This window comes from Macrotis lagotis, chromosome 1 (assembly GCF_037893015.1).
Source record: "Macrotis lagotis isolate mMagLag1 chromosome 1, bilby.v1.9.chrom.fasta, whole genome shotgun sequence".
In the NCBI taxonomy this organism is placed as follows: domain Eukaryota; kingdom Metazoa; phylum Chordata; class Mammalia; order Peramelemorphia; family Peramelidae; genus Macrotis; species Macrotis lagotis.
The window spans coordinates 864,295,592-864,352,432 of record NC_133658.1 but is presented as its reverse complement, the minus strand read 5'-3'; the positions used below and the strand labels follow the sequence as shown (position 1 = coordinate 864,352,432).

Here is a 56,841-nt window from a genome sequence, read left to right as displayed (position 1 = left end):
GGGAGGTGGGCTTTGATCTTCGGGATTCGTGGCCCAGGGCTCTATGCATCTGTACTACCCAGGGGCTTCTCTTTTTTGCCCACAGGGTCTGTTTATTCAAAGAACTCTTCCCTGGGAAGGAGCCAAGCCTCCGGCTACCTTTAATGCTTCCTACAGAGTCCAGGCCCCCTTGAGCTAACTCAAGGAATGGAAGTCTTGGAACCCCATCCCACCCCTTGCTGGGGGGCAGGAGATAGAGGCTGATACTGTATTATTGACCCTTGGCTCTAGTCACCAAGGCTCTGCCTTCATCCTCTGTGGTGAGGCAGCCAGGTATCACAGTGGATAGAGCAACCAGGCCTGGAGGCTTGAAGACCCGAGTTCAAATCCTGCCTCAGACATTTACTATAGCTGTGAGACTCCCAGGGAGTCACTTAACCCGATTTGAGCCTCAGTTTCCTCCTCTGTAAAATGAGCTGGAGAAGGAAATGGCAACTCACTCTGGTATCTTTGCCAAGCAAACTCCACATGAGTTATGAAAAGTCAGATAGGGCTGAAAAAAAACCAAGTGGTTATCAGCTTTTATGGGTGCTTTTATGGGTGCGGGTGGGAGGGCTCCCGGGGGCTCTGGGAGGACTCAAGGCCACATGATTCTCCTCACGGGCAGCTCCCGCCCTTTCCCACCTAGCTCTCGGAGAGCCAACATGGCCGCCGGGCTGGGCGGGGGAGGGGCTGCGAGGACGGGGAAGGGGCGGGGCCCAGCCCTGAAGCCGGGGCAGGAGGAGGGCGGGGTTGGCGTCCACAGATCCTAGAGCGCAGGCGCGTCTTCAGGAGCCCGGATGGAGGTACTGTGGGTCGGGGCGGAAGTGGCGGGAGAAAGCCCGGGTGGGCGGGAGTTGATGTCGCGTGGGAGGTCTGGGGTGGGAGCCCCCCACGAATGGAGGGTCCGGGTAAGGAGACCCTGGGCGTAGCGGACCGAGGCGTCCCGCTTCCCTCCTCCCTTCCTCCCCCACCGCTTTACAAACTAGCCTCCCTTCCCCACCCCTCCGAGCGAGCAGCGAGGTTCCGGGCGTCGGCAGCCCCGTCCCGAGGGAGAAGTCGGATCACAGAACCCGAAGGAACTTTAGAATTAAGCGTGGGAGCCGGATGGAACCTTTAAAAAGGGAGTGGAACCTTCGAGCGGGGGTGGAGGAACAGGAAGGACTTCACATGGGGACTGGGAGGGCCGGAAGGAACTTTACAGCCGCGGGTGGAAGAACCGGAAGGACTCTTAAAGCAGGGCATGGGAGGGCCGGAAGGGGCCTTAGAACGGAGGCCGGGAGACCCGGAAGGACTTGGAAACCCGACGGGAATGGAAGGGCCGGAAGGAACCTCAGAACAGGGGGTTGGGAGAGCCAAAACGGCTCCAAGTCTAGGGACTGGAAGAACCGGAAGGGCCCCTTAACTAGGGAGGGGGAGGCCGGAAGGCACCTGAGCACTAAAAGGGCCAGAGCTGAGCCGGACGTGCAGCCCCGGGGCCCCCAAGGCCGGACTGCCTCCTCGTTCTGTGTGGGAGGGAAGCTCAGCACAAGTGATGACGCTTAGCCGCGTGTAGACTTGGAGCCGGGCCTTGAACCCCTTCCCCACTCTCCATATCCGCTTTCCCTCAGGGAAACAGTCAGCAGGGCTGCTCTTGTGAAGAGCAACAAAGACCAACATGTCCTGCAGCGGAACAGAGGAGCAGCCTTTAAGCCCCGGGGCCGGGGAACTTCTAGAACAGCGCCTGGTGCATAGCCCGAAATGCCTAATTCCATACCTTTTGGGTGAATGGAGACCGTGGGCTCTCCCCGCCTTGGCATCTTGTCCAGGGGTTTGCCTGCTCCGTTATGATTTGACTTGCACTCCTGAGAACCTTTCTGTCTCTTGAGATTCTAGCTAGGGACTAGAGTGCTTTTTGGAAACGGGTTGAAGAACAATAAGAAATTCTTCAGTTCTTGCACTGGGTTCCAAACCCCCGAATGATGACTCTCAAACTTTAATGTTCTATTCATCAATGGGAAAGAGACCCGGACAGAGGAGATACTTGAGTTTCAAAAGCTCCCACTAACAATGGGACCTTGGGGGGCGCCTAGGTGGTACAGTGGATAGAGCACTGGCCCTGGAGTAAAGGAGGATCTGAGTTCAAATCCAGCCTCAGACACTTAGTAATTACCTAGCTGTGTGTGGCCTCGGGCAAGCCACTTAACCCTATTTGCCTTGCAAAAGAAAAAAACCAAATCGGACCTTGGCAAGTTGCTTCCCTCTGGGCCTCTGTTTCCATATCTGTCAAATACTAGTTTGGACTGCATGTTGTTCTCAGTTTTGTCAGTTTTGAAAGTTGTGATTCATCCCAGAGTTTGAGGGGATTTGCAGGGTGGAAGGGAAGACTTAGGGCCTAATTTCTGACAACTGCCCTACTTATGTGGCCTTGAGTAAGTTTCTGTTCTGGGGTCTCATCTTCATCATCTGTAAAAACTAAATGATATTGCCCCAGTTATGGTGAAGTTATATCAATGGAATAATTTTTGTTTTCTTTTTCTTCCTCTTTTTTTTTTTTTTTTGCCTTATTTGGTTTCTTTCCAGGCCAGGTATAAACTTTTTTTTTTTCTTTTGCAAGGCAATGGGGTTAAAGTGGCTTGCCGAAGGCCACACGGCTAAGTAATTATTAAGTGTCTGAGGTCGCATTTGAACTCAGGTACTCCTGACTCCAAGGCCAGTGCTCTATCCACTGCACCACCTAGCCGCCCCCCCAAAGTCCCATTGTTAGTATTGCTAACTCTTAAGTGCTATTCACTGGCTTTGGGTGGATCTGGACTTCGTAGAAAGGAAAGGAATGAGAAAGCCAGAGGTGGGTAAAGTGCTCCTTCCCACCCTTGGCGTCTTTGGGGGAGGGGGCAGGGAGCCAGGAAGGAAAAAACCAGGCCTATTGTAGAGCACAAAAAAAAAATGGGGTGGGGCCTTGTCAGTGTGATCTGTCTGTTTTTCCTGGTCCTTCTCAGTCTTTAGAGTCAAATGTTCAATACTGTTTCCAGGTTCCCAAACTGTGCTGCTCTCTAGGGGTTTTAGACACATGCATATGAACTGGATTTGCCTGAACTCAACACCAGTAGTCTCAGTCCCTCCCTTGCTTCCTTCCTTCCCATGTTGTCTCATGGACATGGAGCAAGCTGCAGGCGCCCTCTTGTGCCAAGGAAGGAGCACTGGCTTTTCCACACTTGATTGAATTAAACCAATACTTGTTTTCAGTTTCTATCCCCTATCCTACATACATTATTTGAAAAGGACTCAGTACTGGGGACTGAGGGGAAGTGAGGGGAGTGGGATTTTCCTGGCAAAGATACTTAACCTCTGCTTGCCTCAGAGACAGCTAAGTAACTTAGTGGATAGAATACTGCATTTGTAATCAGGAAGACCTGACTTTAAATGTGGTCTCAGATGCTTACTAGCTGTGTGAACCTGAGCAAATCATTTAATCCTGTTTACCTTAATCCGCTGGTGAAGGGAATGGCAAACCACTCTAGTATCTATGCTAAGAAAACCCATACAAAGGGACAGAACTCAAAATCAACAACATCAACAATGCATGCTTTAGTCACCCCATCTCCAGTCTGGTCATAGCTTCATTCTTTGAGCTTCATTGCCCATCTGTTGAGTATAAGCAATGTTTCTATATTTCTAGAGTATTCCAGGGATATGGTTGTAAATGGGTAGCACCTGGATTCTTGGGGGAAGAAAAAATATATGGATTCACTTTTAAATTTGATCTACATTAACATTTTCTTAAGTCTAAATAATCAATAGCCTTCTTGTACTGCTAAAAAATAGCAATCATTAACTAAGCACCCCCATTTCTAGCTGGGACAGTATATATGAGATGTCTGACTACTAGATAAGCAAATAGTTAATATATCCTTATCTCAAAAAAAGTAAGCTTTTCTTCATCCCCAAATTGCTTGACCACCTTAGATTCTTAGGTTTCCTGGACCTATTATCCAAGCTGTATTCACAGTTCTCCATAGATCCATTGGTACTGCTCATAGCTAGAGAAATTACTAATATGTTCTTTAAAGGTCATTCTCTGCTTTAGGGCAGTTCACTTTGTTCTGGTGGCCCATGGATGGACAGAATCTTTTTTGCTATTCCTGGGAGTCTGCAAGAATTTCCCCCTCCAAGTTTGTATTAGTAACTAACCAGAACTGCTTAGTGGTGGAGTTCTTCCCCTAACCCCCATTTTAATCTTACAAACTACTTTAGTGGCTGTGCAGTCTTTCTGTCATCTCTGATGCTGCCTATTTCTTATTCCTTAGAATTCCTTAGAACTTAGGATCTATCTAGTTTAGTTTGCTTTGGAGAATTCTGAATGAGAGGAACAGTGTATGACACCTAATAACAACAATAATAACAATTCACTTTGAAATAGCCTTTTATAATTACAAAGCATTCTCCAACTGACTATCACACCTGAGGGGGAGATAGTACTTATGGTCTCCATTTTAAAGAAGAGGAAGCTGGGGTTTAGAAAGATTGATTTCATCATTCTTTCCCTTTAACTCTGATCCCAGTGCTTCTGCTTGCTTGCTTTGTGAACTTGAGCAGATCACTTCTGCTTCTGGCCTTAGTTTCCCATTCAAAACATTAGAGGTTTGGTCTAGATCAAAGGTTCTTTACCTGGAAATTGATCCACGAAATTGAAATTTTTTTTTTGATAACTATTGGGTTCTTTGATGTTTAGTAGTGCCCTATTCTTTGTGACCCGCTGGGCCATATCATGACAGTGCTTTTCATAGGATTCAGATTCTAGAGTGGTTTGCCATTTGCTTCTCCAGTGGATTAAGGTAAACAGATTAAATGACTTTCACAGAGTCACACACAAGTGTGACCTTCCTGGCTCCAGGCCCTGGGCTCTATACACTGCACCACTTATCTTCCCTACTTTTTGGTGTTACTATATACTTTATTTCATGCATTAAAAGATATTCTGAGAAGAGTACCACTGACTTGTTGAAAGGCTAAAAACTCTCAGACTCCATGATCTATAAGCACCCTCACAGCATTGTCTTTGATTTTGTGAAAGGGAGATCCTCAGAGTGGGAAGACAGCCTGCAGGAGGTGTTCCCTGGGAGAGCAAGGCTCCTGGTGAGCCCAGGGATTCTTCCGAGGCACTATAGCTATTTAGCATTTGGCATTCTTAACACAACAAGGATCGCAGTGTGGTGTTCTCCCTCCCTCTCCCCAACTCACAATCTAAAAACAGATGTAGAAACATATGTAGGCATGGAGACACATTTATAGCATATTGCCAAGCCATTTATTTTGTTCTTTTGCTAGGAAGGATTTGGGGCATTTGGGAATTTGGGTGTTGTGAGAAGTGGGGATGGGCAGGGTGCCTGGGCTGGCAGTGCTGATAAGCTTCCCCAAAGAGTCATAACAGTGACACCTCCTTAGAGGTGGAGAGCACTTGGTACTTCATAAAGTGCGTTCTTGTATGTTCTCCGAACTGAAATTCAGGAAAGTCCTAGAATGGGATAGGGCAGCCATTCTTAGCCCCATGTTAAAGATGAGGAAACTGAGGCAAAGAGCCCCATTAAGTGACTTTCCCAAGGTGCTACAGCAGTCAAATGGTGGAACTGGAATTTGCCTTTAGCACTTCTGTTTGCAGATTAAGTAGATGGAAAGATGGATTTGATGTCAGGAAGATCTAAATTCAGATTCTACTTCAGACACTTAGCTGTGTAATCTTGGGCAAATCATTTCATCTAACGGCCTCAGTTTTCTCATCTGGAAAATGGGGTAATTATAGCTACTTCCTCACAGGGTTCTTTTGAGGATCAAATGAGATTACACAGCTATACATATATATATTATATATAATATATATGTAGCATTTTGCAAACCTTAAAGCACTATATAAGTGCTAGTCATTATTATTATGATTATTATAATTGAAAACCAAGGGTTCTTTGCTTTAAAAACACTTTATTACAAATTTAATTTTTATAATATCATATTTTGATCTTAATAACCCTCAATAAATATAAGTAAATACGTTTTACAAAGCAATTTTTTTTATTCATGTTATTTCTCTATAGAAAAATAGTGTAGATACAGCTAGGTGGCGCAGTGGATAGAGCACCAGCCCTGGAGTCAGGAGGACCTGAGTTCAAATGTAGCCTTAGACATTAATCCCATTGCCTTGCAAAAATTTTTAAAAAGAATAATAATGTAAAATATTGTTTAGAATGAAATATATAGTTGAATTCTAAAAAAAGCATTAATTATGCAGTGTTTACATTTGGATTAAAATAATCACATAAACTTTGTCATTCAGCAAAAATAATGTGACTAATGTGACTCTTACATGCCAATTACTTTGCTAGACCCTTAGCATAGACAAAAATAAAACAATTCTCTCCCTCCAGAACTTACATTCTATTTTGATAAAAATATATTTATAAAATGTTCATAGTAAAAGAGGAGAGGCCTTGGTTTCTGGTGAATGGAAGAGACAGGAGAGAGCATGTCATGGATGAGGAATAACAGAAAGAAGACCAATTTTGTTGGACCAGAGAGTCCCTGAAAGGTGATGATGTAGAAAACACCAGAAAAGTTGGGCTTGAGATGGGTTGTGAAGAGGTTTCAATACCAAACAGGAATTTGTGTTTGGTCCTAAGGGCAATAAGAAGCTGTTGAGCTTCTGGGGTGGAGTAGGGATGCAGTCACTCTTAGCTCTTGGAATATTTTGGCAATTATAGGAAGATGGATTGGTGAGAAGTGGCAGAGAGAGCAATTAGAAGAATCTGTGTTCCTTTTTAATGAAGATAATTCATATTCATTTAGCACTGGTGGGAGATGAATGAGGAGGATAGCCAGAGTGCAGGTGGCACGATCTGGAAATGATCAGTAAGATTCCCAAGTCCAGTGTCTTCAGTGACAAGACCCTGATTTCCTCTGATCTTTTTCCTGTGCCTGTACTCAAGTTTTCTTCCTTTTGACAGGTCGTTGTTTGGCCATAGTTTGTAAATTATGCTGATCCTGTTCTCCTTGTTAAGCATCATTTCATGTCTTTATTTTAGGATTTTTTTTGAGAGGTGTTATTTTACTAATTACAATCCTCCAATTTGTTAAATCCTTCATTCTCAAATTTGAGAATGGTGGTTGGTGGTTTCTAGATTCTTGCTATGTTTACAAATAAATCTGTTATGAATATTTTAATAGCAGATAAGAATATATTCCCAGAAGTGAGATTTTTGGGTCAAGCAGTATCATCAGTCTTGTGACTTTTATTGGATATTGCCATATTTGTTGTCAGTCATTTTTCAGTTGTATCCAGCTCTTAGTAACCCAGTTTGGGCTTTTCTTGGCAGAGATACTGGGGTGGTTTGCCATTTCCTTCCTCAGCTCATTTTATAATGAAGAAACTGAGGCAGAGTAAAGTGACTTGCCCAGGGTCACCTAGACTAGTAAGTTGTCTGAGGCCAAATTTGTCTTGTCCAATCTTCCTGGACCTAGCACTCTGTGCATGGTGCCTCCTAGCTACCTGTAATTGCCATATTATTGCTGTCCCAAAAACTTGTGCCAGTTTGTAGTTCTACCAACATTAATGTGAGGACCTATTTTTTCATAGCCCCAGCACTACTGAATCTCATAGATTCAGAAGCCATGTAGTCCAGCTAGTATCTTTACAAGTCTTAATTATCTGACAATTGGTGAACCAAACTTTGCTTTTATTATTTTGGATGATTATTTGTACTACTGTCCCCTAGGTTTTTTAACTGGATTGCCCAGCCCCCAGATCATAAGTAATGAATACAGACTCTCCAATAGGGGCTAAGAAATGGAGAAGGGTGCTCACTTTGGCAGCACATATACTAAAACTGGAATGATAAAGAGAAGATTAGCATGGCTTCTGCACAAGGATGACATGCACATTCGTGAAGAAATGGGGAAGGGTATATCTTTCTGTTCATCTCCACACTCAAAATCTCTTCTCTAAATTCCCAGATCCTGAAGAGTTGACCATTAAACATTACCGAATCAACAAACAAGCATTTATTAAGCACCTGCTGAATCCAGGCATTGTGTTAGGTCTTGGGCTTCAAAGCCCAAATGAAACCATCTGAGTCCTTTAGGAGCTATAAAGAAAGTTATGGGCAGTCACAAGCACCATCTGTCTCTTATGGCAATTCCTAGGACCAGAATAGAATAGAGTTGGGAATTAAGCCCACTGGGTGCTCTCCCAACTCTGAATCTCACTTACTAGGTGGCCCTGGCTCATCTGGATGCTTGGTTTTTCCATTTAGGTTGTATCTAGTCAGTCTCTAATTATTCCCACAGGTAGAGGGTTCATTGCTTCAGAAATGTAGGCTTTGTTGTCAGAGTGGGTCCTTCTTCCTCTGAAACCAGTCAAACTCTATGTTCATTAGCATTGGTCTCCTAGAGAATCCTTGACCAAATTTACTGGCTGTATGATTCTGTTGCCAATGGAAGCTGGTCTGTGGACAGCAGACACACAAAGGTCACTGGGCCCATATGTGGAGCTTTCCTGAGTCACACAAGCCCAGAGAGGCAGACTGGTACAGGGACTTTGCAGTTCAATTCTGCTTCTGGCTCTTAGGGCACCACCTCTCTGGACATCAGTGTCCCCATCTATAAAATCAAAGGGTCTGACCTGATGGCCAGTGGATCCTCTTCCAGCTCTAATGTTCTGGTGCTGTGGAAGAGATGGAAGAGACCCTGGAGCAACTGAGTCCAACTAACTAGTCCCAGTGGAAGGTTCTCCTGTAACGTGGTTGGTGGTAATTATCTAGCCTTTGCTAATGACATTCCATGAGAGGGGATGCACTGCTTCCTGAGGCAACCTATTCTACTTTGGCATAGTCATAGTGTCAGAAATTTTTCCTTACACCAACAAGACTAACTTATCCCTTCAAAACTAACAACTTAATAGTGCTTCCCATTGCTTGACCCTGGCCTAGCCTTCAAGGATCCAGGGTAGCCTACATGCTAGGATGGAGTTTCAAAGGGCTTGAGTGGAGAACATATATACCAGTGTCACAGGCAGAGAACTGACCTTCAAACCAGGAAGACATGGCTTCAAATCTCACCTTGGACAAGTTGTGAGACCCTGGGCAGTGAGACCCTGGGCATGTCACTTAATTAATCTCTCTGTCCTGTATCTCTTGAAGACAGTTGTGAGACCCTGGGCATGTCACTTAAATTAATCTCGCTGTCCTGTATCTCTTGAAGACTGGGAGTGATGAAGGAAAGTACAGGCCTTCTTTGGTAGTTTCCCTCTGAGTTCCCTATACTAATGAAATCCCAATTCCAGTCCTTTTCCTACCCCTGTCTCTTACTTAGATTCAGAATATAGAAACCACCTCCACCTGCCTAGACCTGGGCTCTCATACTTAGGTCTATTTCCACACACCAATATAGAAGGAAAGACCACAGATGAGGCCAAGTAGGGGGTGATTTTAAAGAAGAGCATTGACCTGGAGACCTGAGTTTGTGTTCCAGCTCTACTGCTTACTAGTTCATTGTTTTTGGACAGATCATTAACCTTGATGCTAGGTAAAAAGCAACTTCCTAACAACAGTTGAGGCTGGTGCCAAGTAGAATGGGCTGCCTCCCTGGAAGCAAGATGGTCTCTTGTCAAATATGGTATGAAAGGGGACTGATTGGACACTAAAGTCCATTTCAAAGCTCATGTGCTTCTGGGATACTGCCACTTTGGGCTTCCTCTTTCAGGGAGACCCTGGACCTTTTTTTGCATCCATCTCATTCTTTCTTGTGTTATGTCTCTGGGAGTGATATTATGGGGAAAAAAATTAAATTTGGAGGAGACTTGATTTTAAACCATATTTCTGCCACTTGCTAGCTTTCTGACTGTGAACAGTCACTCCCCAATTTGGGCAATGAAGGATTGGACCAAATGAGGTCAGAAATCTGATCCCACCACAGCATGGTCTGAATTATAACTAGAGAGATACTATGGCATAGTAAGAGAGCATCAGGCTAGGGATCCCAATCTGTCACATACTCTCTCACACACGCACACACACACACTCTAAACCTCTTATCATCCTCAGTTTCCATCAGCTGTAAAATGGGTATAATAATAAGCCTCCCTCTCTCAGTACTGTTCTGAAGATTTCAATGAGCTAATTTATGTAAAACCCTTTGCAAATCCTAAAGGGCTCTATAATTGTGAGACTGGGTCCTTATCTCTGACTCCCCAGCACTCTATGCTTTGGTCTTGGCATCTCTCAAAGTTGATGAGTTTACCTGGGACTAGTTAAAAGGCTAAAAGCTGTAGATCAGGGCTAAACCTTGTGTACTAGGTTCTCGAGACTTTCCAGCATGGTGGGAAGCCCTGGATTCATGACCAACTACCTTAATAAGAGGTGGGGTGGGGGAACACTCTCCATGGGCCCAGTCTCTTGTTCCAAGGACTTCTTTGTGTATAGCATTCATAAAGCTTGGAATAAGCTTTTCCTTTGTTTAGGGAGTTGGTGGGTTGGATTATTACCATCTTGTTTTCATTTTTTTTCAATGGACTTCTGAATAAGTTGCTTCCTTCTATTGCTGTTTTGTATTTAATATTCCACAGGTAGATAAAAGAATTGCTTTTGGTCACTGAATTACGATGGAAACTCATTAGTAAAGTATCCTCTGTTCAACTCCAATAACAGTCAGGATAAAAAGAATAACATGCCTCATCTTGTTCTCTCTCCTTGACTAGGTCTCCATATTTTTAAAGCTTTTTGTTCCATATAGTTTAAAGATTGAATTTGGGTTGGTTACCACTTTTTAAAATATTTCTTAACATTTTAAGTTTTGACAATGCTTAACAAATGCTTATTGACTGGGCAATTGTAGGTAATGCTTCAGTCTGTGATAATAATGTTCTATTCTCCATTTAGATGATTCGTTTAATCCTCTAGCATCTTTTGTCTTCTGTCCATCCACAACAACTTGCTAGCTTTGGCTGTATCATTCTAGCTGGGTAGGTCTTGTTGATGATGATTCATATAACAAATACTTTACAATTTTTTTCCCGACAGTCAGCATTGTACAGTGGAAAGAATGCTGTTTCTGGAGTCCCAAGACCTGGGTGCAAACTGAGCCTTGGGTGCTTATAATTTGGGTGATTTAAGGCAAGCTCTTTCAACTTCTATGGTCTTTAGTTTCTCCTTCTGTAAAATGAGGAGGTTTAGCAAGATGACCTCTGACACTCCTCCTAACGCCTGTTCTGTGAACCTCTGGGACTCTAGCTACTGAGAGTTTTATTACTTCCATTTCACAATTGAGAAAAATCAAGGCTCATTCAAGTACAATGACTTGCTCAGAGTTGCGAGCCCTGTGCAGAAGGCAGAGCCTGGCCCGAGAGGCTGCGTTGGACCCCGGTAGCTCCGGTCCCCACATCTCACAGCCGTCCTGCTCTGCTGGTTTCAGATGTCCTGAATGCCCTCCTGCCAGAGGATGCAGCAGCTGGGGGAGCCCTCCGGGAGAGAGGTGCTGAGGTTTGCAGTGGTCTGCCGCTCCTTGACCTTGGTCCTGCAGGTCAGTGTCCGCTGTGGTCCGCCACAGCTGAACCCTCAGTGGATGGGCTGAGGATGGGGGGGTGCCCGGAGAGACAGGCAGGGCCTCCTCCCTTTGTAGATGAGGAAACCAATGAAGTGACTCTCTGGGCTGGTGAAGACCTCTGGTGACCCCGGGGAACGGGCGGAGGTGGAGGGGGTCTAGACAGTGTCCAAAGTGGGTTTGGCCAAGTCCTGCCTGAGACGCCGAGGTGGCGAGTCAGGGCTCCTCCTGTGTCAGCCGGGGGGGGGGGGGGCGTGCCCGTGGGGGCCGGCGTGCCCGTGGGGGGTGCCGTGCCCGTGGGGGCAGTGTGCCCGTGGGGGGCGCCGTGCCCGTGGGGGGTGCCGTGCCCGTGGGGGGTGCCGTGCCCGTGGGGGGTGCCGTGCCCGTGGGGGGTGCCGTGCCCGTGGGGGGTGCCGTGCCCGTGGGGGCAGTGTGCCCGTGGGGGGCGCCGTGCCCGTGGGGGCGGCGTGCCCGTGGGGGGCGGCGTGCCGGTGGGGAGGGCAGCGTGCCCGTGCGGGCCGGCCCGGCTCACCGGCCCCCGGCCCGGCCCCTCCGCAGGCTCTCTTCAACGCCCTGGTCCCGGACCACGCGGCCGACGCCTTCCGGCCGCCGCGCCTGGAGCCGGCGGGCCCCGGGGACCGGCTGGTGGAGTGGCTGCTGGGCGGCCTGGCGCGCTGGGACGCCGAGCACTTCCTCTTCATCGCGGAGCACGGCTACGTGTACGAGCACAGCTGGGCCTTCTTCCCCGGCTTCCCGCTGGCGCTGCGTGCGGCCGCCGAGCTGGCCCTGTGGCCGCTGCGGGGCCTGCTGACGCTGCGCAGCCGCCTGCTGCTGGCGGCCGCCGGGCTCAACGCGCTGTGCTCGGCGCTGGCGGCCGCCGCGCTCTACCGCCTGGGCTGCCTGGTGCTGCGCCGCCGCCGCCCGGCCTTCCTGGCCGCGCTGCTCTTCTGCCTCAGCCCGGCCAACGTCTTCCTGGCCGCCGCCTACTCCGAGAGCCTCTTCGCCCTCCTGGCCTTCAGCGCCATGGGCCAGCTGGAGCGCGGCCGCGGCGGCCGCGCCGCCCTGCTCTTCGCGCTGGCCTCGGCCGTGCGCTCCAACGGCCTGGCCAACGCCGGCTTCCTGCTGCACGCGCAGTGCCGGGCCTGGCTGGCCGCCCCGCGCCGGCCCCGGGCCGCCTGCAGGCCGGCCGCGCTGCTGCCGCCGCTGCTGCGCGTCCTGGGCGTCGGCCTGCCCTTCGCCCTGGTGCAGCTGCTGGCCTACGGCCAGTTCTGCGGGCCCCGCGCCGCCGGCCCCGTCCCGGAGCCCCTGGTGCGGCTGGCCCGGGACAAGGCCTACCGGCTCCCCGGGGGCGCGCGGCCCGGCTGGTGCGCCTGGCGCCTGCCCCTGGTGTACGGCTACGTGCAGGACGCCTACTGGAACGTGGGCTTCCTCAGGTACTTCGAGCTGCGCCAGCTGCCCAACTTCCTCCTGGCGGGGCCGGTGGCGCTGCTGGGGGCCGCGGCGGCCTGGGCCTACGGGAGCGCCAACCTGCGGCACTGCCTGAGCCTGGGGCTTCTGAGCAGCGACGCGCCGGCCCGGCCCGGCCCCGGATTCCACAGCCCGCGGGTCTTTGTGTACCTGGCGCACTCCCTGGCCCTGCTGCTCTTTGGAGCCCTGTGCATGCACGTGCAGGTAAGGGGCAGGGCGGGCTGCGGGCTGCTCACCTCCCAGGTAGAAAGGGGATGTGGCCCGGGGTGACGGGACAAGCCGCTCAGAATGAAGGCGGGGGCTTCAGGTGCGCCCACCTCACCCGCACACATGGAGGGTGTCTGTCAGCGTGTGTGTGTGCGCACGTGTGCGTGCCTTGTGCGTGTCTGTGAGTGTCCGTGGTCCCCCAGCTTCACCGCAGCCCTGCCAGGTAGGCGCTACAGGCGTTATCGTCCCACTTCAGAGAGGAGAAAGTGGAACCTCAGAGAGGTTCTTAGGAGCTTAGAGATAGAGCTGAGAAGCCGACCAGCCCAGCCCCCTTAGTGTATAGCGGACAAAGCCGAGTTTCAGAGAGGTACCCATTTTTACCCGGTACATGTCCAAGATGGGATTGAACCCAAATCTTTCCTGACCCCAAGGCAGAGCCCCTCTTCTGAGGCCCTATTTGGGGTTGAAGAGCAGCAGTGGGGAGGCCTTGGCCTCAGGGAAGTCTTAGGAAACTCCCATTGCCTTCCAGTTGACCCTTCCTCAGCCACAGTCTGAGCAAGGCTCACAGTGGCTACTTGTAAAGGACTTGGAGCCTGGCAGCTGAAAGGCTGGGGGAGTACAGAGCAGCGTTCTTGGGTTTGCTGCTGGATTAGTCAGGAGAGTAAATGCCAGAGAAGGAATATTGAGGGTAGCTTGCCTTGGGAGACTTGGCTCCTTACCCCCCAAGAGGGAGAAGGATGAACTGCAGGCATTTCTCCTTCCCACTTCCCCTTCTTCCTCTTCTCCCTCCTCCTCCCTCCTTCTCTCCTTCCTTCTCTTCTTGCCCTCTTCTTCCTCTTCCTACCTCCCCCTCTCCTTTTTCTCCCCCTTTTCCCCTCTTCCTCTTTTCCTCTTCTCCTCCTCCCCTCCCTCACCCTTTTTCCTCTTCCCTTGTCCTCACCCTCCTCCTTTTACCCTTTTCTTCTCCTCCACCCCTACCCATAGCCCATCTTGCATTCTGGATCTCAGTTGGATTTGGGCCCCATAAGATTTTTAGTATTCATTGACCTAATATTGTGGCAATGAGACTGTAACTGTGTTTTTTCCTAATTCTGAGGTTGCCTGATTGCTGTCACACATCTTTATAGAGCAGACCCCAAGTTCCATAGTTTCTCTTTCAGGGTCATAAATTTGTAGTACATGACATGGGGCTGTACAGCCTTGAAGGGCAATGGGGCATGTTGGACGGAAACTGAGCCGGTTGGAGATGGTTACAGTTTGTATAAATGTGTGGTTCCCTCTCTTTCCTGTGGTTTCCAGGTTCTCACCAGGTTCTTGGGCTCCTCCACTCCCATTGTATACTGGTTTCCAGCTCATCTGCTTCAGGAATGGGAGCCCTTGTTGTGGACTCAAGAGACAGCACCTGGGAAGACCCCTGCTGTATGCCCCTTGTTAGGACAAGGGACTCCAAAGAATCCAATCTGGGGCCTTGTCTGCAAATGGAGAGCTTGCTCTGGAGTTACTCGGGCCATTCTGGGCTATTTTCTCTCTTACTGGCTCCTGGGACTGCTCCTACACTGTAATTTCCTGCCTTGGACATGACCCAGAGGATAGCCCGGCAAGGCTGCAGACTTTCCCAGGGGGTCAGAAACTAGCAAACTGAGTCCTAGGCCTACTTGAAATAGAAGCCCTCATCCACCATGCTTTCAAACAAGTTGGTTGAGATTTCCAAGGAAGTGTAGGCCTTTGGAGGTTCCCCTTCTGCTCTGGGTACAAATGGCAAGGATGCCTGGGCCAAGGGTTTCATCCGTGATGTGAACCTGGTCTGTCTGCTTTGCCCAGCCTTAGAAAGCTTGGTCATTCAACCTGCCCAAGCTACTTAATAGAATCTCAGAATGGAAAAGGAAGCTGAGACTCAAGGGAGGCCTACCTATACCCAAGTTGCCTCCTCCTCAACAGTCTCTGTTCTTCACTTAAAGAACTCCAGGAACTTGATTACCAGCCCCCCTTCCCAGCCATTTGAGGCCCTGTGTCCTTTCCTAACCAGGACTAACTAAATAAATGCTTCCCCCATCTTTGTAGCATTTGTCTTTTCCTGGCCACCTCTGTAATGGGATGGGAGAGCAGAGTATCCTCACTGGGAGGAGGAAAACCAAAAGATATTTTCCCAGTGGAAGGTCATAGCCAGAGGGCCACCTAGCTGAAGAACACTAGGGATTCATCCTTGGTATATCAGGGAACAGCATTGTCCAGCCAGTGTCACCTTCTCAGATAACTTTGACCTATCTAAACTAGAAATCCAGTGTAAGAATACTCCCATGACTTTCAAAGAGAGCCAGATTATAATTGGAGTCTGTATTCTCCCAGTGGTACCAAGTAGGTTGATTTGTCACTTACCCTACTGACTTAAACTTAGCCAAATCACTTCCCCTTGCCAAGACTCAATTTTCTTTTCTGTAAATAAGGGGCTTGAACTAAGTAATATCTAAAGTCCTTTCCAACTTTAAATCTGATTATGACTAAGAGATTCTCTTGCTGCTCCAGTAGATCTGGAAACTATATGGAAATTTATAAGGAGTTTAGGACAATCGCCTGAGGAGGAAGAAAAGAATATTTCTGAAAAGGGCAGAAATAAACCACTTATCAGGAGAAATGTCTGAGGAATTTCAGAAAATGTGCACATTATTATGTGAGGAGAGAAAGTGGTCTTGGGACCATAGCAGCCCCTAATAAAACAAGGTAAGAAGCTGAACTACATGAAAAATTAGTTGACCTGCAGCTGAAGCAAAGTGAAGCTCAGAAGGTGATCAAGAGTATCCATCAAATGAGGAGGGAAAGGTGAGAGGGACCTTACAGAGAAGAGACTTAAGGGAACTGGTTACAGAACTGGGAAAAAACAGATGAGAAGCCAGATGTAGAGCTGCCACAGGTGACTGCCATGTCACCACATCTGCCAGTCATTACCTCCTGGGTTGCTTACACTGTCCAAAACAGAGTTCATCATTACCCTTGGAATCCCACCCTTCTCCGAACACCTTACTTTCTGCTTAGAGCATCATCATCTGCTCAAAATGTTGGCCATGGGGCCATCATCCCTCCCCTGCCCCCTCCTTGCACCATCCCATCAGGTGCTGGCTTCACACCATCTCTTGTGTTGCTCTCCTTCTTTCCAAGGGAATTGCTATGGATCTTTGCCCTTTTTCAGATCAGACCTTCACCCCTTCTTCTCTACTACTCCTGTAGCTACTATCTACAGAGATTATGTAGTGACCTCTGCCTCCCAGGATTCCCTCTCCATCAAGTTTTTAGTTGCACACACTCCTCTGCCCAAAGAGCTTCCCCAACTGTTGTATCGATCAACAAACACACACTCCGGCATATGCCAGTCTGATTCTAGCCTTCTCCATCTGAACTGATTTCACATTTCTCCCATGATGACCCTATCAACTTTCCAGTTGGACTGACCTACTGGTCTTGCCCCTTTGCCTTTGTCCAGACTGTTTCCCTACCACACCTGCTGCTCAGCATTTCTGACTGTATGTAATCAAGGCCCATTCCCCAAGGTTAGGATTTCCCTTCCATCAAAGAAGATGATGTCATGTTTACTTTGTTTACATGCTGTGTTACTTCTTTTCCCAAACAGATTCCGAAAGCTCCTTGAGGGAAGGGACCTTTTATTTTTCATTTATCTTTCTATTCCTGCCTTCTAGCACAATAAAAATACTTGTTGAAACTTGGTCCCAGAAAAGAATTGACAAAATATATTCTCCCTTTCCTCATAAAGGTAGGGGATTAGAGGGGTGGAAGACTGCATGTCTTCCAATAATCCAATGTAGTTGATCAAGTATGGCTAAACTTTTATTTCTCATCTCTTTTTATTTTTTTTTTTGTATAAAAATCTGCCTCCTGGATAAGGGAAGATGTCAATAAAAGTTTTGAAATAAAAATAAAATGATTGGTATTGTAATTTATCAGTTCTCTTCTTAAGAAGAGGCATCACAGCCTCATGGAAAAAGTGCCACTGCACAAAGCAGAAAACTTGGAATTCAATCCTACTTCTACCACTTTCCAGCTTTCTGACCTTGGGTAAATCTACCTACTTATCCCTAAAACAATTAGGTTCAACAGTCAGAAAGACCTGAGTTCAAATTTTGCTTAAGGATTACTAGTTGTGTGACCCTAGGCAAATTACTTATCTTAGATCAAATGAAATAAAATCTGTAAATGCTTTGAAAATCTTATAGTGCTATACAAATACAAATTATTATTATTATTAGTAGTAGTAGTAGTAGTTATTTTGGAGAGGAGGCAAAAAGTAAGGGAACTGGAAAATGCCTCAGATCACTTCTCCCCCTGAGGTAGATTGTTGTGTAGTTGTTTTTCAGGTGTGTCTGACTCTTTGGAATACTTTTTGGGGTTTTCTTGGCAAATGGTTTCCCATTTCCTTCTCCAACTTATTTTGACTGATAAGGAAACTGAAGCCAGACAGGGTTACCTGACTCGTGCAGTGTCACACAGCTAAGTGTCTGAGGCCAAATTTGAACTCAGGAGATGAACCTTCTTGTCTCCAGGACCAGCATTCTAGCTACTGCAGCATCTAGCTGAGATAGAAGTATTATCCATATTTTGCAAAAGAAGAAATTAAGTGACTTATCAATGCCTCTTAATTGACTGAAACATCTGAAGGTTTTCAACCCTTCTCCTAATACCAAATCCAGTGTTCTACCCATTTTGTCAGGCTGCTGCCTCTCTGTGATCTGCCTGTCCATCTCCTGAAGTGCCTTTCAGCCCAGGGGCCTAAGGACTGGACTGAAATTTTTTTTTTATGCCACTGAAGTGACATAATCTATAAGGCCTTGAACAATGAATGACCTTTCTGGGCCTCAACTAACTCATCTGAAAAGTAAAAAGGCTGGACTTGAGCCACCTCTGAGTCCTTTCCAGTTCCCAGGTCTCTGATTTATTGTTTTAGGCCCTTCTTGCCTGCCCTGACCTGTGGAATCATCTCATTCTTAACTCAGGAGGTGCTGTGGATAGGTTTCAGGGGGTCTGTGAAATTGGATGGGGAAAAAAAGACTACATCTTTATTTCAATAAAATGGTTTTTCTTTGTAATACTTCATATTTTATTTTGTATATTTAATAACATTATTTTTCACCCAACTGCTGAAGTGATCCATGTCACAAAATAAAGAAACCCAATTTAAAGAAGGGACCTGCAACTTTAAGGGGAAAAGATTCCACTTCCCACACCTTTGAACTTTTAAGATCCTTCCAATAATCTGTCTTCCCTCACCCAAGTTTAATGAGTAATCATGAGGTTTTTTTGGTTTTTTTTCTCAATAAATATTAGAACTTGGAGTTGACAAAAATAGTATCCCCAATTGGTTGTAGTTCACTCTAGCACCTGGGTAGTGGGACCACCGGAGGGGAGAAAGCAAAACAGGATGTTGGTGGGCAAATCTTTGTAGTTTCCTACAAGGCTGAATTTAATAATTATCCTTTCTGCCACCACTCTTTCCTCCAAAGCAATTGAGGGGCAGTGGTATACTATCAGACCCCACTTCGAGGAAAATGAGCTCTAATGCTCCCCCCCCATTCCCATCACTCTCCCCAGCTATGTGACCCTGAGCAACTCACTTCTTTGACACTCATAGTTCTTTCCTCTGTTAAAATGGGGATACAAATTTTCACGGTGCCCACCTCTGATAAACCCGTATAAGCCTTCAGGCATTGCATGAATGTGAACTGTCATCATAGAACTGTGAGGATGCACATTGATTTTTCTCTATTTTTGAGTTGATTTGCCTCATTTGGGAACCAGCCAAGCGTTCCCCTAGGAATGAGAGTTTTGACCCATTCCCTCTGCCTATGGCTGAAGGCTAAGAGCCCATCAGCCCAGGGAAGCTCCTGGCTGAGCCCCAGCACCCTTTCTCCCAGAGCTTCTGGTCATCTTGGCCAAGGAGCACTTCCCATCCATCTCCCTAACATTAGCCCTACAGAGAAAAAATTTGGTTTGGAGTCAAATGCTTGAGAAAAATGTACACACAGATCGGGGGCAACCCCTCTGCCTCCTGCCAAGATGCCCGAGTGCCCTCCTTGGCACAGCACGATCACCTTTGCCCCAGTGTCTCTCCAGTTGGCAGAGACCCTTTGCTCTCCTCCCCAACAGCTGTTTCTCCCAGGACTCCTGTCTGCTTGGCTTTTCGGCTCTGATAGGAGTGATGAAATCTTTGTTCAGGAAACCTTTTAAACTCCCCTTCTCCCCCACCCTTTACCTCCCACTGTGGCAGGGGCCCACACTGGGACCACACAGGATGAGAGGAGTGCCTTCCCAGGAGAGAGGCCTCTGGCTGTTCTCCTAGCTAACACAGAAGGATTCTTCACCATCCCCACCCCCACCCCCACCCCTCACAATCTGCCTGAGAAATCCTGCCTTCTCAACTGGGAGCCAGGGCTGGCTCTAGTCTAGGTCTTCTCTTTAGGACAGAAAAAGTCAAAAGATAGCATATAACCCTGGCTAAGTGCAGCCCCCCCCCCCAGGGTGGGCTGAAAAGGGGGACTTATTTGTCTCTAACCTTGAGGGGGCCTGAGGATGCGCTGGTTTTATGGCCAGCTGCTGTCCTTTCTTACCATCCCATGGCCATCTTTAATAGGCTTGGAAAGTTTCTTGAAGGGCCCCAAGACAGGAAGCAGCCTGTTTACCCTAAAGCCTAACAATGCCCCAGCTGGGTTGGGCTTCAGCTGTTGCAGAAACAAGCCATTTCCTTCTGGGCTGTACTGAAGCAGGATCCAGACTCTCCTTGTCCTCTGGGTGGATAACACTTCGTTTTTGTTTCTTATGGGCAGGGAATGGATTTTGGGAAGAGATATTTAACATTTCTTTCTGTATGTTCAGCCTTCTTTATTAATTTGCACAAACACACACAAAGACAAACACCCTTCCTTTTCTATTTCTTAGACCTGCTTATATGTCAGGACACCCCTGTATAGGGTAGTAACTCAGAATTTATGTACCCATCAAATTCCCCAACTGTGATTTGGACACAAAATGATAGTTAAGGAGGCTCGAAGGATTAATCAATGAAAGGAGCCTTAGAGACTGTCTAATCCACCCACCACCATTTTACAAAGGAGGAAATTCATGTCCAGAGAGGGAAGTTATGGGCCAAAGTTCACACAGCAAGAGCTAGTATTGAATCCAGGTCCTCTGACTGGGAACCCAGCCTTTTTTCACTGCTGGAGAGAAGGAACTGTAGCAGTGGGTAAGAAAGGATTGGAATTCCAGAACATTGCCCTTCCTAGTCAGAAGCATCCCAGGGCATCTAGCAAGCTGATGCTTGGCCTTATGTGAACACTGCCCTCATAAAGGGCAGGCTTCCATACCAGGGTCCAGGAGGAGATAGCTTGGTGGCCTGGCCATAAATCGTAGACTCTCAGAGTTGGAAGGAATCTCACAGAACACACTCCCTTGAGCAGAGATCTACTCAACAAAGTGATAGCTGGCCTTTCTTTGTAGACACAATTCAGATAAACATTTGTTCTACTGATCATATTTTTGATGTCACTGTCACTTCCCTAGTGATTTCCATGTGTACACACACACACACACAAAATTAAGCAAAACAAATCAACACACTTAGAACTGAGAAGGTCTAACTCCACATCTAGGGTCTGCCAGCTCTAGAGGCAGTCAGTCCTCTGGAGACAAGGTCAGACACTGATGGATCAGCAGCCCAGAGTTTTTCAGTGATGTTTTTCCTTGCAGTCTCATGGTGTTGTGGTTTCACTTTGAGTTCTTCTGGTTTCACTTCATTGAATTTTATCAGTTTATATCTTCTAATGCATATCAATCACTGAAGATGTTACCAGTGTGACCCTGGGCAAGTCACTCTTTCTCCATTTCCTTCTTGGTAAAGTGAGAACATGAGCCCCTCCCTCTTAGGGTTGTGAGGATCAAATGAGATGCCATGGAAAGTGCCGTGTCATTATTAAACTCCAGGCATGTGCTTTATGTTGTTGGGCCATTCTGCAGTCCTCTCAGTACTTTGCCACTACAAGACCTGCCGTGACTTTATGGCTCTGAGTGGCTCTTCTTGGGGTGCGTGACAAGGGATGGCACCCGTGGGACAAAGGACAGAGTCGGTTTAGCCACTTCTTTGGCCTTCTTCCAAATTGTTTTCTAGAGCTGTTGGAGCTCTTTGCAGCCTCACCAAAAGGGCACTAGTGTGTTCCCGGTTTTTCCATAGCTCCAATATTTAATCTCTTGTAAACTGCCAGTGTGATGGGCATGAGATGAAACCTCGGAAGGAGTCACTTGTCAAGCCCCTGTTACCCGCGGGGCCCTCTGCTTGCTGAGTCTGCAAAAACTGCCACCGAAGCCCCCTCACCCTGCGCCTGTGTGGTTGGGGGGGAAGGCACAGAACGAAGGTGAACTGAGCCGACAGAGGCCTGGACTGCGGTGGAAGCGGCGGCCCTTCGTGCAGGAGACAAGCCAGGCGCCTGGCGAGGCCAGCGGGGAGAGGGCGAAGCTGGCCCGAGGGGAGCAGCCTGGGGCAGCTCCTGCGGGGGAGCCCGGGGCACGGGACCAGGCCTGGGGCCCCGGGGGAGGCGGCGGGCCCCGGGGGAGGGAGCCAGTGCCCGGGCTGGGGCAGAACTTGGGCACCGCGGGGGCTGGGGGCGGGGGAGAGCCACAGGGCCAGGCGGGGCCTAGGGCCGGGGTGAGGCGGGGCCGGGCCGGGGTGAGGCGGGGCCGGGCCGGGGTGAGGCGGGGCCGGGCCGGGGTGAGGCCGGGGCCAGGCGCGCTCCGCCGGAGCCGGCGCTGGGCGGCGGCTGGGCCCGCTGGGGGCGGGGCAGGGCCCGGAGGGGCGGGGGCCGGGGTCGGCGCGGGCAAAGCTCCGGCCCGGGCGACAGCGGGATCCGGCTTGGGGGCGGGGCCTGGGCCGCGGGGGTGGAGCTGAGCGAGGGCTGGGGGAGAAGGCGGGGCGGGGCAGGGGCTGGGGCCGGGCTGGGGCCTGGGGAGGGGGTTAAAGCCGGGTCTGGGCTGGGGGCGGGGGGAGAGCGGGCCCGAGCGGCCTGGCCGGGCGGGGCGGGGGGCGGGGCGAGCGCACCGGACGCTTCGGGTTGGGAGCTGAGCGGGCGGGCGGGGGCGGGGCCGGCGCTGGGGGCGGGGTTAAAGCCGGGGCCGGGCCGGGGGCGGGGTTAAAGCCGGGGCCGGGCGGGGGCGGGCCGGGGGCGGGGCCTCTGGTCGCGGCCGCAGGGCGCCATGCCGGGCCCGGACTGAGGGGGCGCTGCGGCGGGAGGCCGGGCGCCGGCGGCCGAGGGGGCGGAGCGCACCTCGAGAAGCTGCGGAGCCGCGGAGCGAGCGCCGTGCGCGCCGCCGCCGCAGCCCGTCCCGGCCCGGCCGCCCTGTCCGTCCGCCCGCCCGCCCGGCTCGGCCCCTGGGGCGCCGGGGGACGGAGGCGAAGCCCAGGCCGCGGCCGCATGAAGGAGTGCGAGTACCAGCAGATCCGCCCCGGGGCCGCCCCGCCGCCGCCGCCCAGCGCCCCCCAGCCCGGCTCGGGGCCGCCCCCGACGCCCCGCAGGCAGAGCTCGGACCCGGGCCCCGCCGCCGCCCGCCGGCCCAGCCGCAAATGGGAGGTGTTCCCGGGCCGCAACCGCTTCTACTGCGGCGGCCGCCTCATGCTGGCCGGCCACGGCAGCGTCTTCGCGCTCACCGTGGTGCTCATCGTCACCACCTCCACGCTCTTCTTCATCTTCGAGTGAGTGAGTAGGGGTCCCCCGCACCCCCAGGCCCTGGAGGCCGAGGCCCGCATCTCCGCCCGCCCCGCCCCCGGCCCGGGCCTCCGCGTCCTGCATGACCCCGGGGCCCCTTGGCAGCTCCGCCAGCCCTGCCCCGCCGCCTCCCTCCTCCTTCCTGGCACCATTTCCACCCACCTCTGGGCTCACTGTTCTCTCTGGATCATTTCCTGACATCCCTATCCTTGCCCCCCGGGTCATCTTCCTCCATCCCTGGCCCCCTTGGGTCTTCTCCTTTCCTCCTCACCGCATCTACCTCTCCCCTCGCCCCCAGCATCATCTTTACCCACCTCCGGGCTCACTGTCCCTTTTGGATCATCTTCCATCCTTTATCCTTCTGCCCTCCTTGGGTCATCTCCTTTCCTACCTACTCCAGCTGCCTCTTCCCTCCCCTTCTCCCCTGCCATCATCATTACCCATCTCTGGATTCATTGCCCCTTTTGGGTCATCTTCCATCCCTACCCCTCTTGCCCCCTTGGGTCATTTTCCATTCCTTCTCCCTAGGGTTCCCTTGGGTCATCTTTTATCTAAGTCATCTCCACCTATCCCTCTGCCCCCTGGCTCCCTTGCTTTTATCTACTTTTATCTCTACTTTCTCTGACTCCCTTGGGTCAGCTTCCATCCCTACTCTACCCGGCCCCCTTGGCCCACCTCCTTCCATCCATCCCTTCCATCTTCTATCCCTTTTTTTTTAAAGCTTTTGCAAGGCACTGGGGTTAAGTGGCTTGCCCAAGGCCACACAGCTAGGTCATTATCAAGTGTCTGAGACTAAAATTGAACTCATGTTCTCTGGACTCCACTGCACCACCTAGCCACCCCCCTCCTATCCCTTCTGGCCTTTTTGGGATGATCCCTCCTTGACCCAATCTCCTTTCTTTCCTTCCCCTCCCCCAATCTTCTCTGACCAGTTCAGTTCCTATTTTCCTGCCACCCCCTCTGCAGCCCTGTCTTAGTATTAGTGCTATCTAGGGAGGCAATGAGCCACCTCAGGAGATGGGGGGTTCTTGCCCCTCATTGGAACCTCAAAAAACCCCTCAATGAACACTTCTTGGGGAGGCTGTATATGTGAAAATAAATGTAGATAGGGGTTAGATACATCCAACTCTTAGTTTCTCTTGTTTTTAACCCCATCTTCTCCAACCCCCTCTTGGTCCCTTTATTCATCTTCATCCATCCCATTTGCCTCTTTTACTTGTGTTGACCTCTGACCCCTTTAATTATCTCCAATCTCTGATTAAACTTTCCCTTTCAATTATTTCTCTTTGTTATCCTCCATTCTTTCCTTCCCTCAAAAAGAAATTCATCCTCTTTCTTTCCAACTCTCCATCACTCCTTTGTTATCTCTGTGTCTCTCTAATCTCTCACAGATTTCCCAGATTCCTCTTCCTCTTCCTTTTCCTTCAGTCCCCTTGGGCTTCCTTGACCATCTCTCCTCTTGTCTTCTCCTGGAATATCCTAAGCCATGATCAGTCTTTTCCCTGCTCCCCAAAGTCTTCCCCAGTCTCCCTACTCAGTATTCTTTTACCTCCTCTCTGGTTTTCCCAGTACTAATTCTTTTGTCTCATGTAAGCATCTCCCTAGATCATCCTGATTTACAAATAATGACAAGTTCCTGTTATCTTCTTGGGAAAGAACCCACAGTACTTTTATGTGGTTGTTCTTATGGGTACCCAGGATCTTTTTTTAACCTCCCCATGTCTTTGTGGGATAAGGCTGACCTGGGTATTATTACAGTAATTATCCAGCTTATAGATAGGGAAACTAAGGGTAATATCTTCCTAAAGGGTTAGACTACATGACATAGGATTATTTTTCTATATTAACCTCCTATCTGGATCAGTGCTACCTTTTTTCTCTCCTCTCCCTCTCCCTTCTTCCTTCCCTCCTTTTGATATCTTTTCCAAAATCAAGAGTCCTCATCAACACTCCATCATTATCTCTATACATGACATGACATTCTCCATTTTACTCTCCATTATATTCTCCAGCACCATTTATTAGCCAGTTCCAAATTTCACTTGGGGCAAAGGAGAGAGAGAGAGAAATTACTTTCTTCCTTATTCCCTAACATGAAGTAGTTTCCCTTCTGTGTTTTTCCTTTCCCTTTCCCTGCTAAGCTTGGGGAAGATAATCGCATGGTATTGTGAGAAGAGAATGTAATGTGGCAAGAGCCCTGTCTGTTCTAAGTGGGATCCTCAGATCTATTTCATAATAATTTCATTTTTTCCCCCAACATGCCCACTTATAGTGACTGCAGAAGGGGAGGTGGGGAGACAAGCTGTTTCTTTTTTTAGCTCCTTTTGAAGCAGGTTGGGAACTTAGTTTAGAGGTACCTTCAGGTTGGACCACCTACTCCATCCACTTCCTGCTGACAGGGGAGGAAGAAGATAAAGCATTCTCTCAGATCCCTTGGAGATGCCTCTAGAGCATAGGCTGTCATCAGTGGTCCTGGGTGTGGCAGAGTCCCATGGTTTTAGAAGATAGAATTTAGGTCAGACAATTTAGATAGGGAATTCCCTTGGGTTGGTAAACATCAGTATTTTATGCCTACTTTGCCTCAGACAAGAATGAGACCAAGAAGTTTGGATATGAAAAGCTTATGGTTTTTGTTTTCTTTGCTTCCTGATTGTGAGATGAAAGTTTGGTTTGGGAGTTTGAGGACTGGATCAAGAATTGCTAAGCCAGCAGGGGAGGTTGCTATTGCAGAAAAATGTTGGTCATTCATATCAATGGTGAGAACAAGGGTACACTCAAAGAATCATCATATTATATGATCATTGAAAGGAGTCATGAGCATATAGTCATTGTCAACAGCATTGGTGAATGATTTCCCAGTGTCAGTGGTATCACAGGAAAAGAGAATATGTCTCAGAGTTGGGGGACCAGATTTCAGTCCCGCCTGTGCCACCAATAAGCTATATGAACAAAATAGATTTTCTCAAATGTAAAATGAAGAGGGTTGGGTGACTGCATTTGGGATTTGGAGGACCTGGGGTCAGATCCTAATTCTGCCATTTCTTACATGTGTGATCTTGGCCAAGCCATTTCTGCTTTCTAGGCCTGTGTTTTCCTTATTTATAAAAATGAGCTCTGAGGTTCCTTCTGACTCTAAGCCAATAGTCCTTTGAATAAATGATTCTTCCCAGCTTCAAAGCTTACTCAGTCCCCCAAGATAGCTAGTTTATATAAATTAACTCCCTGGAGAAAGAGAACATCCAAGTCATCCTTCTTCTTGCAATGACATCAATACCAGATGACTGTGGGATTGTACTTCTCTCAATGAAAACAGGTCCCATTGGGGCAGCTAGGTAGTGCAGTGGATAGAGCACTGGCCCTGGAGTCAGGAGTACCTGAGTTCAAATCCAGCCTCAGACATTTAATAATTGCCTAGCTGTGTGGCCTTGGACAAGCCACTTAACCCCATTGCCTTGCTTAAAAATAAATAAATAAATAAAGAATAAAAGAAAAAAAAGAAAATAGGTCCCAGAATAGAATCTGACCTGCTCAGATGACTTATCTCTGGAAAACAGGCCCTCAGGGTAAGCAATGCCATCATAATTGTTGGTACCTTAGGGGATATGCCCAGAGAGCAAGCTGCCTGCTTCCTGCCACTATAATGATACACTTATATATTTATTTGACACACATACACATTTGTTCTCTCACTATCTCTCTCTCTCTCTCACACACACACATACACACACTCTAGGGCATATTTATTTATTTTTAGATTTTTATTTTCAGTTCCTTCACTTTCCTCTACAGGCATTGAGAAGACTAGAAATATGATGCCCATTACACGTGATGTCATGTAAAACATATTTCCATAATAGTTATGTTGCAAACAACAACCAGAAAAGCAAGAAAAATAAAGTGAAGAGCAATATACTTCGCTCTACTCCGATTTCATTGATTCTTTCTTTGGTGATGAGTAACACTTTATATCATGAGTCCTTAGGAAATATCACCAACATTATATTGATCAGAATAGCTAAACCTTTTACAGTTGATTATTGTTACAATATTGCTGTTACTGTATACAATATTCTACAGGTTCTGCTCACTTCACTTTGTATCAGTTCCTGTAAGTCTTATCAGGTTTTTCTGAAACCATCCTGCTCATCATTTCTTATGGCACAATAGCATACCATCACAATCAGATACTATAACTTGTTCAGGCATCCTCATTTGATAGCTTTCCCCTCAATTTTCAATTCTTTGTCACTACCAAAAAAAAAGTTGATGGAAATATATTTGAATATGTGGGTCTTTCTCCTTTTTTTTCATTGATCTCTTTAGGGGTATAACCTAGTAGCAAGTATTGTTGGGTAAAAGAGTATGCCCAAGGGGCAGCTAAGTGGTGCAGTGGATAGAGCACTGGCTTTGGAGTCAGGAGTACCTGGGTTCAAATCCGGCCTCAGACACTTAACAATTACCTAGCTGTGTGACCTTGGGCAAGCCACTTAACCCCATTGCCTTGCAAAAACCTTAAAAAAAAAAGAGTATACCCACTTTAATGACTCGGGTTTAGTTTCAAGGTACTCTCCAGAATAGCTGGACCATTTCAATGGATCTCCCCCAACAAAGGAACTCACCTTTTACTGAGGGACACAACATGTACCTTGATCCTTCTCTGGACAGAATCTTCTATGTTCTCAACTGTGGAAGAAATTCAGAGTTTAGCTTTGATGATGTCCCTGTCTTCATGGAGCTAACAGTCTTGTACAGGATCAGGACGCAAACTCAGAATACATTACATAATATCGCATCTCTGCAGTTCATTAAAAAGTTATACTAACCAGTACAGTATGAAACCAAAGGAGAAAGACTATCACTGACTTGTACATCTGAGAAAGCTTTCTGGTGGAGGCAGCCTTTGAGGTGGGTAGCAAGTGAACAGTTGAAGAGGAGGAAGATGTTTCAGGCAGAGGGACTCAGGTGAGCAAAACCACAAAGGCACATAAATGAAAGACATGTGGAGGAAGGGCAGAGGCTTGTCCTATTTGGCTGTGGGGTAAGAATCCATGGAAGGAAGAACTAGGAAACACAGCTAGATCAGATTATGGAGAGCCTTGAGTGCCAGATCTAGCAGTTTGAACTGCAGTCATGGCTCAAATTTTGAGAGTACCTTATGGTTTGCAAAGTGCATTATACATTATCTTCTTTGAACCTCACAACAACCCTGGGAAAGAGGGGCTATTACTATCTCCAGTTTGCTGATGTGGAAACTGAGGCTGAGAGGTTTGATGACTTGTTCAAAGTCTGAGAGCTAAGTTGGTGTCTAAGACAGAATTTGAACTTGGATCTTCCTTACTCCAGGCCCAGAAGTCCATCCAGCATAGGCAGTTCCATAGGCGATAGGGAGCTCCTGAGGAATTTGTAGCACAGGAGTCATGTGTTCAGATCTGTGTATAAGAAAGATTCTAGCAGCAGGATAAATGATAGAGGAGGAAAGAATGGGGGCAGGAGGTTGTTAAGTAGTCCAACCTCTCTATGCCAATATGATTAGCTTTGAATACCAAGTGCTTCTTTTGGGATACTCTTAGTTGAAGGATAGGCCCTGAGCCTAACTAGACAATGGCCAGAATTGGGATTTTTTGGAAAACTTCAGCATTAAAGGCTAAAGAACCTTTTGAGTTCTGTCCCCATTTCTAGGCTTTTTAACTTGAAAAGGTGCAAGACTGGAATTAAATGATTTCTGAGATTCCTTCCTGCTCTAAATCTTAGACGATCCTTGATAAGCCTCTTGGTTTGGACTGTGAAGTCTTTCAATAGAAGACCAGCCTCTTTCGAGGTCAGAATGCTGTCTCTGGCCTTCTGGGTGGTGCTAGGTCCATCTGACCAATCTCTCTCTTTGTTGTAGCTGTCCTTTTCTGGCCCGCCACCTGACCCTGGCCATCCCCATCATCGGGAGCATGCTTTTCTTCTTCGTCATGAGCTGCCTGCTGCAGACAAGTTTCACTGACCCTGGGATCCTTCCCCGAGCTACTCCCAGCGAGGCAGCCGCCCTGGAGAAACAGATTGGTGAGGCCTGCCTTCCTTTGTGTCCCAACCTGAGCTGCCCCCTACCCAACCAGAAGCCAGGTGGTAGGGGAGAATAGGAGTTGACCAAGTCCTGAATCCAGGGCAGCTGTTTGGCATCATTGTAGAGAAAGAAGTAGAAGATTCTACTCCCCAAACTTAAAGTCTCTTGCAAAACTTAGTCTTATGTGACTGATAAAGACTACTGCTACGTTTAATATTCATGATACTGGGAAGGAATGGAAACCCAGAAGGCCAGTATGCCTGACTCTCCTTGCATACAGTTTGTGCTCTGGATGTTTCCTTTCCACCCAAGCCTTTGTGTAGTTTCTCTGGGCTGTCAGAAGACTTTGCTGGCATTTTAAACTCCACTGGCTCTGCTTCAGCCTTCTCTGGCTCCTTCCTGCTCAGTGTTTGTCACCTCCAGGGCTTCCTGGAGGTGATTGGTTCCTTCCTCTATCACAGTGGCTTTGAAGTGGACTTGTGAGCTCCCAGCTGCCTCTGGGGAGCCCTGGCGGCCTGGGAATGGTAGGGCATCACACACAGCATCTCATTTCAAGAAATCATTTGGCTCATCAGTGGTAAACTGCAGAGTTAGGTGGAGGGAGGTGAAGAACTAAGTACTGTGCTCTTCCTTCCTTCCTTTCTTCCTCCTGCCCCTCCTCCTCTGTACCTTTGACTGCCCAAACCCAGCCCAGCCCCTCCCTCTTGTTATCATTGTCTGCTCTCCAGTCCTCAGCTTACCTTCCTCCCTTAATGTACTGCCATATACTGTCTCTCTAGGCTCCCCACCTCCACCAGGCCCTACCACACAGGCCTGGGCTCTGTTCAGTGGCTCAAAGATCCTTTCCTTTCATGGCCTGCTGAGTAAAAAAATATGCTCCACCCTCAACAAGGATAATTACCCAGAGAATTGTCAGTGGTCTGTTTGAGGGGGACACTGAATGCCAGGGGTCCAGAATCCTTTAGCTTTCTGTGAGTCCTGAGATATAAGCCCCAGTGTGTTTGAGCAGTTGTGGGTGAGGGCTCTGTCTTCTTTTGGATTACCTTCCAGTTGTTTCCGGACTGCCTTAATATGTGAGGTTGGAGAGGTAACTTCTGGAGTTCAAGATCTGAAGTGTTTTATAACAGCTTAGGTCTTAGGAGACTTCTCGGTCATTCAGACTAAAGATGGGAGGAAGTATAGGATGTGGCCATAGGTTTTTGACCCCACGTGAAGCATGCTTCCTTTAGAAAGGTTCAAAACTTTTGGAGAGGTCAGGGAAGTGTTCTTTGTGGATTGTTGAGCAAGAAGAATTTGTCTTGGTGACCACAAGAAGTAGGTGGGAGCCAGGAGCCCAGTTTCCACAGACAGATTGCTGTTCTAGACACAAGAGTGGTGGACACCACAGTCAGAGCACCTGCTGGGAGAAAGGCCTCCTCCACACTGCCATGTGGGCAGTGACAGGACAGGCTCGGAGAAGCTGGGTCCTTGCCCAGAGGAAACTTTGGTGTATGTAACAACCTAAAAAACTCATGTGACCTTAGGCCAAGGGAATTCTGGGGGGGGAAGGTATGTGAAAGAGATACAAAGTGATTTTTGGAAAGAAAATACCAGCTGGAGGAAAGAAAAAAAGGCCTGACTTCAGATGCTTTGCTTGACAGTGGATCATGTAATTTTGGCCATCACATCCTAACTGGGGACTCATCTGAAGCAATCTTCTCCATTTCCCCCTCCCCCACCCTCTTGGTGCAGCACGTTGCATCATCACAGTCAAGGAGGTAGCTGCCTGAGTCCCAAACTTTCTGCCCCTGCTGGAAGGATCTTTATTTTATTTATTTATTTGTTTATTTTTTTTAGATTTTTTTTCCCAAGGCAATGGGGTTAAGTGGTTTGCCCAAGGCCACACAGCTAGGCAATTATTAAGTGTCTGAGGCCGGATTTGAACTCAGGTACTCCTGACTCCAAGGCCAGTGATCTATCCACTGCACCACCTAGCAGCCCCCTTTCCCTTTTTTTTAGATTTTTTTATTTTATTTTTTAAAGAAAGATTTTATTTATTTTGAGTTTTACAATTTTTCCCACATTCTTGCTTCCCACCCCTCACAAAAGGCATTCTGTTAGTGTTTACATTGGTTCCATGTTATATGTGGATTTCATTTGAATGTGATGACAGAGAAATCATATCCTTAAGGAAGGAAAATAAAGTATGAGATAGTAAAATTACATAATAATATAACTTTTTTTTTTTTCTAATTTGACGGTAATAGTTTTTGGTCTTTGTTCAAACTCCATGACTCTTTATCTGGATACAGAATATATTCTCCATTGCAGATAGCCCAAAATTGTCCCTGATTGTTGCACTGATGGAATGAACAAGTTCATTAAGGTTGATCATCACCCCCATGTTGCTGTTAGGGTGTACAGTATTTTTCTGGTTCTGCTCATCTCACTCAGCATCAGTTCATGCAAATCTTTCCAGGCCTCCCTGAATTCCCATCCCTCCTGGTTTCTAATAGAACAATAATGTTCCATGACATACATATACCACAGTTTGTTAAGCCATTCCCCAATTAAAGGACATTCACTTAATTTCCAATTTTTTGCCACCACAAACAGGGCTGCTATAAATATTTTTGTACAAGTGATGTTTTGACCCTTTTTATCATCTCATCAGGATATAGTCCTAGTAGTGGTATTGCTGGGTCAAAGGGTGTGCACATTTTTTGTTCCAGCATCTTTATTGAGAGATGCCAACCTTCTGCCAGAGTCAGAGGTCAGGGTTAGAGATTGTGCATAGATCTAGGCAAACATGAATTCAGATGTCAGTTCTGAGCACAGCATTTTAGAAGGGACCCTGAAAAGCTCAAGCAACTGTAGCTGATGGTGACCAGTTGGCAAAGGATTGTGACCCGTGTCTTTGTCTTTCAGTTAAAGGAATTGGGGATTTTTAGCTTCCAGCAGAAAAGACTTAGGTGAAGGAGGACATGAAAACTGGCTTTAGATATCTGAAGAGCTATGGTGGGCCAGAGAGCAGCAGTAGGTAGAACTTTCTGAGAGGTAAAGTTGGGTGCCTTAGGAGAAAACTCAAGCTCCTAATGAGAGCCAGGTGTCCAGGAGTAGGCAGGCAGGCTGTCTGCTGGCCCTGAGTACTCCATTTGTGGGGTCTTGGGGCAGGCTGTCTGACCCCCTAGCCATGAGGATGCTTCCTCATTCTACAGTCTAGTCTGAAGTTCCTTCTCATACTGAGATGCCACGATTTCAGTCTTGACAAAGAGCAATAAATACCTTTATATAAAAAAACAAAGGAACTAAGATGTGGCTAATTTTATTTTGTAAAATTAGATGTGAATGCCACGGAACTTGCAGAGGAGGGAAAACTAGAAGCCAAAGTCTTGGGATGGGGAAGTTGTTGAAATAATAAAGCACTGAACCTGAGATCAATCAATCAATCCAGAAGCATTTATTAGATGCTTACTGTTTGCCAGCCACCATGCCAAGCCCCAAAGATACAAAGAAAGGCAACAACAGTTCTTACCTCAGAGCTCATACATCCTAATGGGGGAGACAGCCTGCCAGGAACTGGGGATGTGCAACATATTTACAGTGTAACTGGGTAGTTAACAGAGGAAAGTGCTGCTGGGCCTGAGCATGTAAGTGATATGCTATGTGGTACTAAACCTCTCAGCCTCAGTTTCCCCATCAAAAAAGGTGATGACCTTTATATAGGCATTTGAAGTTTGCATAGTAATTCCCTCATAACAGCCTGGGGATGTAAATACTTCAAATGTTATTTTTCTCAATTTATTAATGAGGAAACCAAATCAAAGAAATTTAAATGACTTGTCATAGCACACACAGCTAGTAAATGTCTGAGGTAGACCTTGAACTTGGCTCTCCTAACTCTAAATTGAATATACTACATCTGCTGTACTAGGTTGCAACTGCCTCCACTCCAAAGTGAAGGGATTGGACTAGTTTGTGTTGTTCAGTTGTGTCCGACTCTGTTGCCCTAAGACTTCTGGGTCATAGCACACCAATTCTGGCCTTGGAGTTTTCTTGGTAAAGCTACTGGAATGGCCATTTCCTTTTCCAGTGGATTAAGGCAAGCAGAGTTAAGTGACTTGTGCAGGGTTATACAGCTGGCAAGTGTCTGAGGTCAGATATGAACTCAGATCTTCTGACAGCAGGCCCAGCACTATTTTCACTGACCTACTGGGGCCTCCTAGCCTAGCTCATCTACCTGCTATTACCTTTATACAATATCATACCTCTTACTTCTTTGCTGTTCCTCATTCTTGGAATGCTTTCCTTCCTTACCCCTTCACCTTCTCAGATTCTCCCCCCCGCCCCAGCTTCCTTCAGGTGTTCAGAGACTCAGGGTCCCCAGAAAATCTAACCTAATGATTCCCAAGTTCCTGAGGACAGGGATTCTCATTTTTTTCTTTTTATCAATACCATCTTCCATAGTGCCTTCCATAGGACTCATGGGAGGCGAGTATAAATTCCTGGTGAATGAATGGTTTCTATAATTCCTCCCCATTCTGATGTTCTGTGTTCTGAGGTCCCTTTACCCTGTGATTTTCCAACTTCTTCACCCTCTGATCTTCTGTGTTCCAAAGTTTCTTCACCCTCTGATGTTCTGTGTTTCAAAGCTTCTTTACCTTCTGATGTTTTGTTCCAAAGTGTCTTCATCCTCTCAAGATCTGAGGTTCCTTCACCCTCTGATGTTCTGTGTTCCAAAGTGTCTTTGTGCACTGATGTTCTGAGCTTCCTTCACCCCCTGATATTCTGTGATCTGAAGTCTCTTCACATGCTGATGTTCTGAGTTCATTCCCCACTCTGTCTCCTCTCTGTTCCAAGCTCCCTCTCATCTCTTAGAATTACATGAGTTTCTGTGATTGGATCCAGTTGTGTGACTCCCCTGACTTTTTATTTATTTATTTGTTTGTTCGTTTGTTTGTTTATTTATTTAGGTTTTTTTTTGCAAGGAAAATGGGGTTAAGTGGCTTGCCCAAGGCCACACAGATAGGTAATTATTAAGTGTCTGAGGCCAGATTTGAACTCAGGTACTCCTGACTCCAGGGCCGGTGCTCTATCCACTGCGCCACCTAGTCGCCCCAACTGCCCTGACTTTTGCAGCAAAGAAGTGAATTTGGTACTGACGCCCAAGTCCTTATGACCTCTGGATTCTGGCTTCCTGTTTGGTGACATTGAGGCCACTGAATGTGGAAATGTTGCCACAACTCCCACATGTAAGAAGGAGGGCAGAAGACACACTGGGGCCCACAGAAAGTTCAGGGCCTGAAGTGACTCAGCACTCTCATGCCAATCCTTGGGTTCATTCAGTTTTATCCTTGAATCTCAACCTTGAGCATCTGATGATGGTTCACATGAGGGTGCCCAGAGGCAGCTGCTCCAACCCCAACATCCCTCTGCTACTCTTATTTATAAGAAATATGATTGAGACTCTAAGCTTTAATGTTGGCTTTCATTGACAACCAATGAAACAAGTGAAATTATTTTCAGAATTAATATGGTGAAGTTTGTTCCCTTCAACCATTTATAATGGGAAATGTTTTCCTGTCTGTTTAGACTACTTAGAATTGTGGCTTTCTGAATGGAAGCCAGGAAACCTTATGTTACAAAATGATCACAAGGAAAAACTTGCAGGGTATCACTCCAAAAGGAGAGCTCCTCTAGCATTTTCTTCCCAGTGCCCCATTTTACAGATGAGAAAACTGAAGCTCCAAGGAAGCAGAGAGACATATATAATAGCAACATGAAGAGGAAAGATTAGCCTTGTCCTGCTTGGTCCCAGATGGTAGAAACAAAAGGCAGGGTTTGGCCCATCAATCTGAGCTGTCCAAAAATGGAGAAGCATAATGGCAGAGTGCGGAGAACAGTGGTCTGGGACTCAGGAATGCCTGGGATCAGATTCTTATTAACTGTGATCTTTGGCAAGCCACTCAACTTCTCTGAGCCTTGGTTTCCTCATATGTAAAATGATTTGATGGTCTCTAAGGTTCCTTCAAGCTCTAAATCAATGATCCTAGGTGGAATTGATTTTCTTTCAGAGGTTGTGATCTCCTTTTCTTTAGAAGTCACTTTATTTACTGGATGAACTCAATAACTTTTGAAGCCCTGTCCAATTCTGAAATTCTGTGAGTGAGCCTGGGTCACTTCTAAGACTTGAGGGCAGGATCTGGTGCTTTCAAGGCTAATACTTTCTCTTAGACTTTGCTGCCCGTAATGAGCACAGAACAGGGGCACCTCCCATCCTTCCCCCACTGTCCCGTCACCCTGTTACTACAGGATCCATGTGACTTCTGACTTTTCTCACTGATTGACCTCAGTGATACCCACAGTTCTTACGTGATAACTCATCTTTCATCCTCCCCCAGACCTCAGGAGCCCGTTAGTTGGGTGTGAAAAAACTCACTTCCTTTTTTGGAGGGTAAGTTTGATGAAGTGAGAAATCTGACTGTCAGAAAGTTCTGCTCTTGGGTTTCGGTTGGATTAGGACATGTTGAGTCTTTTCCTTCTCTCTCTCTCTCCACCCACCTAGCCTGTATCTAGGGGAGGAAGGCCCAAACTAGCTCCTCTCCACCTGGTGAAGACATGTAGGAGGGCCAGCAAAAGTTCATCCTGCAACTATTCAGGCCTGGCCCACTCATGTTCAGGACCTTGGGCTAGGCCCACTGTGAGATACAAAAAAGCATGGCAATTCTCAGCTTGCATATGGGTGTTTGGAGCATAAAAGGCATTTTCTGTCTTCTCAAAGGAGGTTCAGTTCCTAGGGCCAGGTCACAATAGTCCTTTTAACACATAATAGAGGTTAACTAGCGGACAGTAGAACCCAACCATCTTTCCAGTTGCTTCTGGACAGAATGCTCCCTTACTCATAGAGAACCTTCTGCAGTGAGATTGGGATTTTCCGGGGTTCACTAATAGGGTCATAGGCTCATCCCTCTAGGTACTTGAGAGGTTAGTGAGTTCAGCATCTTCATCCGGCAAAGGAGGAACCTGGGACCCAGAGAAGTGATGACTTTGGATTTGGACCTAGGGCCTCTGACTCCAGAGCCAGTGAACTTTCCACTTTATCATAGTGAATGGAGGCTAGCCCTGGAGAGACAGGGTCAAGTATAAGTCAGGGTCTGCCCTTGTAATACATTTTGGTCTTTTTCAATCCAATCATTGCTACAGGGAGCTTCCAGGAAATATGCTGACTGGTGCCTTTTCTTAAATAATTTGCCCAGGGCCATAGATCCAGGATGTGTCAGAGGTAACTGGGAACTCAGGTCTCACTTCTTGGCTCCTGGGATTGTAGACTGAGTAATGGGAGGGACCCTGAAGGCCAGGGAGTCCTGCTTCCTTATTTTACAGATGAGGATATTGAAATGGAGGTGAAATGACTTGTCCATCTAGGAGATGTCTGATGCTACTTATGAACTCAGGTCTTCCTGACTCCTGGCCCAGCCTGGACTTGAGAAATTCTTCAAATTTGGTACCTCTTCCTACGGGCCAGACCCCATCAAGGCAGAAGTACCAGCCTGTGGTCTCCTGAAACTTGTCTAGCCAGTCAATGGAAATGGTATCTCCATGTATTATTAGTACACACCAGGCAGTAGTCTGAGGGGGAGAAGGTGGCCTCACTTGGCATCATGGGAAGGACACTGGGCAGGATGGGAGTCTTTCTGGGAAAATCACTCACTTCTCTGGCCTTTAGTTTACTTATCAATGAGATGATCAAATAGGGTGAGGGGACTCCTGAGAGCCTCTCCATCACTGGGATTATATCTCAGTTGATCCTCACAACAACTTGGGAGGGACGTACTATGTTCTCCTCCTGTCCAGTGCTCTCTCTACTGCACTCTACCTTAAATACTTAGAAGCTTCGAAACACTGGAAAAGTCACTTAACCTCTCAGCCTCTGCTTCCACACCTGTCAGATCTGAAGAGCACCTACTTCTCAGAGTTGATATGAGCCTGAAGCAGGTAATCAGCTTTGGAAATTTTAAAAACTTAAGACTATAAAGTCTTACAATCAAATTTGTTGAAAGGGTTAGCTAATATGGTATCCAAAAAGTTCTTCGCAGAGGCTAGAACACCTGGTCAAGGCTAAGATGAAATGTAATAGAAGTTTAAAAGACAAAAAATCTTCAAACCTACAAATTAGATCTTATCTAATGTCTAGGCAAAATATTGGAAAAAGATGTGGGGGGGCCTCAGGAGACTCCTAACTTTAGCATGAATCAGTGATGATATGGCAGCTATAAAAACTCTTAGGATCTTAAATGGTGTTGAGAAAAACCCAGTCCAAGAAGGCAGGATGAGGGATGGGACAGTCCCTCTGCCTCTTGTCCTGCTCAACCCACATCTAAATTCTCATCTTCATTTGAAAATCATTGACAACTAGAATATGTCCAGAGGGAGAGACCTGGGCCCGAGACTTGTGCCATACATTGTTTGAAGGAACTAGGGTTGTTGATAATGAAGAGAAGGAAAGACTTAGGCAGGTATACTGCTGTCTTCAAGTATGTGAGAGCCTGTTGTGGGGAAGAATAATAATTAGATTTCTTCTCTTTGGTCCCAGAGATGAAAACCAGGAAGTCGGAAGAACAATTAGCAATTGCTAACATTTAGAGCTGTCCCCAGTGGGATGGGCCAGTCCCTTCCAAAGTTGACATTTTTGCTTAGTGAAATTCTTAAGTTGGCGGCTAGGTGGCCCAGTGGATAGAGCACTGGCCTTGGAGTCAGGAGAACCTGGGTTCAAATCTGGCCTCAGACACTTAATAATTACCTAGCCGTGTTGCCTTGGGCAAGCCATTTAACCCCATTGCCTTGAAAAATCTTAAAAAAAAATTCTTAAGTAGGGGCAGCTAGGTGGCGCAGTGGATGGAGCACCAGCCCTGGAGTCAGGAGGACCTGAGTTCAAATTCGGCCTCAGACACTTAATAATTACCTAATTGTGTGGTCTTGGACCACTTAACCCCATTTACCTTACCAAAAAAACCTAAAAAAAAAATTCTTAAGTAAAGCTTCACAGTCTTGGGCCCAGGCATCAAAAAGGATGGGGATGCTGGTAACAGTCATCAGAAGGAAGATTCTGAGAAAGAGTCTGAACACCCAAGTGGATGTTCCTATGAAACACCTGGCTCTAGGGGGTTGGCAGCCAGACAAGCAGTTAGACCTTGAAATGTAGATGGTGTTGAGGAGAATAGTGGTGGGACTATGATGTTAATTTTAATATTCCAATCTATGTGGTGCTTTGATATTTGCAAAACATATTACTTGTGTTATTTGAGATGATAACTTTGTGAAGTCAGTACTACTCTTATCCTCATTTTACACAAGAAGGAAACCGAGGCAGACAGAATGTAAGTGACTTGGCCAGGATCACAGTAGGTATCTGAAACTGGATTTGAATTTGTCTGGTCCTCTTTCTTCTTACTCCACCATCTAACTGCCTCCATTGGATTTGGAAGTAATAGGATCATACAATCTAGGAGTTGGATGGGCAGTTGTCTGGCTCAGCCTCTCTCTCACACATGAGTGACACTGTCCACATAGGGTCACCTCTGTGCTGGCACATGGAGTCTCTGACTTCTCTTCTCCCCCCCCCCTCTCTCTCTTCCCCCTGATTGCACCTCTACAGATTCTCTCATGTCCTTGCCTTCCTCCCATTACCTGTGTCCCATCTTGAATGGAGGCTTTTATTCCCACCACCTGACGCCTTCTAACTTTTCTTGGCACCACTATACTCTCCCTTCTCCAGTCTGCTCTTCATATTGCCAGTAGACTAATCTTCCTTTCATGTAGTGATATCCCTCCTTTCCTCAGGATGCATCTAGAGCCCATGGAGGCTTCAAGCTCCTTGGCCTGGTCTTCAAGTACCTCCCTTCTGGGACCATCCAACCTGTCCAGGTTTGTCTCTAATCCCTTTCCTCATTGCAGTCTGTGTCTTCCAGTCACACCAGAACTTTGCTGCCTTTGTGCTTTTGTCTATACCATGCCCTCTTCCTAGAATTCCCTTCCTCAGCTCTTAAAGACTCTCTCAAATGCTTCCCCTTCCAGGAAACTGCTCCTGAATCACCCTATCAGGAAGGACCTTATCTTTCAGAGCTCCTTCCTAAGTTTCGCACTTTGCTGATGAATGTGTATAATGTTGGGCACTGTAGTCTGTATCTGCATCTTTGCCCTCTACTAGAGAGCAGGGACTAGGTCTTGGCTAACTTTCCATCTTTCTCCAGCATTCATTATGCTCTGCACACAGCAGGTGCGTAATAGGTGGCATCATCCATCTCTTAAGTGAACCTTCGTGTTTCCCAGGCTATAGCATTTTGTTTTGGTTGTTGGTCAGGAGAACTCTGGTTACATGGCTCTTCCCCTTCTCGATAGGCCCTGGGATCCTATTACTAGCTTGGTTTGACTTCCAGTCTCCCCATTTTTCTCTTTTTCCTGCAGACAGCACTGGCAATTCCACGTATAGGCCTCCCCCTAGAACCAAGGAGGTGATGATCAATGGGCAGATGGTGAAATTAAAATACTGCTTCACCTGCAAGATGTTTCGACCCCCCCGGACCTCGCACTGCAGTGTGTGTGACAACTGTGTGGGTGAGTAGACTGGGAGGGAGTCTGGGAGGGAAGTGAGAGGATTTGTCATTACCCTTGAAATTCCCATTGCCAAATAAGGTGATTGTCACTGTTATTCTGTATTATTGAGCTCAGTGCACAAAGCACTGTCCTCCCAATACCACCATGAGGTATTGGTGGCACAAATATTGTTATCTCTATTTTACATAGGATCATGTGGCAACCCAGGGAGGTAATGGAAACTGACCAAAGCCCCTCCAGCCTCACAGAGTGAAGTCTCAGACCCTTGGAGTCTCCTGCCTCCAAGGCTAGTGCCCCTGTGATGTGGGCAGGCCTACACCAGCCCCTTCTACCCAACCCTACATGGTAGAAGAACCAGCGTAGACTCACAAGGCCCCAGTTTGAGTCGGTCTGACTCTGCCAGGACTGGGAAACCATAAGCTCTGCCAGGGATTTTGTTTGAGTATAGTTCAGATTCACTTGGTCACAATCAACTAACTGTTAGGACTTCCCCTCTCTGAAAAGGAAGGGATTAAGTTGGGCCTGGTGCAAACAGTCACTCCTATGGGTGAAGGCCAAGGCATCAGTTCGTGCAAATCCTTTCATGCTTCCCTGAATTCCCATCCCTCCTGGTTTCTAATAGAACAATAGTGTTCCATGACATGCATATACCACAGTTTGTTAAGCCATTCCCCATTTGAAGAACAGTCACTTGATTTCCAATTCTTTGCCACTGCAAACAGGGCTGCTATGAATATTTTTGTACAAATGATGTTTTTACCCTTTTTCATATTCTCTTCAGGGTATAGACCCAGTAGTGGTATTGCTGGATCAAAGGATATGCACATTTTTGTTGCCCTTTGGGTATAATTCCAAATTGTTCTTCAGAAAGGTTGGATAAATTCACAGCTCCACCAGCAATGAATTAATGTCCTAGATTTCCCACATCCCTTCCAACATTGATCATAGTTCTTTCTGGTCATATTGGCCAGTCTGAGAGGTGTGAGGTGATACCTTAGAGATGCTTTAATTTGCATTTCTCGAAATAAGTTGTGATTTAGAGCAATTTTTCATATGACTATGGATTGCTTTGATCTCCTCATCTGTAAATTGCCTTTGCATTACCTTTGACCATTTGTCAATTGGGGAATGGCTTGTTTTTTTTTTTTTTTTGAAAATTTGACTCAATTCTCTGTATATTTTAGAAATGAGTCCTTTGTCAGAAATACTAGTTGTAAAAATTGTTTCCCAATTTACTACATTTCACTTGGTTACAGAGGTTTTGTCTGTGCAAAAGCTTTATAATTTAATGTAATCAAAATCATCTAATGTGTTTTTCATGATGTTCTCCATCTCTTCCTTGGTCATAAACTGCTTTCCTTTCCATAGATCTGACAGGTAAACTAGTCCTTGATCTTCTAGTTTGCTTATAATATTTTTTTTATGTCTAATCCTGTATCCATTTGGATCTTATCTTGGTATAGGATGTAAGGTGTTGGTCTAATCCAAGTTTCTTCCATACTAACTTCGAATTTTCCTGAGAGTTTTTATCCCAATAGCTGGATTCTTTGGTTTTATCAAACAGCAGATTACTATAATCGTTTCTGCTATTGCACCTAGTCTATTCCACTGGTCCACCACTCTTGTTTCTTAGCCAAATACCAGACAGTTTTGATGACTGATGCTTTATAGTATAATTTTAGGTCTGGAAAGGCAACATTCAACCTTTTGCATATTTTTTGAGTTCCACATTTTTCTGCCACCTTCCCTTCCCTCCCCACTCCCCTTGGAAGCAAACAATCTGATATAGGCTGTACACATACATTCATGTTTAACATATTTCCATATTAGGTGTGTTGTGAAAGCATAATTGGGGGCAGCTAGGTGGTGCAGTGGATAGAGCACCAGCCCTGGAGTCAGGAGTACCTGAGTTCAAATCTGGCCTCAGACACTTAATAATTACCGAGCTGTGTGACCTTGGGCAAGCCACTTAAACCCATTGCCTTGCAAAAAAAGAAAAAAAGAAAGAATAATTAGAATTAAAGGGGGAAAAAATCATGAGAAAGAAAGAAAAAACACAAAAGAAATTTTTTAAGTGTTCATAGTATGCTTTGTTACACTCAGCTCCATGGTTTTTTCTCTAGATTTGGATGGCATTTTCCATTACAGGTCTTTTAGGATTGTTCTTGATAACTGAAATGCTGTGAGAGGAGCTGTGTCCATCATAGTTGATCATTTTACAATGTTGTTGTTAATGTGTATATTGCTATCCTAGTTCTGCTCACTTCACTTGGCATCAGTTTATGTAAGCCTTTCCAGGTTTTTCTGAAGTCCAGCCATTCATGATTTCCTACAGAATAATAGTACTACACACATTCATATACCACAATTTGTTGAGCTATTACATCTCCTCAATGTCCAATTCTTTGCCACCATAATAAGAACTGCTATAAATATTTTTGTATATGAATCTTTTTCCCTTTTTTATGATCCCTTTGGATTATAGACCTAGTAGTAATATGCTGGATCAGAGTAAGCACAGTTTGATTACCCTTTGGGCACAGTTTGAAAGGACTTATGAAAATTGCTATCCGTCCTTAGAGAAAAAACTGATGGTGTCTGATTGAAATATAAATTAGCTGTTAGGATTTTTTATATTTTGATTATTGTGTTTCAATATAATTGACTTCTATTGTAATCTTATATGTTTTAATTTGATGCATTTAATGAGGAGTCTTTAGGTTTCTCCACATTGTCCACAGAGGGGTCCATGACACAGACAAGACTGAGAGTCCCAGCCCTAAGTCTGCTCTTCTCCAGGCTGAATATCTCTTGCTTCTTTAGCTGATTTTTACATGACATGGACTTGTAGGTCTTTCCTATCTGAGGTGCTGCCTTGCTGTTCTCTTCACATTGAATTTTCCAATGCACTAAAGCCCCTAAATATTCTTTCCATTAGACTGTTGATTAGCTCTGCCTCCTGCACCTTGGGGCTTAATTTCTTATATCTGAATATAAGAGTTTACATTTATTCCCATTAAATTTCATCTTATGATTTCTGGTCCCAGCTCAAGACTATCCAAATGTTTTAAAATCTTGATTCTGCCTTGCAGTGGTAGCTGGCCTTCTAATTCTGTACCATCTGCATATATGATAAAAATGTCATCAGTGCCTTTGTCTACATCATTGATAATGATGTTAGGTACCACAGGACAAGCACAGGGCCCTCCACTGGAGACTGTCTTCCAGATGAACATCAATCCATTAGTGACTCCTCTGTGGACTAGTCACTTAACCAGTCCTTCTTCCACTCAGGAATATTATCACAAATTACCATGTAGTCTACCCCACTCCATCTTTTTCCTGAGTAAAGCATGAGAGACTGACAAAAGCTTCATTAAGACCCTTTGAGAAAAGTGGCATTATTAACCCCATTTTTGCAGCTGAGGAAGCTGAGGCAGACAGAGGGTTTGTGACTTGCTCAGGATCACATACTAAGTGTCTGAGGTCAGATTTAAACTCAGGTCTTTCTCCAACTCCCCTTCTCCCTCTCTCTCTTGCCTTCCTCAATGGGAGCATCTGAGCCCCAACAGAAAGGGAATGGAATACAACCTGGAGTGAGTGGACTTGATGGAGGATGCTGAGGTGAGTGTAGGATGAAGAGAATCACAACACTTCTCTCCTCTATGCTTCAGATTCTTTGTCCCACTCTGACTTTGAATAGAAGGGGAGTGACATAAGGCTGGCTAAAGAGAAAAGGGAGAAATGGTGGGGCAGCTCAATTCGGGAGAGCCTAGGGGGCAGGACTGAATCAGGAAGTCCTGGGTGACCTGAGGTCAAATCTCAAGACACTTGATAGCTATGTGACCTTGGGCAAGTCACTTAACCCCATCATCCAGAAAGGAAGGAAAGAAGGAGGGCAGAAAGGGAGGGAAGAGAAAGGAAAGAAAGAAAGAGAAAAAGAGAGAGAGAAAAGAGATGGATAGATAAATGCTGGCTCTTATGATGAATGTAATACTGCTACTAGCTAGTATTTATATAGTGCCCACTGTGTGCCAGGCCATATACCAAGCACTTTACACTCTCATTTTGTCCTCACTACTAGTTAATAGAAATTAATAATACCATTATTATTATTATTATTATTATTATTATTATTATTATTATTATTATTATTATTATTATTATTATAAGCATCTCAGTCAAAGGAGGTGGTTGAGTTCTTGTTGGTAAAAATCAGATCCAGAGTAAAATTTTCCCTGGTTGTTTTCTCAACCCTTTGAAGCATGAAATTATCATTAAGGCAAGCCAAGAACCGATTAGCCACTCTGCTTTTGACAGCAAGTGCTGCAGATGTGTGGAGAGTTGGAGTCCTTCCATTGTTCATCTGTCATGCCTCTGGACCAGACCCTGAGCTGTTCCCCTTCTCTTTCCTCTGTCCAGGCAGTCTGGCAGCAATATTACTTCTTTTTGCTTCCTTTGATCTTCACCCAAAGGCTTCCCTTTGTGGTTCCTGGATTTCCTCACATGACTATATCTTAAGATATAGTATTATTTTTTCCCTGTTCTATTTTTTTTTGCCTCCTCTGTTTGTCTAGAATCAAATGTATCCTTCAGAGCCATATCCCAGCCTCAGATTCTACTGAATCTAGGCAGAAGTCGGAATCTGTTCATTTTGTTACCCAGCTCTCTTGTTACCCAAGTTTTCTTGCTGCTTCCTTTCTCCTGCTGTTCTTTGTATTCCATAGCTAAATTCTGTGTGTCTAGCTTGGTGGTCTTATAGAGAGGGATTTCTCCCCATCCTGACCCCCCTTCCTCTTCAGTTTCAAATTCTCCGAATATATCTGGAAGACTGTCCACAATTCCATCCTGCCCAGCCTCTGGGTGATGCTCTTCATCTATGACTGAGGACCTGGCATTGCTGATTTTTAAACCATAGTTCAAAAATCCAAATCCTCTTCTTAAACAACCATTCATGTCCTAAATCTGGTGCTGTCTTCTGAACGCTTGCCTTGGATCAGCATCAGTTCTGGCTGCATCTGTGGCACCCACAGGAACCAGAGCAAGTGGGCAATGGGTATCCTTTTTACTTCCTCTGGGAAGGTGGCACAACCTTTTGTTATGCTCAGTCTGACATTAAGCAACCCTTTTCCTCTCTTCTTCCTCTCACCTTTCTGCTCAAACTCCAGGGGACTTAGGTCAACATTCCTCATCAGGAAGAGTTTCCCATTGTTTCTATTCAGTGGGTCTTTCTCCTGATCTTTCCCACTTCCATACCCAGACTCCAGGCACATGTCACATCCTCTTGTCTGTTATCACATTCAAGTCTTTCTACTTTTTTTTTTAAGGAATGCTTGATTTTCATTAATAGAGACTAGGCATCCCTAAACCTCTTTTACCTTCTCTGTTAGGAGAGAGAACAATGAGTACTTTGGCCATGAGTAACAGTCACTTCGCCTGAACAGGAATACAATCATCACATAATTTGTGCAGGTCACTGCAAGCTTTTCCCTGCCCACCATCTTTGGTGGAGGAAGAATAGCTACCCTGGAAGAGCTTTCACAAACCGCTAAGAGCCATCACCTCCTCTCATTAGCATCTTGGCAGCCACACCCAGCTTCCTTCCTTTCTCTCACTGAGCTCTCCCCTACTAGTCTGTTTTTGTCTTTGTCTCTCCTTTCTCCTTGACTCTTCCTTTTCTTCCTCACTCTCCTCTTCAGTTCTCCCCTTGGGCCTTTGCCTTCCCCTAACGCTTCTCTTCCCTAGGTTTTTCCATCCCAGGCCTCCTCCTCCTCTAAAATCCTTCAGATCAGAGCCATTTCCTCCCTCCATTTTTTCCTTAGTTTGACAAAATTTCTTCTCCCCAGGTTTGTTTCTTGGCCTTCTTCCTTATTTACAGAGACCCCACACACATACCACTTTTTTTTTTTAAGGTTTTTGCAAGGCAAACAGGGTTAAGTGGTTTGCCCAAGGCCACACAGCTAGGTAATTATTAAGTGTCTGAGACCGGATCTCTACCCAGGTACTCCTGACTCCAAGGCCAGTGCTTTATCTGCTGCCACCTAGCCGCCCCACACATACCACTTTCACTTAACTCCAATCTTCCTTCCCCTTCTTCTCTCCTATTTCCTTGCCACAGAATCTGGAAGTGAAATTCCCCCTCTGAAAATGGAGCTGGACAGATGGCCACATTCTACAGGCATCACAGTATTTAGAGCTTGAAGGGACCCCAAATACCATCCACTCAATTCCCCTCATTCTACAGTGTCCCAAAAATCTTAGTGAAATTTTCAGAATTTTGAGTCACCCTATATAGATAGGGAAACTGAAGCCCACAAGGCTCCTCCATGGAAAATAGCATAGCTGGGATTCCAATACAGAATCTAGTCCACTTTACATTACCCAATGGTTGGTTGGTTCTTGTCCTTTGTTATCAAAGAAGACCAAAATGACATCACATTGTTTGATTACAATGTGTCTGACTGTGGTTGATCAGACCAATATGAGCTTGAAATACTCTACCACAAATATAGTTCATGTGAACACCTGGGATGAGTACTCTAGACTTACGGATGTCACATTTCCTTTGAGCTGCTTCAATTCTGCCTTCCCCATAGAGCACAGCCCCCTCACTGATGAGGGCATGCCATGCTGGGTGGTCCTGTGCCAGTGTCTTCCATGCTGTACAATCAATTCTAAAGTTCTTGAATGAGACTTTTAGGGTGTCTTGGTATCACTTCTTCTGACCCCCTTGTGAACACTTGTCCTGTATGAGTTCTCCATTAAATAGTCTTTTTGGCAGGTGTATGTCTGGCATTCTAACATGTCTGGTCCATTGTAGTTACACCCTTTGTAGTCATGTTGGAATGCTAGGCAGTTTAGCTAGAGAAAGGACCTTAGTATCTGGTGTCTTTTCCTGCCAGGTGATCTTCAGAATCTTCTTAAGACAGATGGTAGGTTTGGATTGCATTCTGACTTGGGGACCAGCAAGCACCCCTGAAGAAGATGAAGCTGATTTGGAGGAGAGAAAGTGAAGGATTGTCCTTTGAAAGCTTCAGCTCTGGAATATGGAAAGCTGAGAGAGGGGGTAGACCAGAGAGACACAATTTGCCTGGTCTGACTTTGCAGCATTGCTAGGAAGGCCCTGATCCCCAGGGTAGGGGAAACTAGAGAGAGGTTCATTTTACAGATTCAAGGAAAATTGTGAGATGCTGAGGAGAATGCATGTTGGATAAGGATAATTGGAATTTGTTTCTTATGAGTATGACAGCTCTGGGAAAGGGTGCTTCCTCTTTGCTTGCCAGCCATTGCTACTCCTGGTTGAGGAGCCTGGTGTTTGGGGCTGTGGGATCACCCAATGTGGATGGGCCAGGGAGGGCTGGACAAGCTGAGCCCTGATGACTGTGCAGAGAACCTAAGCCTATGAGCTCATTGTGCTGACTAAGCACTGGCAGCTTCATTTGGGGTTCAGAGAGGGAGCTTGTTGGGAACACCCCACGGTGACTAGTCCCCCGCTGTGTGGGTGAGTCAGTGGGTATCATTCATGTCTGTGATTCAGGCTTGCCCTGCCCTTCCCCACGGGCTACAGGCTCTGGGGCGAGGCCTGCTCTGGGCCTTGATCTGCCCTCCCCTGGGAACTTTCCAGGCCAGGCTGGGTGGGACACTCACTGGGTGAGCTCAGCTCTTTCCTGGACCCAGCCTGTGGCATCTTTCTTGGGCAGTTGTTTGGCAACTGTTACTCTAACGGCTCTAGGCCGGCCTCTCTGGACTCTCGTGGTCCAGCCCTGGAGGACCAGGGAGATTTAATTGGAGAAGAGAAGACTTGTGGAGAGCAGTGATCAGTAGGCATTTATTAAGCTCTTACTGTGAACTTAGCACTATATATAAAATTAAGAGGAGAGCTGCCAGATAACAAAAAGATTCTACTTATTGTGTGAGAGGGCAGCTAGGCAGACTCTGGTTCAAAGTAAGGAAAAACTTGTAAGGATGAAAGCTGTCCAGAAGCAGACTGGGCCAGTTGAGGCAGTGGTATGCTAGCTCTGACCAGAGGAGGCCTCCAAGGTTGTTGAAATATTGATCCCAGGGCAGGCTGGATGCCTTCTAGCTCTTCTACCAGAGTTCCTTTCCTAAGGACCAGTGGAAGAGGCTAGTAGAAGGAGGGCCCCTGAGCTAGGTGGGCCCTGGCCTTCTTGGTGGACCCTGAAGGCAACCAGTAATGACTCCTTCCCTTGTCACCTCCTTTTTGCAGAGCGGTTCGACCACCACTGCCCTTGGGTGGGCAACTGTGTAGGAAAACGGAATTACCGCTTCTTCTATGCCTTCATCCTCTCCCTCTCCTTCCTGACTTCCTTCATCTTTGCTTGTGTCGTCACCCATCTGACTCTTCGTAAGTAGTGAACTGGGGGCAGGGGAAGGCAGGGAAAGGGCCTCTGGCACTCTACATTCATTGCTGTCTGCCTTTTTCTCTTTGTAGGTTCTCAGGGAGGCACCTTCCTTGACACTCTGAAGGAGACACCGGCGAGATATCCTTTGGGAAAACCTGGTCCCTCATCCTGTCCCCTCCCTGTGCTGAGTGGGAGGAATGTGTCCACCTGCCTGTCTTTTGTGTGACTGCAGCTTCTCCAGAGTATCTGGGAGACAGCCCAGTGGGCAGACGATTGGACCTGGAGGTGGGAAGACCTGAGACTAGCCAGGTGCAAGTCACCCAAAACAAAAAATAACCTAAAAACCCCAAACTATCAGCCTCAGTTTCTTTATCTGTAAAATGAGGGAACTGATAGCACCTGTCTCCCAGGGTTGTTGTGAGAATCAAATGAGATAATATTTGGGAAACATTTTACAATTGCTAGTATTATTATTAGTAATACTACCAGTATAGCTACAACTATGATGATGATGATTACAATGGCTACTTTACCTTGTATTTCCTGAGTCCTCATGAAGTGTCTGACCCTGCCCTGGTGCTCAGGTCTTGTGTGTGTGCTGGCACAGGGTGGTGGAGGTGCATGAATGGGCCTCTTAGAATACACAGTGCATTACAGCATTCTGTTCCCAGAGTTTTCCACATTTTTAATCCTAAGGAGCCCTTAATCCTTCCTGATTTCAGGCTGGTGTTGGTCGTTACAGGAAAGGGAAATCTGCATGGCTACATTGCTTTATCTCCTAGAGAAACCAACAAAAAAGAAGGGAAGGAATGGAAGAAAGTTGTAGGTTGAGAAGTTTTGAGTCTTTAGCATCTAGGGTAGATTCTGTTTGGAGCAATGGGGAAGAGGCAGAAATCCAAGGAAGCACCAACAAATGTTGCTGAAAGGAAGGAAGACCAGCAGAGCTCCCAATTGCCATTCCCTCTGGGCTCTGGCATTCCTTTTGTAGCTAACCAGGAGGTGTGCAGTAGTGGAGAAGGGCAGGCCTCAAAAGAGAGGCAAAATCTCAACAGTACCCATGGTAAGTTGAGAGAGGCAGCCTGGCACAAGATGGCATACTTCCTTCCCTGGCGAGTCCTCTGTGTCCCAGGTCCTTGGCCCTCTGCTCCCTGGTACTGCTGTCCAGAAAGAAAGCACACCCGGTGGATCCAATAGTCAGGTAGGAAGTATGCCCCAGGCACCCTGGGCCAATACTCTGGTCACTCCAGGCTAGGGTCTCAGAAATGGACAAACTGGAATAATCCCTTGTCAAAACCTCAGACCCTGATCCCTTGAGAGGGGTTGCAGGCCAAGCTTCTCATCTGGAGAGCTTCACTGCTTGTCCGGGACTAACTTATGGAGTGCTGTTTATCCCGACTGACTCAGAGAGGGACCGTCACCTGCCCATGGGCACCCAGCTCCTAAACCTCTCTCCTGACCCAGCCCCACACTCTTCCCCTTTTATTATTATGTCTGTACCTGCCTGGCACTCCCCTCCGACTCTGCTTTCTTACCACTCCTCCTGAAAAAGGTGATTTCCTTGACCTCCCCCTCACCGTGCTGGAGCTGGTGATTTGCTTCTTCTCCATCTGGTCCATCTTGGGCCTCTCAGGGTTTCACACTTACCTCGTGGCCTCCAACCTGACAACCAACGAAGATGTGAGTACAGCTGGGTATTCTGGGTACTAGGTGGGGGCACAGGAGAGGAAAGCTGGGGTGATTATGGTCTTAGCAAAGCCCCCAGGCCATGCTGGGGGGGGGACAGTCAGAGCTGGAGGGAACTGTGCCCAGACCCCGTGGTGGAGCAGGAATCTCTTCTACAAGGTAGGCAACGAGTGGGCACCAGCCTTTGCTCAGCAATATATTTCAGGATGGTGAAACATCCCTGCCGCAGTTCATCCCCTCTGTTCCTCGTCCTGGGGCTGTCAGATACTTGAAGAGCTGTTCTAGCTTCTCTCCATCCTTCCACTAATGCTCATGGAGTAGCCTCCAGTCCTCTCTTCTGGGGTGTTCACCTTCTTAATGCCTCTGCCTGTTGTGGCCTGACCCAGGCAGAGACCAGCAGCACTTTTATGTCCCTGCTCTCTGTTGATGCCATCTCCAGTGTGTGAAGCCTCTGGATCTCGGCTTCCTCTACCAGCTCCCAAAGGATGAGCATCTGTGACACCAGGAAGGCAGTGGAAATTGGACATGCAACTTTTGGGCTTCTCGTGAGAAAAACCAGTTCTAACCTTAGGCCTGCATAATGAGGGTATGGCTACAGCTGAGACCTTGAATTCAGAGCCTCAGATTTCTCCAAGTAAGTAGAATAGTGGATTAACTGGATGTTAAGTATAACTGGGCAAAAAGCCCAGTATACTGTCACACTCCTTGAGCATCATTTTCCTCATCTATAAAATGAGAGGGTTGGACTTGCCTTCTTCCAGCTATAAATCTGTGATCCTGTTTTCCAGGCTCAGTCAAGAGTCTCTATCACATGTCATCTGACCTTTGTCATAATAGCAATAGCTTAGGGAAGAAAGTCCCTAGCACTTTGGTAAGACCCCAGTGCTAAACTTTTGGAAGAACATGAACAAGCAGATGTGCCCAGAAGAGGCAAGCCTGGATGGCATCATGAAGGAACCCTGAATCCCTGAGATCCCAGACTTACTTAATAACTCACATTTATATAGTGCTTGAAAGTTTCCAAAGTTCTGTCTCCACAAAAAGCCTCTGAGGTATGCAATATAACATTTCTTTTACAGATAAAGAAACTGGGGTTCAACAAGTATCTAGCTTGATGTGAGTTCAAGTTACCGGACCTACTTGAACTATTGCATTCTGGGGCTCTGAAAGAATAGACAGAGTGGACTACCAAGTCAGTGTGAGAGAGCTTTGAAAGATGGCAGCCAACAGGAGCAGCATCATGTGCTAGAGAAGGGCTAATGATCATTTTTCATGAAGGAAGAAAATGGAGTTTGCAGATTATAAGAACTGTGAAAATCTCTTGTGCAGTTTGTGAGGAAGATGACAAGATTTTACTATGAGTTTAATGGCTAAAACCCAAGAAACATCCTGAGTGGTTTGACAGCAGCTTGTGGAAGAAGCACTTAAGGGAGCTAGCTGGACTTGGCCCCACACTGTTTAATACTTTTATCATTTACTTGGATAAAGGACAGAGGGCATGCTTAGCAAATCTTCATATGTCTTCAAACCAGGAAAAAATAGATACCACACTAGATGACAGTAGTCCTGACTCTCTTGATGGCCTGGAACATTGGGCAGAATCAAATCATGAAATGTTTAATAGTCATGAATGTACAATATCATCCTTGGTTCGACAAAGCAATTTCACAAGTATAAGACAGGGGGGGGAAAGAGCCAGAGTTTTAGTAGATGACAAGATTAATGAGTCAGTAGTGAAGCATAGGAGCCAAAAAGGCTTAATGACATCTTAGACTCCATTAAAAGGGATTTAACATTCAGGGCTAAGAGGGCGGTGATCCCCCAGCCCCTTGCCCTGGCTGGGTCATAACTGGAATCCGGGGGACAACTCTGGGGACTACATTTTAGGAAGGACATTGCCAGAGTGTCTGGAGAAGAGCAACCAGAATAGCGAACGACCCTGAGCTAGAGGAAAATAGCCCTATCTAGCTTTGCATAGTGTTTTGGGGTTCATTTGGAGTGTAGGGAGAAGGACTGATTCTAGAGCCAATAGTGGGCTCTCTAAGGCTTTGTAGGAGGAACTTCAACTTTGACCAAAGCCCAGCAATCCAGAAGCATTTTGAGAATGGCCTGGTTGATGAACTTGGATCTCTATGGTCTAAGGACCAGCATGACCAGATTGGGAGAGGCTTACCCTCAGATTGGCTGTAAAATGATTGGGCTTCTTTTGATATGTAATCTGCTTCTTCTTTGGTGGAGGTGAACAGGACCTGGGCAAGGAAAACCAGGGATTTGTTGGTCAATCATAGAACATACCTATTTTTCTTATGTGGTCCTCCCACAAGATCCTGTGAATTAGGCAGGACAGATTTTACTATTCCCATTTTACAGATTAGGGTGATTATTCTGCTAGTGTTTCCCCCCACCCCAGGAAGTCAGACAGACACTCCCAAAGAGTTGGAAAGAAAGTGGGTGCCTACAGATCAAGAGAAGGCATTTCTTGAAAAAGAAAGCAACGAGAGACCTGGACATCATAAGTCATTCAACCTAATGAGAGGTCAAGTGGGAAATCCCCTCCCCTCCCCTCATCATCCCTGCTTCCACGGGGCTCACATTCATGTGGGGAGAGGAAAGGAAGGAAGGAAAGAAGGAAGAAGATCCCAGGGGCCAGTCAATCCAGAGACTAAAAAGAATTTCTGACACTATGACAGAACAAGCCCAGTCCTGGTCCTCCTGAGGCTTCTCCTCTATCTGGGGACGGAAGACCAGATACACAACCATTCCTGAGTACACCCAAACAGGAAGCTCTTGGGGCAGGCTGAGGGTTGAGAAGGAATCCAGTTCTGTGGGGGATATTCATGAGCCAGAGGGGAGGACACAGGGAAGGAAGACTTGAGCAGAAAGAGCTGCACTAATGTTGAGACTTGGTTTTTGCATGTAACTGTGAAAAAATAAAATAATAGAAAGGGAAGAAGGGAGGGAGGGAGGAAGGGTGAGCTGGGCCTCTGCACATCAGACTAGTGGCTGGATTGGAAAATTCTGTAGTAATGCGTATCTGAGGCTCTGGATGACTGTCTACCAACTCTGGTTTTGTTTCCTTCCTCCTCACACTGTCCTCCCTTGCCTCCTCACCTCAGCCTCATCTCCTCAGATTGACCCCTTCCTGCCTCTACTCCTCAAAACTCACCCTTCCTGCCTGGCACTTGGGTTTGGAGTTGACTCATTATGAGCCCTTCCCTCTACCTCTGGCTTTAACTCACCTTCTATTTACAGATCAAAGGCTCGTGGTCCAATAAGAAAAACATGGAGGCTTCCACCAACCCCTACAGCCATAAAAGTGTCATTGCCAACTGCTGTGCTGTGCTCTGTGGGCCTCTGCCCCCCAGGTGAGCAGTCCTACATGAAACCTGCCCCTCTCCCCCTGGGGCACCATGGCCTCACACTTAGGACCATGGGGCCTCTATTGCCTTTTCAGACCCTCATCTCAGGTTGGCAATCAGGCAAGGCCAGGGCCCTGTCCCAGGAGCAAGGATCTAGAGGGTCATCTTAAGATGGAGGACCAGAAAGGACTGCAAGGCATTTTTTTCAGAAGTGGGTATTGAGGTTCAGGAAGAGGAAAACAATTTGGCCAAAACTATATAAGGAATAAGTACTGTTCCTTCAGTATTCCTCTACAGAGGTGGGGGGCAGAACAGAGACAGGGAGGTCTTCTGAGGGACAGAGGTCCTTTCCAGAATGTTTTTTGTAAGCCTTATACCTGCATAGGGTACTTGCTAGTTAAAGACAGATTCATTTATGAAGTGAAGGATGCCCCCCCCAACAGTTTCCTGTTGTTTAAATTGGAAGAACTGTGGGCTGAGGGCTGGCCAGTGATCTGAGGGCATGGGTCCCTGACTAGAGTCTCTGATCCCCCCCACCTATGGCAGAACATCAGCCACAGGACCCATCTCATCACCAGAGGGAGCTGGAGGGTAGCTGTGGGTGTGAGTGGTCCAGCTGGCTTGGCTGGGTGATAACTGATCCTTCTGCTGGCACAGAGTTCTTGCCATCACCACCCCCCAACTGTCTAGTAATCATGGGTCAGTCACATCTTCATCTTTACAGTGTGACCTAGATGATGTCTCCAGTCCTTCCTGGAGGAGAGATGGCTGAAGCTCTTCCCTGGGCCCAGCTCCTACTTTATCCATTGCTTTAGGGCAGTAGAACTTAAAGCTTGAGAAATCCTAGAGCTCATCAAGTTCATCCCCTTTGCTCTCCAGAGAGAAACTGAGACTTTGAGACATTACATGATTTGGACCCAGGGCTCTCACCCTAGAACCAGTGTCCTTCCCTCTGAACCACCCTGACTGGTATGGGGGCTTTGACTTCAAATCCAATGCTCTTGCCACTGTCCTCCTTTCCTTCCTCTCTTGGGTATAGGAATAATCTTCTCATTCTTGTGCGTAATGGACACAAAAGGGAGAGAATTCTGCAAGAGCTCTAGACAGTCCCATATCAGTCAGTGAGCATTTATGAAGTACCTACTATGTACCAGGAGCTGAACTAGCTAGACTAGGGATACCAAGACAAAGCAAAAGTAGCCCCTGCCCTCAATCAGGGAAAATTCACCTTTCCCTCTTCGAGAAAGAAAGGGGAAAAAAATCCTTGTTATAAACATGTATAGTTGAGCAAAACAAGTTCCCTCATTGGCCATGTTTTTAAAAATGTATCTGTCCTGTCTGCCCTCTGATTCCCTTGATGGGCAGCATGTTTCACCTTGAGCCCTTTGGAGTTGGGCTGGGTCATTACATTGTTCAGACCTCCTGAATCTTTCTCAGAGGAGCATCCCTGCCATGTTACTTTAACTATGAGGTGTTCTTCTAGTTCTCATTCATATTCCACAATGTGCAGTTTGTGGACTCTCCCCTCTCTGGCTCCCAAACTATTGTCACATCTTTGATACCACCAAAGGAGTTGCCTGAAATATTTCTCCACCTATGGGCCCTTTTCTGCTTTCCTTGGCAGCTTCAGGGCAAAAACCTAGCAGCAACATTTCTGGGTCAAAGGATATACACAGTTTACCTTGGGGGCCCAGTTCCAAAGTGTTCTCCACAGTGGCTCTTCCAACAAAAACCTTTAGCCTGAGGCTGTTCCCCACCAAGGGTAGGGGCTACTCCTGATGGATGGGTAGCCCTTCTCTCTCCCCAGCCCCCTGCATTCGTGTGCTTGCTGTTTTCACATCACTGAAGCTATTCAAACAGAGAGTAGGGACCACTTGGGGATAGATTTATGCTTGCTTCAAGTAGGGCTGGAAGTAAATGTGCTCTGAGATTTCTTCCAATCCAGATTCTACAAGGACATTAAACTCCAGGTCTGCTCTGAGGGACATGGGCTTGGAACTGTGGTCAGCCTTCTTCCTCCTTTCCCATCCCCCCCAACTCCACACATGCCAAGGGCAGAAAAGGGCTGCTTGGTATGGCTCTCAACCCAGTGGGTCTCTCACTTTTGTGTTTTTGAAGCTTGATTGACCGGAGGGGCTTTGTGCAGTCTGACACCCAATTGCCCTCCCCCATCAAGAACGAGGAGCCTACTTGTGAAGCCAAGCCGGACGGCAGCATGGTAGGAGGCCTCCCCTAGAGGAACTGAGTGCTTGCCAGCCTGCCAGTCCCTCTTCCCTGCGCCCACTGCCTCCCTGTGCCTGCTGGACCCGCCCCTGTCCACTGGAGCAGAGCTACCCAACACCCAAGTCAAGCCTTCTTTATTTCGGCACTGCCCTCCCCCCATGGCTGTTCCTGAGCTCTTCTGTTGCTGCCCCCTCCCACCCCACTAGCTCACAGTGGTGAGGCAGCTGGGCCTCCACCTGATCTTGGGCAGGGAGGACTGGGGGTGAACAAGTGCCCACTTTGCCAGAAAGAACCAGTTTCTTTGCCTTTTATACCCATGTCTGTGTTAAGGAGGTCTAACCGGGATGGATGAATGTGGGTGTGAGGGAACCCGGGCCTTGCTGAGACCATGAGGGGCTGTCATAATAATGGTTAGGGAGCCCTGAAGGCTCAGTGAGTAGAAGAGCAGATCTTAGAGACAGGGACACTTCCCAGGGTTTGGGGGGTTGCCTGTGTCTTTTATCAGAATGGAGTCAGGGCCCTGAGGAGCCAGAGCCACCCAGTACTGAGGGTGCCGGCAGCAACTTGGTTGGGGGAAGGATGTCCTATTTGAGGTTCCTGGGAGCAGAGTGAACCAAGTCTCCACTCATTCGAGGAAGCAGTGAGAGCCCTTCCTTTGTTCCCCCAAGTCTGGGTCCAGGGACTAGGCTGCCCTACCTCCCTAGCGTGGGTGAGTCCCACACACTCACACATGCAAACAAACACACGCTGGCAATACTTGAAATGGGTTTTACTGAAGCTGCTGGGTATTTTGCACAATTTTATAGAACTCTTTTTCTACATAGAATTTTTAAAAGAAAAAAAAAAACTCAGTCCCGTTGTTGTTTCTCTAGTGCTGGCTGGTGCTGGCAAGAGGCAGGTTGGTTTTGGGATTTTGTTACAAGAGTCCTTATGGTTTGTTGTAAGTGTATCTGTCTGGCTCTGTGTGTGTGTGTTTTCATTGGTGCGTGCTTGGCTGGTTGGTTGGATGGCTCACACTTCCCTACAGGCCCTGCATTTTGGCTTTTTTTATTCCCACCCCACCTGTGGGGATCTGAGCCTAGCAGAAGCCGGCAGGGGAGCCCATATGAACCATGGGTGCTGGGAGAGTGAATTCGAGGAGAGAGAGAGAATGAGAATGTGTGCATACACAGGTTGTGAATGGCAGCTGCAAGTTCCCAGGGGGGCCAAGTCCCCATTCTGGGTGTCCTCCCACACTCCCTTCCCACCCCTCACCCCCACCTCCTAACCACTGACTTTGATGTCAGAAACCTGGTTGGCTGGGTGACGCTAGGGCCCCCACTCCCTTCCCCAAGCTGGGCCTGAAATCTGCCCCAACAGGCCAAAGTGCATTTGGGTGGGGTTATGGGAGTATCAAGAGATTTGAACAATCCCTACAACCTATGTCCCCTCCCAGCAAGGAAGACTATCAGAGGCTGGAACCAGTTGAGAGTGGCAGCCCCTCTGTCTGATGCCCCTCAGCTTGTGACTCGGGGGCCAGGGGCTGCTGAAGAGCAAGAATGAGCCAGTTTAGCTAGGGGAAGATT

At 47.0% G+C, this 56,841-nt stretch overlaps 2 protein-coding genes and 1 pseudogene across 2 annotated transcripts; all 3 read left to right on the top strand.

Moving 5' to 3' along the window:
• Window positions 1–791: 791 nt before the first annotated feature.
• On the top strand, window positions 792–17,298 carry PIGV (phosphatidylinositol glycan anchor biosynthesis class V). Its single transcript, XM_074218010.1, has 4 exons — window positions 792–824; window positions 11,452–11,559; window positions 12,139–13,251; window positions 14,554–17,298. The coding sequence occupies exons 2-4, from the start codon at window positions 11,461–11,463 to the stop codon at window positions 14,833–14,835; spliced, it is 1,494 nt and encodes a 497-aa protein (XP_074074111.1). The 5' UTR covers window positions 792–824; window positions 11,452–11,460; the 3' UTR covers window positions 14,836–17,298.
• On the top strand, window positions 7,842–7,956 carry LOC141510478 (U6 spliceosomal RNA; annotated as a pseudogene).
• A 5,164-nt stretch (window positions 17,299–22,462) lies between the features above and the next one.
• ZDHHC18 (zDHHC palmitoyltransferase 18) lies at window positions 22,463–56,537 on the top strand. Its single transcript, XM_074218009.1, has 8 exons — window positions 22,463–22,993; window positions 28,894–29,054; window positions 39,499–39,648; window positions 47,876–48,013; window positions 48,101–48,149; window positions 49,586–49,688; window positions 52,947–53,059; window positions 55,172–56,537. Exons 1-8 carry the CDS (start codon window positions 22,716–22,718, stop codon window positions 55,287–55,289), a joined length of 1,110 nt encoding a protein of 369 aa, XP_074074110.1. The 5' UTR covers window positions 22,463–22,715; the 3' UTR covers window positions 55,290–56,537.
• Window positions 56,538–56,841: the final 304 nt, after the last annotated feature.

What these genes read in the sequence shown, in the direction of transcription:
- PIGV (XM_074218010.1), top strand. Translation starts at nt 11,461, where the DNA reads ATGCCCTCCTGCCAGAGGATGCAGCAGCTGGGGGAGCCCTCCGGGAGA. An exon ending in CCTTGACCTTGGTCCTGCAG is followed by an intron (nt 11,560 to 12,138) that starts GTCAGTGTCCGC and finishes GCCCCTCCGCAG; the next exon opens with GCTCTCTTCAACGCCCTGGT. An exon ending in CCCTGTGCATGCACGTGCAG is followed by an intron (nt 13,252 to 14,553) that starts GTAAGGGGCAGG and finishes TGTGGTTTCCAG; the next exon opens with GTTCTCACCAGGTTCTTGGG.
- ZDHHC18 (XM_074218009.1), top strand. Translation starts at nt 22,716, where the DNA reads ATGAAGGAGTGCGAGTACCAGCAGATCCGCCCCGGGGCCGCCCCGCCG. An exon ending in CGCCCTGGAGAAACAGATTG is followed by an intron (nt 29,055 to 39,498) that starts GTGAGGCCTGCC and finishes TTTTTCCTGCAG; the next exon opens with ACAGCACTGGCAATTCCACG. An exon ending in CTGAAGGAGACACCGGCGAG is followed by an intron (nt 48,150 to 49,585) that starts ATATCCTTTGGG and finishes CCTCCCCCTCAC; the next exon opens with CGTGCTGGAGCTGGTGATTT.